At 34.9% G+C, this 72,089-nt stretch overlaps 2 protein-coding genes across 3 annotated transcripts; both read right to left on the bottom strand.

The window, feature by feature from the left end:
- Positions 1-36,749: 36,749 nt before the first annotated feature.
- LOC120278442 lies at positions 36,750-37,147 on the bottom strand. The gene is made up of 2 exons (XM_039285237.1): positions 36,902-37,147; positions 36,750-36,809 (listed from the first exon to the last, which is right to left on the bottom strand). Exons 1-2 carry the CDS (start codon positions 37,145-37,147, stop codon positions 36,750-36,752), a joined length of 306 nt encoding a protein of 101 aa, XP_039141171.1.
- Positions 37,148-49,359: 12,212 nt separating this feature from the next.
- Positions 49,360-55,163, bottom strand: LOC120279253. 2 transcript variants are annotated; one of them, XR_005541850.1, is made up of 3 exons: positions 53,532-55,163; positions 52,836-53,416; positions 49,360-49,725 (listed from the first exon to the last, which is right to left on the bottom strand). XR_005541850.1 is itself a non-coding variant. In XM_039286129.1 (2 exons), the coding sequence occupies exons 1-2, from the start codon at positions 53,901-53,903 to the stop codon at positions 53,336-53,338; spliced, it is 453 nt and encodes a 150-aa protein (XP_039142063.1). In that variant the 5' UTR covers positions 53,904-55,163; the 3' UTR covers positions 49,360-53,335. The 2 variants fall into 2 exon arrangements, 1 of the variants encoding a protein (XP_039142063.1); XM_039286129.1 differs by having other exon boundaries at positions 49,360-53,416.
- Between the last annotated feature and the right edge of the window lie 16,926 nt (positions 55,164-72,089).

Genomic DNA, 72,089 nt, shown 5'->3' with positions numbered 1-72,089 from the left:
TATTTTAGAAGCCCCTGCCATCATGCTTCTTTCATAAGCACTTAAAGGGTGGAACACTATAAATATAAAAACACTTTTTTTTTTTATCACAATAACCTTGGTAAATCCTTGTTTAATGTCACACTATATAAATGCCCAAGTCTCTTGAATTGGACTTTTTGGTCAAAATTTATTTTTTTTGCATAGTAGCATCTGCAACATATATATATTTCCTACTCAAGACATTTGGGAAAATTGAATAAACCTAATCATATATCTAATTGGTTTCTTCAACATATCAATTCAAAGTAATTTTAAATAATTTATTTAAAATTTTTTTAAAAAAATCACTATTGAAGATGCATCCATATTTCCCATATGAATTTCTCAATAAATAGTTTTTTTTTTAATCTTCATTCATAAAAGCAAATGCAACATCTTATTTTATTTTGTTTTTTATTCTGCATTTTAAAGTTTTTAATGAATGAAAGCAGAAAACTTCAAAAGGAAAATAACCAAGCTAATGATTTAATGATGTGAAGCGATCTTAGGTTGATAATGCAAAATTGCAAATGTCAAGCTAAAACTAATAAATATGAAACAGTTAAGGCCTAAATAACTTAAATTAATGATAAATATAACTATAAAGTTCATTGACATCAATAACTCAAAATGAAGATCAATACTTTTGACTCATGAACATGGATGCCATAACTTGAGATCGAATACACTCGAACACATAAATATTAAGATGCAAATATAAAGGCTCAAAAGTCTATATATATATATACGCACACATTTATGTCAATGAAAATAAATCATGCTGAAGCGCATGAAGATGAAGAAACATAGGAAAATAGAGATTTTAGTCTTAGTCCTTATATTTGCTTAAAAAAATATAATATGTGTGATATTCGGCTCCTCTTTCACTTTCTTTTCTTTTCTATATGTAGTAGAATGGAAAAGGGCTATTTGTAATATTTAGCAACTTTGGGGGCTTTCTGAATAATATTTTTCTAAGCCTAATCTTTCAATCCGAAATTGAGTTTTGGCATTTTGATTTCTGGATAGAGCTAAGGATTGGGAGAGGAAGAAGGAGTTGAATTGAGTACTTCATATCTATTTTTTTGTGAGAGAGATTGGGGATTTGGAGCCTCTCCATTGTTGTTGGCTTCCACCTTATATTACTTCATCTCTATATTGGATTGATTGCCTCATCACCGTCCGTGGTTTTTCCCACAAGGGTTTTTCACGTAAATCTTAGTGTTGTTTAATATATTGGTTATTTCTTAAGATATTGATTGTTCTAGTAAGCTATATCTAATAGGTACTTTGTAATTTGGAAGCTTGTACACTTAGGTGCATGACAAGGTGTTGCTACAAGGCATGCATGGAAGTGTTCGATGAAATACCTATGAGGACTTAGCTTGCCATTTGATTGTTTACGCTGTCTCATTACACTCACAAGTGGTACCAGAGCTCAATTTCATATCAAAGGCACGGGTTTGTTTGCTATTTTGTCAAAGATGTCAACTTTGGAAGTACACAAGTTTGATGGCAATGATGACTTTTGGCTATGGCAAGTCGAGATACACTATATTCTAGTTGATAAGGGCTTGGATAGTGTGCTTGAAGGCGGTGATCTGGACTTGTCAAATGATGAGATGAGAAGCTAGATAAAAGGGCATAAGGTTGGCTCTTGCGGATAATGTGTTATGGCAAGTATGTTCGGAGAAGACCTCTTTAGCTCTTTGGAAGAAATTGGAGTCTCCCTATTTGGACAAGTCACTCTTTAGTCAGTTCTACATCATGATGCGCTTGTTTAGGATGCACATGCAAGAAGGGACTTCTATCAAGCAATATATTGATGAGTTCATTAAAGTGGTGCTTGATTATCAAAATTCTGGAAGCTCTATGGACATGGAACATTTGGCTTTCATGTACTTGTGCTCACTCCCTGATTCATATGATGACATTAGAGACCAAATTCTTTACGGTAAGGAATCTATCTCCATGGATGATGCTGATTCTATTCTATTGTCAAAGGATTTGCTTAAGAAGACTAGCATGGAAAGTTATGGTAAAGGTGAAGGTCTTGTTGTCACATGTGGGAGTTCAATAGAGCATGGTCATAGTGGTGATGATGCTACTTATAGAAAGGGTAAGAAATCAAAGAGCCATTCAAAGTCTCATTCGGGCAAGAAAGACATTCGTTGTAACTATTACAAGGAATTGGGTCATATTAAATGGCATTGTCCGAAATTGAAGAAAAAGAAGGACAAGCAAGGAGACAGCAGCAAGAATGAGACATCTTCATCAAGTGTAGCAATTTCAGATGGTAATTCTGGTGAGTTACTTACTAATAGTGCATACTTTACTTCAGTTGGCCATTGTGCTTCTAGTGCATCAGCTGGGTGTGACATGAGTTTTTGCACTAGTTGGATTCTTGATTCTGCATGCTCTTACGATATGTGTCTGCATCGAGAGTGGTTTGCCACCTATGAGCCATTTAATGGAGGCTCAGTTACTATGGGCAATGACTCAAAGTGCAAAGTTATTGGTATTGGCACCATCAGATTCAGGATGTATGATGGCATGGTTTATACACTCACATATGTTCGTCATGTGGTTGGACTAAAGAAGAATTTGATCTCATTCAAGGCACTTGATCAAAAAGGCTACAAGTTTGTAACTCAAAACTATCAGATCAAGGTGTTTAAAGGCTCCTTGTGTGTGATGAAGGCTCTTGCTACTCCAGCTACAGATGATATGTATTTCTTACATAGCAAATTAATTACTGGGCCAGTTTCAGTGGTTTCCAGTTCTCAGATGGATAATGATATTATGACTACTTTGTAGCACATGAGATTGGGGCACATGTCAGAGCGCGGCTTGCTAGAGCTGAGTCGCAGTGGTTTGCTGGGTAGTTAGAGGATAGATAGTTTGCAGTTTTGTGAGCATTACATCTTTAGAAAGCAAACGCATTCGATATTTAGCAGGTCTGTTCACACAACAAGGGTCATTCTTGACTATGTGCACACTGATTTATGGGGTCCAGCGCCAGTTGCGTCTAATGGAGGTAGGAATTATTTTCTAACCTTCATTGATGATTTTAGTAGGAAGGTTTGGGTTTACATCCTAAAGTCTAAGAATGAAACTTTTAGTCATTTTCGTCAATGGAAGGTTATGGTCGAGACACAGACAGAAAGAAAGATCAAGTATTTGAGATCTGACAATGGAATAGAGTTTAGCTTGAGAGAGTTTGAGAAATATTGTCAAGATGCCGGCATCATTCGACATTATACCACAGTTGGTTTTCCATAATAGAATGGAGTTGCAGAACACATAAATAGAACATTATTAGAAAGAACTCAGTGTATGCTCTCTCTTGGTGTACCCCAAAGTCTTTGGGCAAAACATAGTTACCACAGCTTGTTACTTAGTCAACCGCTCACATCGACAGCTATTAAATGCAAGACACCAGAGGAGGTGTGGTCTGGCAAACCACCTCAATATGATCACGTGAGGGTATGTGGTTGTTCGGCGTATGTTCATGTCTGCCAAAACAAGTTAGAATCTCATGCATTGAAGTGTGTTTTCCTTGGCTATGATGATGGAGTTAAGGGGTATCATTTATGGTGTAAGGATTCTAAACCCCCTAAGGTGATCTTTAGCAGAGATGTGACCTCTAATGAAATGGTGATCATTACTCCAACATGTCGACAATTGGAAGAGGCTCCTACTTCAGGTGGAGTTTCTACAGGTGGTGGTTATAAGGCAAAACAGGTAGCATAGAGGGTAAGATTTGAGGTAGAGACTCCAGTGACCGAGTCTATTGCAGTTGATAGTCAATAGCAGCAACAGCCATTGCCACCAGAATCTGAGGTGGTGTTCATGGAAGCACAGATGAGGCAGAGTTCGAGTTAGATGTTGTTGATGATTAGTTAGAGGATACAGATTCAGGTGGACCTTTAGAGGCTCCACATTCTCCTATAGCACATCGTCTACATGGACAGAGGAGGCCATCATAGTGATATGGAAAATGGGTCACACTTGTAGCAAGAGTAAGCTGCTTTCTTTTAACAGTTGCTAGGGATATTGTGCATAATGAGCCTAGCACTTTTCATGAGGTAGTCAGTAGTTCTCAAGAAGCCAGTTGGGTCCAAGCTATGACCGAGAAAATGGAGTCACTACAGAAAAACCACACTTGGGACTTAGTGTTGCTACCAAAGGGCGCAAGATTGTTGGTTACAAATGGGTTTTCAAGCTCAAGGAGACTTCTCTAGGAGTTCATACTCCAAGGTATAAGGCTAGATTGGTGGCAAAGGGCTTCAGTCAAAAGGAAGGGATAGATTACCATGAGGTATTCTCTCCAGTTGTGAAGCATACTTCAATTCGGGCCTTACTTGCTTTGGTTGCTCTATATGATTTGGAGTTAGAGCAAATTGGATGTAAAGATAGCCTTTCTTCACGGTGACCTAGAGGAGAAAATCTATATGGCCCAACCAAATGGTTTTGTAGTTCAAGGTAAAGAAGACTATGTTTGCTTGCTTAGGAGATCATTACATGGCTTGAAGCAGTCTCCAAGATAGTGGTATCATCGGTTTGATACTTATATCAGCAGACATGGATTTGAGAGGAGTTCATTTGATGCTTGTGTTTATAAGCAGACATTTACATATGGCTCTAGGGTGCATATGTTGCTTTATGTTGATGACATCCTTATTACTGGAAAAATCCATTTTGTAATTGAGAAGATAAAGGTCATGCTTGGAAGTAAGTTTGAGATGAAGGATTTGGGTGGAGCTAAGAGGTTATTGGGGATGGATATTCATCGTGATAGGTCCTAGGACATGCTTTGGCTCTCACAGAGCCAATATACTGAGAAGGTTCTAGTTAGGTTCAATATGTCACAAGCAAAGCCAGTTTCTACTCCCTTAGGAACACATTTCAGGTTGTCTACTTCATCAGGGTCTTTGGATGCAGAAGAAGAAATGTACATGTCTAGAGTTCGTTATGATTGTGTAGTTGGTAGTTTGATGTATGCGATGGTTTTCAGGTGTCCTCATATTGCATATGCTGTTAGTGTTGTAAGCGATTTCATGTCAAGGTCGGGCAAAGAGCATTGGAAGGCAATACAGTGGATCTTTCGATACCTCCGTGGCACAAGCAATTATAGCTTAATATTTGATCATAGGACAACAAATCTGGGGCAAGTTGTTGGTTATTCATATTTAGATTTTGCTGGGGATCTTAATGAGAGGTGCTCACTTACCGACTATATGTTTCAGCTCTGTGGCTCCTGTGTTAGTTGGAAGGCAACTTTAAAGCCAGTTGTTGCATTATCTACCATAGAAGCTGAGTTCATACCTTTGACAAAGGCAGTGAAGGAGGCTATTTGGTTGCATGGTTTTCTGGGTGATTTGGGTGCTGAGCAAGTTGATCGTGTTGTGTTTTGTGATAATCAAAGTGCGATCTGTCTTGCTAAAATAATGAGAAGTTTTCACGAGAGAACTAAGCATATTGATGTACACAACCTCTTCATTCAGCTTCATGTAAAGAAGAAGACTTTGTTTATGGAGAAGATTGACACAAAACATAACCCAGCTGATATGTTAACCTTGGTTGTCCCCAAAGGCAAAGTTTGAGCATTGCTTGGATTTGGTCGACATTCGTGCTTGTTCGAGTTAGCTCCGTATGGAGCATTGGAGGTACTTAGTTGTTCTATTTTTTAGATTTGTTTATTTAGAGATGAAGCTTTTGGAGATTGGAAGTTTGGCATCAAGTTACTTGATGTGTTTGCATTGAGGTTCAATTATTGCTGAGGTGGAGAATTGTGATATTCGGCTCTTCTTTCACTTGCTTTTCTTTTCTATGTGTGTGGTAGGATGGAAAAGGGATTATTTGTAATATTTAACAACTTTATCCGGGGGGTGGGGGGGTGGGGGGGAGGGAAATTTTTTTAACCCCTATGTTTTAATCCAAAATTGAGAGTTTTGGCATTTTCATTTCTGGATAGAGCTAGAGACTGGGAGAGGAATAAGGAGTTGATTTGAGTGCTTCATATCTATCCTTTTGTGAGAGAGATTGGGGATTTGGAGGCTCCCCATTATTGTTGGCTTCCATCTTGTATTGCTTCATTTCTATAGTGGATTAATTGCCACACCGCCGCCTGTGGTTTTTCCCACAAGGGTTTTCCATGTAAATCTTAGTGTTCTTTGATATATTAGTTGTTTCTTGGGATATTGATTGTTCTAGTAAGCTATATCTAATAGGTATTTTGTAATTTGGAAGCTTGTACACTTAGGTGCATGACAAGGTGTTGCTACAAGGCATGCATGCAAGGTGCGTGATGACATACCTATGAGAACTTAGCTTGCCATTTGATTATTTCCGCTGTCTCATTACACTCAGAATATGTTGAAGACCATAATCTTTTGTTGAGTCCAATAGAGTTGTAAAGAACACTCCTTGTGAGAGTTTTACAATTACCTCTTGAGACTCTCTTGAGCGAATGAGAAAAGTATTCGAGGACCACCAATTCATGTTGAGGTCTAATGTAGTGGTAGAGAACCCTCCTCGTGAGAGTGTCTACATTACCTCTTGAGACTCTCTTGAGTTGAGTAGAGAATATGTTGAAGACCACCAACTTATGTTAAGTCCAATGTAATGGTAAAGAACACTCCTTTTGAGAGTTTCCCAATTATCTCTTGAGACTCTTTTGAGTGAATAGAAAATGTTTTGAAGACCACCAACTCATGTTGAGGTCCAATGTAATAGTAGAAAACCCTTATTGTGAGAGTTTTCCCATTACCTCTTGAAACTCTTTTTTGTGAGTGGAAAACCTTTTGAGATTCTCTTGATTAAAAAAATCTTTTGAAGATAGGTAAGTTTTGTGGAGTCTAAAGCAGTGATGAACAGCTCCCCTCTTGAGCTAGTGCTATTTCTTGAGCGAAAAAAATTATTGAATGATGCTCACACCTCACATGTATGGAGAGAAAAACAAGAAAAAGAGTTCTCTCAAATTGACTAAAAAGGCTTAACTAGTGACAAAAGAAAGTTCTCTAAGCGACGACTAAAAAAAAAGTTCTCTGAGTGAAGGGAAAATAAACTTTGTGCAAATATATATATATATATATATATATTTCAAGCGAATTGATACATATATATTTCTTTGATAATGATGAAGAAAGAGGCTTCATAAGTGTGAGACATCGAAGTCTTCAAATTCCAAAACTAATAGAAATCAAATCTATGATTCGCAAACAAATGGGGATCACTGCCCAAAATCCACAAGACATGATTACATGACACAACACAACAAGGTTTAAAGCGTGTATGGGGTTTATATAAATAGGTTTGTGTCGTAAATGGGTTGGCACGATTAAGACACGCTTAAATTAAATGGTTTCTTGTCGTAATCGTGTCAACCCATGTAAGACACGATTAACACGAATGTAAGGGTAAAAAGTAATTATAGCCCATATATATTGGATTTGGATTTTAGATATTTAAGTACTTATATATATTGGGCTTAAGTATCTAAGTGTCGATATATGTTTTTTCGATTTTAAACTAATATATTTTGGATTTAATTCAAGCTTGTTGTCATTGTTGATTCATGAATTTTGTGTAAAAGCATATTAAATGGGTTGCGTCGTGTTACACGACCTAATTATAGAAGAGTGTTAAGTGGGTCATGTTATGTTACACGACCCAATTATAGATTAAGCGGGTTAAGTAGATTGTATCGTGTTACACACTTCATATATGGGTCATGTATGTGTTTAGGAAGTCGGACACGATTAATAATCATGTCGTGTTTGTGTCTAGCATTTTGGTATTATATTTCTATTTTGACTTGACACGATTAGACACGTTTATACAAATTGTTACCCCTACCAAAAACAAACAAGTCAAAGCAATCGAGTTAGTGTCCCGACCATATCAACGGTCATGACTTGGAGATGCACAAGCTAAGGCTCAAAAGCATAGGAGAGACAAGGTTTGAAAAGTTCAAATGATTGGACAAATGAGCTCAGGAATCTCGAGATATCAAAAGTCAAAGAGCTTCACAAGTCCAAGACTTAAAGCTTCACATGCATGAAACGTTAGAGTTTTCGGAAGTCTAAATTAAATGAAATCAAGTTTGTGATTCATAAACATAGAGAAATCACAACTTGAGATACAACTGATATTCAAGATACAAATAAAAAAAAAGACCAAAGTCAACAAAGTCAAATGAGATGTCCTTAGTGTGGTTCTTGGCGAAAAAGTTGGGATAAAAACAAGTTAAAGTAGACCCAAATTGCCTGAAGACAGAGGAAGATTAAAAATAATAGGATTAGGAGAACTAGAATTTCTAATCCTTGTATTTCTTGATCAAATTTATACATATTTGTAATTTTTTTAAATTAATAAAATTAATTTCTCGTATCCAATATTTCTTATTCACACTTGTCCTTAATCGGAGGTTCCCATAAATTAGTCTAAGGTAATTAACATTAGGGGTTTGCCCTAATGGAAGTCATGAACCTATAATCTTTTGTAATTTAAAAAAAAATTAAAATTTGATTTGTGATTCATCATTTTTAACTGATCAACCCTAATTAAAGACAGGGTAAGAATTAATGACTCTATAATATCAATAATTAGCTTTCTCTAAAATATCAATTTCTATATAAATTATTTTTGAAATAAAATATAGTGGAAATTGCCAAAAAAAACCCTACAACTTTGCCAAATTGCCAAACAAACCCCCATAGTTTCGGAATACCCAAAAACCCCTTCCTTTTCAACTCCATGATTTTGAAACCCCAAAGCACGTGAACGGCATTAAACGGAGGTATTTAAAAATTTTATGGACGAAAATGCCCTTGCACCTGAAGTCGTGGGTCGCACCCATTTCTAGCGGTGTGAGAGGAAGTGGGTGGGTTTTTCTTAGGCATTACAACTGCTTGTCTTCTCCTCAACTCACGACTCCAGCCTCAACTCGCGTCTCCAGCTTCTCTCTCTTCCCAATCGGCACTCTTCCCTTTCCACCGCCCTCAAGAAGAAGTCCCTGTAAGTATTCAGCATTTCGCCACTTTGCGTCTAAGGTATTCATTATGGTTTTTGTTAACTATTCTATACGAAGAGACATTTTTCAGTTTTGGTTTGTGATTTTGTTTTTGTTGGAAGACATTGAAGCTTTCAGGGGGATTAATCGGCTCGGGTTTTGTTAGTCTGCAGGGAGATGTCTCGGCTAGGGTTTTTGTTTTGTTTTACATTTTCGTCTGTGATACTGATCGAAAATGGTTTTCCGATTGTTGTGCTTTGTGTAATGTTTATAATCTACGTTTACCCTTTCAGTTGATATGGTTGTAGTTGTAAAAATGAGGTCTCCGCTAAACAATGAGCTTTTACCGCTTTAAGTTAGTTCGTCTCCGCTTAATTATTTTGTATCTCTGCTTTAATAGTATACGCCAATCGCTTAAAAATGATATCGGTGTTTAAGAACCGAGTGTTTACCGTTTAACAAATTACATTTCCGCTAACAATGTGTCGTTATTGTCGCGAGGCTTGTGATTATGGCGGTCAATCTAGTTAATGGGCGATGCTACTTGACACCCAGTAGTGGAGACCGTGGGTCGAATTGAAAGTTCACATGATCCCTCGACACTGGGAGATCATCCGAGCGACACCGCTCATAGCATTTCATCGAGTTGGAAGTCTGTATACCAAGAGCGGGTCCCTTCTTGACTCTCTTGCAGGAGATACGATAACCGCACTAATAAATTCGGGGATCGGGAAAGCATGTCGACTTTCGAGCCCTCGAAGATGTGGCAATCATTCTTGGCTCCGGGCTGCGATGGGGAGGCGGGCCGTGTTTCGAAGAAGAAAACACGGTCACTTTCAAGAGAGGTATTTATCGAAGACGTCACGAGAGACACGAGACTCCATCGGAGCACTCTTCAAAGAACTCGTTGGACAAAGGGGAAAAGAGGAGAATTTTGCCAAACTACTGATGGTGTACCTCCTGGGTACAATCCTCTTCCCAAATACCTCCCCGCTTTCGGTTCCTAAACTCGGATCGTTGATTATGTCGATGATCTACCCGGAATGGGCGCGCCATCGCATGCGGCGCACAAGTGGCTTATGGAGGACATACCACAAGCCGCTACTCGAGTGCAATCTAGATGCGCGGGAAGAAGCACCAACACCGGGTATGTTAAGGGTTGCACGTGGCGCTTAACATCCGGGTTTTACGAGCTGACCGAACCGGAAAGAAAGTCCGCTTTCTCGCAAGATCCCAAGGATGCTCGTGCTACGGTGAAAATACTTACGGAAGCAAGCTGACGATAGAGACGAGTTTGTCATCTCTCGAAGGAAAAGAGGTAATAATTCAAAAAAATATTTTATTTAACTGAGACGTTAACGTTTAACCATATCATTTACCGTTTAACTTTATTCATCTATCGCTTTAACATTATAACTTACTCGTTTAACTTTGTTCAACTACCGCTTTAAAACTTTTAGTTTAATGTTTAATTTGTTTGTTCTAGCTTTAACACAATAGGTTATAACGTTTAAATATACGAGTTACATGTGTAAATATAGTTTTAATTGTTTAAACTAAATAATTTCGCTAAGATTGTTTGCTTTACACATGCTAGTTTCCTGAGCTGGTTCCGGCGAATGCTGATGAAGAAGTATTTGTTCGGGCCAACCGTCGGTCGGATGCTATTGCTCCGGAACCGCTTGCTCAAAGGCAAGATGAGAGGGCAACCTCTTCCTTGCTCGCTGGACGCCGTTCTCCTGCTTCCAGGCCAAAACGCATTCGTCGAGGCTGGAGAAGCCCTCCCCCACCCCGCCCGACCGTGGCTTCCCCCCCGACCGTGTCAGCCCCCGAATGTGGCAGCTCCCCCGCCGGCACTAGGCGAGGATGTCATCGCAACTCTCATGCAGGCTTCGCCGATTTTGATGACTAAGTTCCCTCGACTTTGTCGCTCGGGTGGAGGCAGTTGGAAGGCCGGTCGCGTCACAATCGATCGCGCCTTCCCTTCAAACAAATGAAGCACTGGGACGGATACGCCGTCGGAGTTCGACGACGAGGACATCATCGGGGTGGCCCTTCAAAGACGGCCCTCATTCGAAGAAGCTTGCAAAAAGAGGAAAAACAATAATGCCTCCGTCTCCATCCCGCGCTCAGCCGACGATGAAATAATAGCAAAGCACCATCGGCAGCAGCACCATCGGGCGTCCCCGATGTTGTTAACGCTGATGACATGCCCATCACGGTGGAGGAGATTGAAGATGGCGCTGAGTTTGCCGCGGTGGAAAAGATCGTCGACTCTGTTGTTGATGACATCATGCATACGGTGGAACCGGCGCCTGACAGTGCGGCATCAAAGATGGACACAATCCATGAAGAAGAACAACCGATAACGCTGTGTCTCCCATTGATCGCCGCTGGGCCGTGGAACTCACGGTTGAGAAGGTCGTTGAGTCTATCCTCAACGAAGTGGAATTCAAGGTGGAACCAACGGCTGACCGTGCCGCATCGAAAGCAGACACAATCCCACAAGAACAAGAAGCATGTAAGGAAGTGTCTCCCGCTGATCGTCGCTGTCGTGTCCCCATTAAAGGAAGCCAATAAAAAGTAGAAGAACTTCGGAAAGTCTTCATTCGAAGATACGTTGCCGATCGCGCCTCAATAAGTACTGAGCGAGGAGTTGATAAGGATCTTCCTCAACTGCCCTATGGACAAGTAAGTTCAAGTTTTTTATGATATTGTTTAAAACTGCTTTTAGTTACCATTTTAAGTAGGAGCGTTAACGTTTAAAATTTCACGTATAACATTTAACTTATAAGTGATACCCTTTAAATATTACCGCTACTGCTTAAACATTCAATATAGAATTTAAAGTTTATACTTTAACGCTTTAATTTTATACTTACAACATTGTTTACATGTCTTTGTTCCGTTCAACCACAACACTGTCGTGTGGAAGAATGACTCTGTCAGCACCACACGGGCCAATCTATTCGACCTGCTCGAGGGGAAGCGAGATGGTCACGCATTTCGATGTGATGGGACGCATTCGTGATGTATCTTGCAAAAAGACGATGAGCGTAGTGCCATATCGTTATAAGAGGCGCCGCCTCCATCACACGCACCATCGGGCCTTGTTCATGTCAAAGCGAGGCGACGACGCACTATGAATCCACGATGGCTATGATTGGAGATGCCGCTAGCGCAACTTGCATGAAGTGGACAGTCGTCATCCTCCCGAGTAATTATGAGTGGCCACTTCCATGTCGTCGTCCCTCGACAATGAAAAACAAGAATACGGGCATTATTCTTCATGCCAAAGCGAAGAATCACGATAAAAACGCGCTAGAAATGGTAAGTGCTTTTAATAATTTGTGTTTGTGTAATAGTGTTCGGTAAATAATCGGCATTCTAATATGAACTTGTATATCTCGGCAGTCGGAACCTATAGGCTCTGACCAGACGACATGGAGTTAGGGCGAGTCGGCGCATCAGAAAGTACCCGCTTGTTCACGACAACGAAGCCCCACGAGTAAAAGGGAAGTGTCGATCGCAGTCTATGTCATGCGGTTTATCGAGCAGTTACTCGCCGGTGAGAAGCTACGGGTACCGCAGACTGACGTCCCTTATCTCGCGATTAAGGTATGTTTCCCAGCGATACTTAGGGAGGGAGGGCAGCCGCATCAGCACCCGGAGGAGTCTCGCAAGCCGGGTTCTTAGTCATTCTTTTTCTATATTCTGTATACACGATTCTTTCTTTAATAATCCAGATTCATTGTTTAACATACACTTTCGGTGTTTAAGTATATAGTTCATTGTGTAAATATCAATGTAATTGTTTTAAACTCCGCTTTTCATCTGTAAAACGAACCCGAGGGAGTGTACTGCAATCGGGGTCATAGTCATTGTATAGGTGTAATAGTTTCAAATGTAAACCAGCTTTAAATTAATTCATTTTTCCGAAGAACATGACAAATTTTGTCAATGTAAATGTACATGTATCTAAATTCAATTAAATTCATTACTGCTTTCGCTTTTTGAGGTTCTGTTCTAGCACCATCCCGTCAGTACATTTTTAAGCGGATACAAATTTATTTTTAAACGATAAAAAAATAATGAGCTTAAACAGAGAATAAATATTTAAAAAGCGTAAGAGATATATTTAAATATAAAGTTCAATATTTAAACAATAATAAGAAGTATATACACAATGCCTAGTCGGCAACAGATTCATTCCACGATCTGCGATTGTGACCTGAAACGTGGCAATGGCTACAACGCAACTTGCGGACCTCGGACGCTTACGACTCGATCCTCTTTCGTCTAGGACACCCGTGTTGCCTTCTCGTCACAGAGTGATCGCAAACGCGAGTTCGCGATTTTCATCCATCGGCTTGTCATTGTCTCGGTATGGGGAATATAGCTTCCTTATACGCCCATTTTTGAAGTCGAAGCTTCCTTCCACGGTCACTCGGTGTTTCTCGTTCTTCGAGAATTTGAAGTCAAAAATTCCTTTTTGATTGCAAAATTCCTAAGTGCGTCTCGAAATGTTCAACGCCTTCAAAACATTGTCCAATATCCAACGACAACACTTCAACTTGATCGGATGAGGAAGGAAGGCATGCCACACCCTCGAGCTCGCCATGATGTGGGAACGAAGCGGCCCGATCTCAATTCCTGCCAACACTTTTAGTTTAAACAAACACGATCAATATTTAAACGAGACACAAAAATATTTAAACGATAAACATAAATCTTAAACGTTAAAACAAAAAGTTAAATAATAAGTTAATAAGTTAATCGGAGACAATAGTGTTTAAATGGAAACTTGATAAATGTAAACAGTGACAGGGATAATAAACAATAATTAACTTCTACAACTATATAAACATAAACGAGAAGAAACTTACAACGAGAAGAACTCGTTTTCAGTAGGATACGATGCCACATCATCTGTCTCAACAACAAGATCAACAACAGAACATTTGAAGATGGAGTGCACGTGACACATGCGCTGGAAGTCAACCTCGTTTTATATGAGACATACCGTTTTATGTCCATCGGGTGTGATAAACTTCACCCTGACACGGGAAATATCGAGACCCCATCGCTCACATATTTCAGCTAACACTGATTCCCAAGAAGTCAGCGCCGTGAACATTAGCACTCGTCCCTCCCCGTTGTATCTAGCAATAGCACAAAAACTTCCATAATTTAATCGGAAGAGCTAAAAATTGAATACACCAAATGAGAAGAAGAAAAGAAGAAGAACAAGAACAAGAACAAGAAGAACGAAAGATATGAGCCTTCTAAACTTTGTTTGAGAAAAAAAGCAAGCGGAGGCAAAAATTGAAAAACTATGACATAAAGAAAGTTATGATTGGACGCCATTTTTCCCACCTTTTGCAAGGGCAAAAAGTAATTTTCATATCGTGGACCCACTTCAACTTACCGGTGGGTTAAAAAGGAATGTAAAAATATAACGGAGGGTTTGTCCGGGGTGTGCAAAAGTTGGAGGGGGTTTTTGGGAAGTTTTGAAAATTACGAGGGGTGAACAGTAATTTTCCCTAAAATATAAAATATTTCTGTATCTTTAAACATTAGAGTTTGCAAATAAACAACTTCAAACACACGCGACAAAATATATATATATATATATATATATATATATATATATATATATATATATATATATATATATATATATTAAAACAATTAAAATCAGGTTGAAAATATAACTATTTTAATTAATGATTTAATTTTTTCATAATTAATATTCTTCAATATTAATCAATAATATAATAAATTAATATTAATTTATTGTAATTTTATGGAAAAAAAATGTTTTTATTACAAGTTATTTTGTTTGATTAGTAACTTGATATAAATTGTTGGTTTTTTTTTATTTCTTTAGCGTCTCCGTTAATTTTAAAATTAGGGGGAAAAATGGATTTGTAATTACATATATCTCCATATTTTTCTCATAAAAAGGTTTACATGTATGAAAATATAATGCTTATACACTCAAATAAAATTTTCAGTGTTTGTGAGAGTAATTTCACAAATGTGAAAAGAAAAGTGCAAAAAAAATGGTCCTATTCATCTTGGATTTTATCATATGATTGGCTTAGTAAATAATGAAAAAAAAAAGTAAATTTAAACCAAAATTTATTTACGTGTATTTTATTATAGGGCCAAGAATGTGCCCAATTTAAAGCATGTTTAATTTCTATATTAATTATGAAAGCTTAAATGTGTTTAAAGAAGAATTTTATATAATATTAGGGGGCGTTTGGTCACAAGGATGGAATGGAGAGGATTGGAAGAATAATGAAAATGAGAGAATGAAAAAGGCATGAAAATGAAAACTATGTTTGATTGAAAGGATTAGAGAAGTAGTTCATTGGGAAAGGAGAAAAGTGAAAAGAGGAAATATATCAAATTACTATTATGTCTTTTATACAAATGAATATTATATATAGTGAGTTGTTTTAAGTATAATTATTTTTAAAATATTAAGTATTTAAATTAATTAATTATTAGAAATATATATTTACTTTAATATCTCATATTGTTAATCTCCAAATCTTTGTTAATATCATTAATTAGCTATTAATTAGCAATAATAAATAACTAATTTCATTTTTAAAGATACATCTGAATACGTAAATTGCTAACCACAATAATTATATTTTTAAAACATTTATATTTTAAAAATTAAGAATCAAATCAAAAGTTCAATAACACATGTTCATTAGTGGAGAGCTTTTAAATGAGGAGCAGTATTGTCATTTTGCCATCTAAGAATCAACAATCCCGCTAATTTTTAGGTGATTGTCAATCATCCTACAGCAGGGACGGAACCAGGACTCGATGGTAGAGAGTTTGAAGCCTAAAGGCAAAAAGTAAAAATATTCTAAACAAAATAATTATTTTAAATGAAGAATAATGTGCTAATATAACCAAAATTTGAATATACATATTAAAAAAATATAAAGTATAATTTAAAATTTTGTTATTACCGATAGAAAATATATGAGATTTTCAATAATTCAACTAATAAAAATACATCTCAAGTTTATATATATTTTTTAAAATATGGTAAAATTGACCCTCCTCACTACAAACAACCAAACTATTGTTTATAAAAAAAACTTTTGTTGTTTCACTCTAACATATATATATGGCCTCATGATCAATTCAAACTTTTTTAAATTACTAAAATTTGTATATAAGATTTATTTTATTAAAATTTTGAAATAATAGTAATTTTTAAATTTAAAAATAAAATATGGAAAAAATGCAAAATTTGTATATAAGATTTATTTTATTAAAATTTTGAAATAATAGTAATTTTTAAATTAAAAAATAAAATGTGAAAAAAATGCACCAAGTGGGATTTGAACTTGGGTGGATCAAAAGATCCCAAACCTTATGGGTAAACCCACTAACCACTCAAGCACACCCACACTCCATACTTACATATGTCCAAATATTGTATTTTACATGAAATTAAGTATAGAAAAATCGAAAACCACAAAATCTTATATTGTTTAAAAAGTATTTTGTCCAGCGCCGAGGGGGGGCTTCAGCCCCTGCTAGCCCCCCCTTGGTTCCGCCCCTGAATTCCTACACAAACCCCTCACTTCTTTCTCATACCTCGCTCTCCTACTCCCATTGATACACACCAACGCAAAGGATTATATCATGTAAAAAATCATTCCCATTTCACTCTTTCCAACCAAACGCTCCCTTAGATATATTAGGGCATTAGCTTTTATATTTGGTCAGTCTCACCGCTTCTTCTTAAAATTAGTTATAACCTAGGTGACCATTTTTTTGTGTAATGAATACATTATCAAGAGTCCTGTCTTCTTATAACATTAACTAAATTCATATTCACTATTTGATACATTAAATAATATTATTTTGCAATTTGTAATTGATGTTTAGATGGGAATAGTAAGTAATTATATTTGAAGGAATAACATAATCTACATTATTCTTTCCAAGTCTAACAATCTCACTTAAAATACGGGAATCATTATATACAAAATCTTGAAATGATATAGTTTATATGGAGTCTTTTTCAAAACTGGGGATATGAAATCAAGAACATTAGTAACAAACAAAGTCATTAATTAATAATTAAAAAGCTTTGGACTCACATATGGTTAAGGCTTTTTACTTTTAGTATTGTATTTTTTTAAATTGAACCATTAAAATAAAAAAGTATAATGAAAACCTAGGTAGTCATAACCGGGTTGGAAAAGTATAATGAAAACCTAGGTAGTCATAACCGGGTTGGACCGGCCGGTCCAACCAGGTTGAACCGGACCCGGGCACTAGACTGGTCCGGTTCAGTCCACAAAACCGGTTAAACAAAAAACCGGGCATGAATCGGATGAACCGGTCGGTTCAACCATAAACCGGATGAACCGGCCGGTTCACTCGGTTTCAACAGTCAATTAGTTTTGAACCCAAACCACCCCCATATAGAATCTTATTTATTTTGATTTGCAAATTGAGAAATATATATTATATGGGGACACATAAGTAATTTATTAGGATGGGTGGGGCGGGGTGGGGTAAGGTAAACCCAAACCACCCCCACCCCTAGCATTCCTCATAAAAAATCCCCTCCTTGTCCCATTCCCCGCTCTCCAACAAAAAAAAGTGTAGAGATCGAGTCCGAAACCACGAATCGTCTCAAGTTTTGCAATCCTTATACAAAGATGATGCCGTAATAGTGATAAGCCATTACTGTTTGCAGAAACAATGGAATATAAATCAAATTAATCAGTTCCGATCCAACTCGATATTCAAGAAGATACGAGTCATATAGCGATGGATGTAGTTGGATTATTCATGCATCTTAAAGCAAGAGGAAGCATATTTGGGAGATTACGAATACAACGTTCTTCATATTTGCACATCAGTAGTGATTTACCAAGATTATTCGAAGTTAGATTCAAACAGGATTTGTTTCCACATATATAGAGGTGCTAGTCAAAGAGAAGCTGACCATCAATATATTTGTTTTGATAACTAAGATCAGGAATTGACGCGAGTACACACCAACATATAAACAAAAGATGGATTGCTAAGTAGAAAGTAATTGAAGCTACATTCGGTAACGGGGAGGAGCCATACAACGAGTTACCAAAACAACTATCAATGTTACAACAGTTTGTCCTCATGACAATAATTAGTCTTGAGACTCAACCAATATATGACGGAAGTCACTTGGTACATGGTATTCATGCCTTCTATAGATGTCTCTAGAGCTTTCCCATTTGTTTGGAGGCTTTCAAATGTTACAGACTAGTAGTGCAGATAAACAATATACATCTTTATAGAAAATATAAAACAACTTTACTGATAACAATTACATAAGATAATAATAAAATATCCTTCTGATTACATTTGCCATTATAGAAGGAGAGACATTAAATGCATGACTTTTCATTTTACAGCATTTATACTTGAACATGACCCACGGAATTTGATCTTTCAGTGATGCAAATTTTCATCCATGATGCCCCTTTTTTCTTGCATGATCATGAGACTATCAAACAATTGTTTAGAGAAATTGGTTGTCTAATGAATCTTCCATATACTTACCATGTGCATTACATCAAATTTATCTCTATAAATTTCATGCGTTGTTTCAAAAACAAGGAAATGAAATTTATAGTTATTAACATTGGTTTGTTCAAATTTTGGTAATTTTAATCGCGTACTGGTTATTAGTTTTTTAAGTTATCTTTCATTTTATGGTGATTAATGTAGGTTATATGAAAACTACTCATGATGTTAACTATTAGTATAGCTTATTGTGAGACTACTATATAGAGGCCACAAGATGATTAGATAATATACTGTGGGAGAAGTAGGATTAAGCATTCAATAACAAAGGTCAAAGTTATGATCATATGACTACTAACCTTGCCGCATTAATTCAGTGTTAAAGGAGATAAGGAATCTTGCCATAACAGCTTTACTTAAGTTAACTTACTTTCGACTGAATGAGTTGTTTATGAATAAAGCTTGTATAGGTGCAAGCTCATATTACATAAGGTTGAAGCAATAATGAATACAACTTCGGAAAACCATCAAGCATGCAACATTTATGTCCGTTAATTTGATCGTAAAATAAATTATTTCATGGTAGGTGAAATGTACGTCCTTATTACTGTGGTATAGCTGCTAGTTACTATATAGATCTAAGAGTACAATGGTGTGATAGCACTTCATTTCCTTGTCATCACTCGTCATGTTCTTAACTATGTGCTTACATTTATCTACATTGGCAAGGACATATGGATAATATGTATAGGATTAAGGCAATTTTAATTATGTATCATAAAGAGTTATAGGTCATGTCAAATGAAGGCTATTGGACCTATAATATTCACATCTATATCTTGATCTTACAATGCAAAGACTTTCGATAAGAGTGCCCAAAATCTACAAGGATTCGTATTGAAACAGCCATAAAGGAAGGTGATCAGCTAGAGCTTTAAGATCTATGTCAAAATGAAGGTCATGGTTATGGAAATTGTCCCATTGTAGTTGATCAAAGTAGTAGGTCTTAATATAGTTTAAATATTGTAATTGTCATAATCATTTTATGATATACATTATTGTTTATAGACACATATTTATACGATATTGATGTAAAACAAAAAAATAAATAATACACAATATGAACTTGTTATTGACCTCCCCATTGAAGGGATGACGGCTCATTGTTATGTGATCATTAGCGGGTAAATGAAAATGATAACTTCATTATTGAATTAAGTGGAAGGAAAAATTAACAATAGGAAGTGCAAATGTCTCATTTTAGAGCTCCATTATTGCTCCCCACAAATGCCGTCAAGTCTTCAAAAATCAATGCAAATTCAGCGTATAGCTCCATTATTGCTCCCCACATGGGAAGAGCACATGTTTCATCCTATACTTTTTTTTCATTCTTAAGAAATTACTTTTGTATTTTTTTCCATTTTAAATAAATTACCTTTCAAACTTAGCATAATTATAATTTTTAATACCTCATTCTCTTATTTTGCATTTTCTCATTCCCATTCTCTCGTTTTTATTCCGTGAACCAAACACACCCATAGTATTTGGACCAGGTACACATAATTTTTTATGTATAAAAAAAGTGTGTTTTTCTATATATATAAGAATTATAACATTTAAAAAAAATGCATGTGTCTAGCCAACCAAAATATTTTCTTATATAATATAATATGTAAAATTCATAACAATATAGCACAACAACTCCATAAAAATTTAAGTATCTAATAATGGTAAAATAACTGGATGAAGATGGTTTAAATCTTTTATTTATAACGACAATTATTAGTTATTGTTAAAAAAAAAGTTGAGGGGTTAAGGAGCCATAGTTTTAAAAGAAGATTAGTTCTTTTAAAATCCATGTATTTTAGACTTTGTAAGAAAATATTTATCATAAGTAGGATTTTTATCTAAATGGAATATTATTTCAAAAAAAATAATGGTCTTAGTTAGTTCCGGAGAGGTAGGTGTGTTTAGAGAGACACTCAATCTCACAAGAAATTAAACACACACACAATCATGCAAGAGAAAGAAGACATACAAGATGGTTACCCAGTGGAAGGAAAAATTAACAATAGGAAGTGCAAATGTCTCATTTTAGAGCTCCATTATTGCTCCCCACAAATGCCGTCAAGTCTTCAAAAATCAATGCAAATTCAGCGTATAGCTCCATTATTGCTCCCCACATGGGAAGAGCACATGTTTCATCCTATACTTTTTTTTCATTCTTAAGAAATTACTTTTGTATTTTTTTCCATTTTAAATAAATTACCTTTCAAACTTAGCATAATTATAATTTTTAATACCTCATTCTCTTATTTTGCATTTTCTCATTCCCATTCTCTCGTTTTTATTCCGTGAACCAAACACACCCATAGTATTTGGACCAGGTACACATAATTTTTTATGTATAAAAAAAGTGTGTTTTTCTATATATATAAGAATTATAACATTTAAAAAAAATGCATGTGTCTAGCCAACCAAAATATTTTCTTATATAATATAATATGTAAAATTCATAACAATATAGCACAACAACTCCATAAAAATTTAAGTATCTAATAATGGTAAAATAACTGGATGAAGATGGTTTAAATCTTTTTATTTATAACGACAATTATTAGTTATTGTTAAAAAAAAAGTTGAGGGGTTAAGGAGCCATAGTTTTAAAAGAAGATTAGTTCTTTTAAAATCCATGTATTTTAGACTTTGTAAGAAAATATTTATCATAAGTAGGATTTTTATCTAAATGGAATATTATTTCAAAAAAAATAATGGTCTTAGTTAGTTCCGGAGAGGTAGGTGTGTTTAGAGAGACACTCAATCTCACAAGAAATTAAACACACACACAATCATGCAAGAGAAAGAAGACATACAAGATGGTTACCCAGTTCGGCACAACCTTGCCTACATCTGGGGATCAAGCCCGGAGAAACAATCCACTGAAAGAGGTGATAGAATAAAGAGTACAATACTCCCTTACTCACTCAAGACAAAGAATATCCTCTTAAGATTGCCCGATGCCCACTCTCCTCAATCCTCACCAAAGAGTCTCTTACTCGTGGCTCATCCTAAATCATCAAACAGAATATCTTATATAGACGCACCTACGTCCATTAGATCCTTTCTCTATTAAAATTCTCCGCGGCTTCCTAACTTGGACACCTTCCAAAGTTAGATGTTGCAATACCCAGTTGCAACACTACCCATCTTACTGAACATGACTGAGTTCTAGCCAGTTGCAACTGAACTTGCGACACCTTCAACCCTACCGATTCCTTCAGTCCGCTTCATAGCAATTGACTCGTCCCGAGCTCCTCCTGCCTGCAACTGCTTCCTTCCTCACGTCACTTATGCAGGTCTCCTCTCCCGAGGAAAGCGCCTACCAAGGCACACGCAACCATCTCACCAAAGATGGTCACCGAAGATCTCCCGATCTTCTTTCCAAACTTGGTCCAAGTTTTGTCTTCCCATGTGATCTTCGTTTGAATCATGAAAATGTTGTTACTAAACTTGATCTCATCTCATCCAAGTTTAGCCTTCAATATCTTCAAGTTCAAGCATGATCTTCAATCATCCATGCTTAGATCTTCAAATCTTCAATCATATCTAAAGTAATCTTCAAGTAATCTTTAATATGCGATTTGTCTCCTTGAAAAGTTCCGCCCATAATTAGCTCTTAGATCTCCCTTCAAATTGTGTTGCTAAATATGGTCTTGATAATCACATTGGTTTGTCCTTGCCTATCTTAGTTTGTGTCTTCAAATTACTTCACACCAAACTAAATTCCATGCAATCTTCATTATGATCTTTTATTCTTGCCAACAATAGATTATTTCTCTCTTTTAAAAATAGATCTCTCATAAAAGGAGTTTATCAAATATATAATTCATCATCTTGGATCTTACCAAAGATAGATAAAATCATACCTAAGATAAACTTGCTCTTAGAGAGATCCTTTTTCCTTGTTGCTTTTTCCAAAAATTGTTATTCTTCATATGAACCATTGAGAGGAATTTCTCTAAACATAGTCTCCCATCATGATCTTTTAGCCCTCATATCTTCATATGCCATGTCACCATGCGTTAGCCACATCCTCATGCTTGTCACCACTTCTTTTACCAAGTCATCACTGTCACATCATCTCCCTTTGCCATGTCATCTCTTGGCTTATCACATAATGCCAATCCAAGTCTTCTGACCTAACAATCTTAACTCCAAAATTAATAAATAAATAAAATAAAAATCCGATGTGAGATGCTCGAGTTGATCATGTGTTGTTGGCATGGAACTGTAATTAAGTTCGATTGATTATCAATAAAATTGTTAATTAAACACTATTGATGCAGACATTACTTGGATTCTGAATGGTGGCGGAACAATATTCATCCATAGTTCTGTTTATGATATCATCAACAGTGTTATGCACAACATTTGGTGTGATGCATAGTACAAAGCTGGTGAGATGTACTTTTAATCACAGTCGTCCAACCTTATTTCCACCGCTATCTATAGTATTATCAATAGTATTATGTACAATGCTAATTGTGATGGCTAGTGTAAAGTAGGGTCTACAGTTCTCACATTATAGCCGTTGGATCACTATATCAATAGTAATCCTTCAATCACGTTTAACCAGATTTCCACCCTTAGCTATAGTATCATCAACAATGTTATGTCAAAGCACCCCCATTGGCCCTATCTTATGAGTTATATATATATATATATATATATATATATATATATATATATATATATACATAATATACTATATATATATATATAATATGATGTTGCATATCAAGTAGACTTATTTTTTTTATTCTAATGTAACAAGCTACTTCATCCTATTGGAAGTTTATTCTAATGTCATAAAATCTTCAAATTTTGACAAACAATTTTAGCAGTTGTCTTAATTTTATTGAATGTATGATTTTGCAAGTTTTACTATGAAACTAGTTAAAATTAAAACTAGATTGTATTTGACTGAATAATTCAACTATTATCTCATAGTGGTTGTTGTTAGCAGTATGTATATTTTATATTTTTAAAAATATTAATAATTTTTTTATATTTAAATTGAAACTAGATTGGATTTGAACAAATATACTTCAACTCTCATCTCTTAGTGATAATCGTTTTTGGTCCTAGTTCCACCACAGTGCATAGTAGGATGCATAGTTCTTGCATCACATCAACTATTATGTCAATAGTCACTCTTCAATCAAAGCCGTCTAACTTGATTTCCATCCCCCATACAACCCTTGATTACTGTTCTATGTTGTTGTTGCCCACACTCTCTCTTAACCCTTGGCTCTATCTCTATATATATCATTCTCTCTCTCTCTCTCTCCTATTTTTCATTCTTTGCAGATGTTCACATAGCACCCTCAGAGAACATATTGTCTATATATATACACAGTGCTTGTCATGCTATGAAGATAGTAAAGGTGAGAACTAGCCATTGTCATAGGCTTTTTAACAAAATGTGGGATAAGCCACATGTCAAAAAAAATGCATATCTGTACTCTCATTTTGCATAAACTAAAGTTTCAATGTGTGTCCTTAGTAGAACACAAACATCCTATACAAGAGATCCGGTGCCAATATATTATGAGGTCATTGGCTGGTTGTAACAGTTAAGATCAATTAGAATTAAGTTTTTCAATTTAAATTTATATGGATAAAGATATGTATATGTAGCATTCTTTCATTTATATATATATGTATATGTATATGTATAAATATACACATAAATCCATGCTTCTTTTTAATATTAACCAAATTTATATTTTCGATTTTAATATGTTAAAAAAAATCTCTATTCTTGATTGAGTGATGCTATAATATGAAGGGTGAAGCATTTAAAATTAAGATTTTATTTCATTTCCATTCGATCAATCAATATGGTATATTATAAACATATGTTAAAATTTTTAAATTATAACCAAATGACATGTCACTTCATCCTTCATCAAACAAAGAATTTTTATTACAAATTTTTAATTAAATAAATTTTATCAATGGTTGATTCTTAAAAACAGCTATACTGATCATTCTATTAGTATATTTTCAATTTTAAAAATATTAATAGTATGCTACAAAATATACATAAAAAGTTCTATACAATATCATTGATAAGATCAATTAATCGATTTTTATAATATTATGACAATTTTTCAATTATTAATCAATTAAAATAATTTTAAAATAAAATATTAATATAATATTATTTGGCATATATAACAATATTTACTTATGAGGACATTATGATCATTGATAATTTATTTAAAAATTGATTTTCTAAATTAACCAAACACTAGTTATTTTAAAATAGTAAATATAACTTTTCACTAAATTTTAATATTAAACTGCTATTATTTTTGTTGTCTCAAAAGTTTAAACACATTAAAGTTTTAAGGGTGTGTTTGGATTGTAGTAATGGTTCCTCATGTAAAATGTCATTAATACCCTTTTTTTTAATTATAAGAACTTAAATAAATAATATTATTATGAATATTTTATAATAAAATATTAAAAAAACCAAAACTATTATATAATTTACATAGTTAATTAATAATTATTAAATAAAGTAAATATTAAAGTGAAATGTTCAATTTAAAATTTAATTATAGCAATTAAAATAACAATCATATTAGATATTTTACAAATAAAAAATTGTTAACTTAATATATATTAATTAAATAATAAATTATTAAATTATTTACTTAATAATGAATTATTAATAAATATATTTTACTTCAAAGGGTATAAGAGTAATTAATTTTACCATATTTCTTTCCTTTCGTTTTTTCTATTTTCAATAACTTATCTCTCAAACCAAACATCATTACTATTCCTGTCAACTTATCTCCGTTTTCATTACTTCCACTATTCTCAATCACATTACCCACATTTCTATTCTGCAAACAACGGTCATTTATGTTTTTCAATAGAGGCTAGGTTTTGTCAATGCCTAGATTGGCACCAACTGTCATTTATATTTTTCAATATTAATTGGTTTCTTCCAATACACCATATGAGTATATTTTTCTTAAAATAAATTTATATTTTTTTATAAAAAAAATTTATATTAATGAAGGTCTTTATAACTACAAGAGAATTGCAATTTACAAATAGCATTTTCTATTTCTAATCCGTCGCTAAATTGATGTTGTTTTTACAAACGAAATAACAGTCCGTTGCAGACATTAGCAACAGATTTGTAACGAAAATAAATTCATTTCAAAATATTAAAAATCGTAACGGAAACTGGTCGGTTTCAAAAGCGTTGCTACATTCTGCAACAAATTATATTTCTTTATCAATCCGTTTCACAATATAATAATGAATTTGCAATGGAATAATTACCGTTCGAAAATGTAGAAACAGATTTGCAATGAGAACATATTTTGTCTTAAATTTGTTATTTTATTAGAAACAAAAAAAATATTTCGTTGCAAATCCGTTGCTAAAATTAAAAAAATATATATAAAAAATTAAATTTTGGAAAAAAATTAATTTGTTTGTAATTCGTTGCTAAAACCTAAATAATTAAAAGAAATATCACATTTATTTTCATAATTGATATAAATAATACCTATTATGACAAATTTTTTCATCCAATAAAGCTAACAAAAAATGATTTCATTAATGCATTTAGAAAAAAGTGTCCAAAACAAACTTTGACAAAACAAAATTAGTAACATAATAAATAAACTACAGCTCATCTACATGGTCAATATCACAGTCATTACTAGCTGGCTGTGAGTCCTGTGTGAACTATGAGCTTGAAGGATCCTAGCCTCGAAGTCCATCATCATATCCTGCATCTGATGCATCATCTGATTAGGATACTTATCTCTCTCCGCCCTCATCTCGTGCAGACTGTGCTGAAGCCCCTTGTTATCATCCTTCACCTCATGCAGACTCTCCTGAAGCTCTTTATTTTTATCTTGTAGCTGATCTACAGTCTCACACATCTGTGTAATCTTAACTTGCAGCTCTTTGGATGATGTACCCGTAGATGAAAAACAAATCAACAATATCGCATGTTTGAATAATATTAGCATGTAGGTCCACAGATGATATACCTGTAGATGAGCTTTGCGATAGCTAGGGATAAAAAATAGATGCTTGGGAGCCCACTCCATAAACCCGGCATTTCTTTTCCCCTCCCGCAGCTTGAAGGAATATATTTGCTTTATCTACAATAGAAAGCTCATTACTCTCTTCTTGTGTTTGCGATGCTTGATCCAGAAGGTTCAAATAACGATCCTACAACAATAAATTTGGAATTCAAATATTGTGATTAGCACAATAAAAAAACTCACAAAATGTAAACAAAGTTAAAAATAAATTACTCATCTATAACTCAAATATACATGAAGAGATTATTGATCTATTTACCTTAATGGGCCGAGCTCTTGCATCAATAAGCTCAGAGGTACCCTTCTTTGTATGTGTCGCTTCAAAAAGCTCATATGGATGCGGGTCACGACCAAGCCTCGATCGCTACAATAATATAACTTGTATTAGGTTAAAATTAATATTAGAAAAAATGTGGAGAATAAAGATAGTTTATATAAATTACAATGTATTACCAATTTCTCTGCATGACATATGTGAGAAATAGAGCCTCTTGAGTGCCGGGATATACTAGATCCAGGTCCTTCGGCCTCAGTAAGATGATTTACAGAAAATTTTAGGCTTCATGCTTTAAACTCGGAGGAATTCCATGCTTCATTCCATCTTTGCCATTCAGTATCAGTCACGTACAATGTTTTTTCTTTACCTTTTCTAAAGACACACATCAATGATCTATAACGTTCTGCAGCTTTAAGCTGCCATGCCATCTTCATAATAGATGAAATTGACTCATCCCAGATGAAGTGTTTCTGTAGTTTAACATGAAAATGAATATATATTATATTAAAACTATATATTTAAATAATTAATAAATTAGAGGAATTCACATACGTAGATTTGGTGGCATAAAGGTATCATAAGAGGTTGGTACCAACATCAACTACTTATGCATCTACCCATGCATTCAATTCAAACAATAGATGAGTATCAAATCATATTACAAAAAAAATTAAATGAAATTGTGACAAATGAAAGTTCATGCTTGTAATCATTTACGTTAGCTTCATCCTGCATCTCCTTTAATCTATTTGTATATGAAGAAATTAATCAGCTAACTATTAAGTTAATTAGATAGTTAATCAATGTTTGAACTCTAGAATAATTGAAATAGATGAGAAAAGTAGTTTAAACCTAAATGAAAGCAAATTATTCAGAAATTTTTTTAGATGAAACTGTCAACAACAAAGGAGAAAATCTTTTATTTGCATTGTGATTATATATATATATATATATCAAGAAGAGCTAGAAGATTAAGTAAACTATGTACCCCAAATGTATATTTAGTGAAGACTCCAATTGGTGGGAAGTGTGTTGCTAAAATCAAAGCCATGGCACTTGAGATTTGATCACCATCACCGGTATTGTTTAGGGCAGCAGCAGTTACAACAAGAGAATATTTGCATCCATACATCTGCACTACAACAAAGTGAGAATATTTCATGGCATACCAACATCTGCAAAATCATACTGCTAAAACAGCATTTCCACAACCTTTTTCAAGCATCACCAATCAACTAGAACTAAACAAGAAGAAGGCATTGAAAGCAGGCTAACAGTTGGTGAAAAAAATACAAATAAGCTCGAAATTATATAAACTTATACATCTATGGGCAAACAACAACAACAACAACAACAACAACAACAATAACAACAATAACAACCCCACAAACTAAACTCTATGGATCAATCATTCTCCCATTCCTAACCGAATTTCAAACGCCTATAAGCCATCCGAAATTACAATCCAAGTATCACTTATTTCCACCTGTTTGCAATAAACAAAAGAATCACCCCATCCCCAACATTCAGATAACTTTAATTCAAAGGAAATTAGTTCCCGCAAAGTCACGATGCAACATAAACACACAAGATCTCAAGCAAAAATCGGAAGAAAGCAAGACGAATGAAAGAATCGGAGAAGGAATACACCGAGATTAGGAGAGTTCGGGAATCGGAGAAGGAAGACACTAAGATTCAGAGAGATCGGAAAGCGGAGAAGGGAAGGGCTTCAGTTAAACTCTGGAGGGCTCGTCGAAGAGCAATGTAAGGCCAGAATGCTCTCCAGGTTGCTAGGGTTCACAGTGAGAGACGGAGAGATGGAAAGCACAAAGGAAAGCATGTTTAGTTTTAACATGTTAACGGATCTGGATCTATTTGATTAACAGATCCGGATCCGTATGAAGACAAACGGATCATGGATCCGTTTGTGATATACAATTAAATATTATTATTATTATTATTATTATTATTATTATTATTATTATTATTATTATTATTTATTCTAATAGTTTAAATTTTAATAATCATTCAATCAAAAAACTAGATAATATGTATTCAATAATTTTATATATTGTAAATTTATTAACAAACAATTAAATCTATCTTAATTTTATAAAAAAATATGCTGACTATTATACATTGCAAATTTTTTTCTCACAAGGCTTACATATACATATTGATTTATATATGTAAGTTGTTTCAAAATTTACAAAATAATTTCAATATAAAAAGATAAATTAACAAAAGCATAATTATAGCAGTCACGACTAAATTTAATTTTAAATCTAATTTAAAGTTCTTTAATGAATTTTCTAAGTACTTTTCTTTTAATTTTAAAAAATAAATTAGAAATGAGTTCAAAATAAAAATCCATTGCTAGTTTTTAGAAACCGATATATGATCCGTTACTGTTCTACAAACGGATTACCAATCCGTTGGTAATTTACAAACTGAATCTTAATCCGTTGCTAGTTTTTAGAAACCGATATGTAATCCGTTACTATTCTACAAACGGATTACAGATCCGTTGGTACATTACAAACGGAATCTTAATCCATTGCTAATTTTTAATAACCGATATGTAATCGGTTACTATTCTACAAATAGATTACAAAACAGTTGGTACTTTACAAACGGAATCTTAATCCTTTGCTAATTTTAGAAACTGATGTGTAATACATTACTATTTTACAAACGGATTCCAAATCCGTTGGTAATTTACAAACGAAGATTCCATCCGTTTCTAAAATAGAAACGGATTAGCCACCGATGGCATTTACGATTCAAATTTCGAAACGGTACTAAATTTCGTTTGTAAAATCGTAACGGACAGGGTAATCCATTGCTAATCGGTTATTAAGTAGTAACAGAACCAGTCCGTTACTAAATTATTGTTTCTAATTCAACAGTTTCTTGTAGTGATATCTTTAAAACTGAATTCTGTTTTGTTTACTTATCCAGTTTAGTGTCATGACAAACAAATGATGTTTTTTTTTAAAGAAGAAATTAAAATAAAGTTAGCCATGAGTAAAGAAAGAAAAATGGGAAATATTAAAAAAAAAAGTGATAACTATAATAATAGTCATGGGCAAAACCATGCATTTTTTTCAAAATTTTTTTATTTTCAATTCCTCATTTTTGTTTGATCAGTAACAAAGCTAAAGAAGGGAAACTGTAGTAAGTCACACAAATGTCCATTATTAGCACACTTGCGAACAAAAATCCGATAAGCTTCATTTATTAAAAAAGAAAAAAACATTAAATAGATATTTATCTATATATATATATATATATATATATTCAAAAAAATTCATATAGATCTCAATTTTAACTGAGTAGTGAGTACTACTTTTTTACTTTTCAGTAGTTTAGTCATATTTAACTTATAAGATGTCAATTCGAATACCTTTCTAACTTTAGTTCAAAAACATAGCCATTTAAAATAATTGAAAGTATGTTTTTTTAGTGCACTTCAATTTATCAATTTTGTTTGAATTTATCCGACTAAAGAAAATTTCTCTTTTATAATTATCATTTACAAGTTTAGAGGTTGTTTGGTTACATGTAAACAACTATAAAGCAATAAGAAGCTGTTAGAAGTAAGTAGTATCAAGTACTTTCGCATTCGGCTTGTTGCAAGTCTAGCATTTAAATGTAAGAAACAAAATTACAATATAATTCAAATTCTTCACATATTCATCTTGTTAGTTGTGTATATATAAAGGAAAACATCAACTAGGGATGTTTTACGAACGTCCGCAGTTGAGTATAGTGACCAAATTAGAAAGAGATAGACTCATTAACAGGTTAATTAGGGTTTATTAGTGTTAGGTTGGTGTTTATAATTTTTGTGCTATTGATCTAGTAGAAATAAGGTTGGATGATTGAGATTTATTGGGTGTGAAAACTATTGAACGGTTTAGATCAAAACACTCTGTATCCCACTTTTCACTCTTCTACTATCAGTAATATTGTTTATTCCATATTATATGATCGATGGATGAAAATCTAATGGTTGATACGAACGTTCGTAGATTTTAAACTTACAAACATTCTTAGATTACTTGCCCTCTATATATACATCTGAGACTATTTATTTAATTAGGATTTTTCAAAAAAAAATATTTTTAATTTATATGATTTTCTTCACATAAATTTTATTATTAAAATATAAGAAAAAATACAAATTTATGAATAATGGGAATAACCTTATTATTGATTTATATAGTGCTTATGGCCCTTTGTTTGCATCAAAACTGAAAAGAAAAGGCTATGCATATACCATTTTCACTTGTATAAAACCTAAAAGATATGATTTATTTTAGTAAATTTATTTACATGCTATTTCATTAACATTCTAATTTGAAATACATAAACCAAACTACGCGTGAATAAAAGAAAAGGAGGAGGATGATTAATTAAAAAATAACAATAATTTTATTGGACAAAATTAGACAAAAAGTAGACTTGAGGGAAAGCTTATTTAGATAAAATTATTTAAATGTCAATTACTTCAAATAGTAAGTTTTAATTATTATGATATACTATATGTGACTAACTATAATTATTAGATAAATGTAAGATTTAATAAAAATTTTAAATTAAAAAAATCACAATGAAAAATATAGTTTTTAACAAGTCATCTAAGAACATCTAAGAACTTTAAGGAAATTACATAATTAAAATAAGATATGTCCATTATTAAATATTGCAATTAACAATTAAATCTTTCAAGGGATTGAAAACGGTAGGGAAGGCACAATAATTTAGGGGTTGTTTGGCAATGTTGGCAATTCCTATTTTTTGTCTTCAATTTCATATGTTTTAAACAAAACTAATAAAACATATTTGGCAATTTGTTTTTGTTTCCAAAAATTTTGGCAACAATCTTCGTGTTTCAAAAAAACAGATGAAATAATATTTTCATGTTTTCAATTTTTTTGGAAACGTATCCAAAACTCTTCCTCCTACCATAAAACCTTTTCTCTTCTACTCTCTCTCTCTCTCTCTCTCTCTCTCTCTCTCTCTCTCCTTTTAATTTTTAATTTTTATTTTCAAAAAAATATCAAATTTTTTACAAATTAATACTAATAATTTTTTAAAAAAAATTTAAAAATTATTTATAAAAAATTATTATTTGGGCTTGATATTTTACAAAATAGTTTATATAGTATAAAAATTATATTTTTAGAAAGTATTTGTGAAAATTATTGTTTGACCTTGATTTTTATAAACTATGATATAACATATTAAATACATATATATATTGAAAAACTATTTGTAAAAATCTATTGTTTGAGCTATTGATTTTTTACGTTATCTCAAAAAAAAAAAAAAATTATGATCTCCTCCCTTTTATTTTTTTAGAAATTGGATGGGTCCAATATGAATATATATATATATATATATATATATATATATATATATATATATATATCTCTCTATATATATATATATATATATATATATATAAATTTGTTTAAATTTTTAAAACAAGCGTCAAAATATAGTTTCAAATTGTGCAATTTTTATGAGATATTTTTTTACCTATACAATGCAGGTCTATATTATTAATTTTATTTAATAATGCAATCAAGTAAGCTAATATAAAAAATAAAGTTATATAAAAAAAATAAAAATATATGAATTTGAGAAAAATGATAAATAAAAAGCGTCAAAATAATTTTGTGTTACCCAAACTTGTTTTTGTTTTCAGCTTTTTAAAACAAATAATAGTTAGTGTATCCAAACGTGTTTTTATTTTAAAAATTGAAAATAATTAAAACAAAAACAAAGCAAAAACAAAACAAAAACTAAGCAAAAGCGAAATAAAAACAACCTTAATTGGTTTACTCTAATATATCAATTTAGAAGTTATTGTCAAAGTGTTAGTATTTATTTTTAGTTACAAATAAATAGAAGTTATAAATTTTAATTTATTTTAATGAAATATCTATTAAATTAGTTTCCTCTAATATATCGAACTAAAGTCAATTTATTTTCAAATAACTTTATTTTATTAAATAAAAAGCCAATTATTTTTAAATAAATTGAATAAAATAATGAATTCTTCTATTTAATTTGTGAAAGTGGATTATGATTGGCCAAACTTATTATAGTTATCATGCTTCGAGAGCCCAAAGGGACATACTAGAATGAAGATGGTGGGTGAAAAGCTTATAAAACACGTGGATAATATTTTTCGGATAATTAGTTATGTATAGTTAATGTTTAAGTTATAAAACTTTTGTTTTTATGGATTAAAAATTATTATATTAATGAAATACTAATCAAAATAATTATGTGTTAATTAAAAATATGATTATTTAATTTAATAATTTATATATCCATAATTAATATTCTTAAATATTCTTAAATAAAATTATGATTGTTTTAATTTATTTTACTTGAAAAATATTTTTATTTTTTATGTTGATTACTAATTTGAAATTAAATCAAATAAAGAAAGGTAGGTTTTTACAATTATATATAAAATACTTATTTTTTTAAAAATAATTTCACAAATTAGTTCTCCATTGGTGGTTGATTTACAAATTACCATGTACATAATAAACTAAAGGGGGAGTAAAAAAAGGATCGTTTTTTAATGTAACTATTTTTCTAAAAATTAATGTTGTCAAATAAAATAAATTATCATAAATGAATTTTATTAAAACATTTAAAATGTAAAAAAATCTAATAGATGAAATTTCTCGTATGCTTTAGAAAAACATATTTATTAAATATTCTTTTTTATTTCATTTTTTTGTTTTTATTTATTTATTATAATTATTATTTTATCAATACTAGAATTCCTATAAAAGGCGAAATTTCTCCCAACATGAGTTTGTTTATATTCATAAGGATTTGAACTCAAAAGCATTTCCTTAAGCAACTAAAGACTACCATTTGGAGTAACTCCAATTGTAGTAGTAAATAATTACTATACATTTGCAAATATACATGATTTTTAAAACCATTGAGAATATAGTAGCATGATTTTATTTATTGCAAATATTCCCATGAAATGGAAATTAAATCCCATTAAATAAGGCATGATGAAATTTATAGTTCTAATAACCAACAAGCAAATTTAAAAGGCATGCATATACAATTTAGTGTTGCAAACAAATAGGTTGACATAGAAAGTTTTGATACTCAGGCTCTATCAACCAAGAAGATTGGGAATTTATTGAAGATATCACACATAGAATTAAAGTGGGATTGGTAAAATGGAGAGGGGCATTTTGAAGTCTAATGTGATTGTAAAATATTTTTTAGATTGAAAGACAAGTTTTATAGAATGGTTATTAGACAAGGTATGATGTATAGTCAGAATTGAGATGGATACAAGGCCTAATTACTAGAAAATGGTAGATTAAATAATAAATTTATTTGAAATAAATTAAGAAAAGTGACTATGTAATATCTAGCCTTTTGGATTAGGCCTAATCATAAAGATTTATTTATTTATTGATAAAATGTTAGGATGATTAAAGAGCAAAATAGTGCATGTGGTAAATTTTGCAAAAATTACCAAAATGTGCTATGTGATGCCCGCATTTCTCATTAAGAGTATTCTAGGTGTTAAATGGGTATGGATACCCGTTATATCATCTTAAAAATTATTCCAAAATTTTCTCTCATTGCTCTAGTGTACTAACTACAACTCTATGGGCATTTTGGTCATTTTGAATCTTGTTAATTTAGAAATACTACACCTTTTATCTCACTGGTCCTTTTAAATAAATTAATTATTAAATGGATAAGTATATTAGTGGTGAATCATCATATTTGATTAGCTAGTTGAATTTTAGTCTTAGTTAAATTCAACCTCTTATCTTATTAGGATATTTATCATTTTAAGTTTATAAATATGCATGTTTGTGGTAACATTTGGATATGACTATAAAGAATACTTTTGGTATATCAAAACTCTCCTTTCAAATCAAGGCAAGGTACTTATCTTGACTCCTTGTTTTTGTTTGTGTTCTTTGTTTCTTGGGTTTTCATTATCTAATCAATAGGGTTTATACTTTTATGACTTTTATGAGATTAAACCTTTGAATCTTAAGGTTGCAATGTCTTCATTCTCACAATCGATAAGTTATATGATGTGAAATAGGGTTTGAGGAGTTGATTGTTTATGATTTTTGAATCTTGAATTCTTCAAAATTGAATTAGATGATTTTTTGCAATTGATTCTTAATATAGCACTATTTATAGATTTGGTTTTCCTTTTAGCGAGAACATAGAAAATCGAATGAATTTCAATAATTCTATATTCATAGCTTATTGTTCCTTTGTTCTTCTCCAAAATAGTTTTGAAGGATCGCGTGTTTGTCCATCACCAAGGGTGTGGTTGCTCTTACCATAGCTGTGGCCAACCCCAGGTGACATATCTCAATGTTAATTGTTTTGTAACATGGCATGATTACAAACCAAGGCCATGGTTTGAAGCCGTGTTTTCTTGAAAAATCACCACGGCTATAGTACCACACATGATATTGAAGCATCAAAGCACAGTATAATAGGTTAATGTAGCACAATGGAGATTCCACATATTTCTTTGAGTTTTTAATTTTGGGATAGTTTAACTCCAATTGAAGTCATAATTAATGTATGTGACTTTTCATATTTTTGAAAGCAATCAATAATTTCATTATCTACACAATTAAATATATTTTCCTCAATGTATGTTACTCAACAATCACTTAAAATTGATCATGAATTCTATTACATACATGAGCCTTCACAATTTTTTGTTAGACATAATAAGGCCGAGAGAGGTGATATTGATAGAAATTAATTTTCAAATTAAAACCCCATAAAATTAAATTACTTCTTTATGTTATGATCTTAAAAAAATTAAATGTTTAGTTTCATATTAAACCCCGTAAAATATGCCTAAGAAATGATCATAAATTAGATGAATAATAATTGCTTCTAGCTACACTATGGCGTCATTATGGATCCACTACAAAGGCAACACAGTATACAATCTGAACATCAACCCATTAGAGCATGTAATCATTTTTAAAAATAATATCAAAATAAATACGTAAAAACCGACAAAAACTTCAATAGAAAAAAGTATGTACCTCGGATGCCGGAGTCCTCCAACATGACATTTGCAACTCTATGTTAAAAACAAGAGAAGTTAGTAACGATGCAAATGCTAACAAAATACTAGGGCACTTGAAGTTAAGAAAGGTAAAGGAATATAATCTTACCATGACAACATTCTTATATCCCAAAATCTCTCATGTAGGCAATAAAATTATCAAGCCACGACTTGCGCAAGGATGGCTTCCTCAAGTAAAAGGCCTCAGCAAGATCTTTGTTGACATGCAATTTTTCAAAGACCATATCCATGTCCGCATCACTGTAGCCTTCCATCTCCATAAAGCATCTGATAATTTCTTTTTCCATGTCTTCTTCTTGTTATCTTTTAATTGATGCCGCCAACTCACCATGCTTATCAGCAAGGTTGTCAGATGCATTATTTTCATTACTAGACCTTGCTATGTGGCTAGTCCTAGAAGTACTCCTATATGCAAATGATCTTGCCTATTCTTGTCTGTGGAAATTTGTCTCTAAAGGTTGCATATTCCATCGGTACATCAGGAGTAAGTGGATTTTCATCTTCTTCATTTGTACCACCAAATTATTGGTAGATGGAACGAGCTTGATCACCTGTGGCATGATCACCCCCAACAACCAATCAAAGCTCCTCAAAGAAAGATATAGGTTTATTTAGATATTCTTTAGCTTTTGGTTGTCCCTGCATTTGATTGCAACATGAAATACTTATTAAATGTAAAAAAAACTTACATATTTCATTAAATAAATAGTAAATAAATGTAAGTATTATACCTCTACATAAGTTCGGTATGTTTCATCTTCAAGAACTAGCATTTTCTCTGTGTCATTCCAACCCACACCACTAAGGTTCATAAGTTTCATGATTTCTGGGTATTTTTGCTTCAAGGTGCGCTTGTGGTTCTCGACATTATCTGCATCCATAGAAGTAGTAGGCAATCTTCCATTAACAAGGTTAGCTGCCTCAACAAATGCCTGCCTTTTGAAGGACTTGTCAACTTTCATGCCGCTTCTTGCCATATTTGCAATAAATGGTATTAAAACATTATCCATCTTTTTTTGTCCATCTTTTGTTTGGTGTCCCTTTTTGCTTCTCACTTGGTGCTCCATCAACATTGATATGTGATGAAGCCATATTACCTACCACATTAACAATCTAAAAAATAACAAAAAGAATTGCCCTTTAATAAACAATGCAATTGCCTTATTGATTAAATGGTAACAAGGAAAATTTTCATTAGTAAAGAAATGAAACACAAAATGGTAAATTGCATCTATACTAATTCAAAATTACAAAATTTGAAATTGAAAAGCAAAACATTTGCATTTTTGTTGCAAGTCTTCTAAATTGGCCTTCGAAAAACATAATCATGCCACATATCATGCCTGATTTTTTCATTAAGTTCTCTCCAACTCATGACATTGACCTAGAGTGATAGGTCTCTCATTTGTAGGCTCTTCTTCATTGGAAACAACCTCCTGTGATATTATATCATCTAGGTCTATTTTGCGTAGGAAATTCTGCAATACACAACATGCAAGAACGAGATACACTTGTGTTGTAAAATGATAAAATGGTCTTGAGTAAAATACTGAACTAATTTTTAAAATTCCAAGAATAACAATAAGAAATAAGAAGACAAGAAGAACAAGAAGAGTGAAGAAGAGAAACTTTTCAAGCAAGGGAGAGATGATATGACAACCATCATGCATTCTTCGTACAATCTTACCTCTGAAAAGACCCGGACTCATGCTTCCCACCTTAAAGGACAAAGGGCAATTGGTGGCATTGCACAAAATTCTCACGGTGCAAGCTAACGGGAGGGATCAAAAAGACCACTTTTCAAAAAGGAAGGACTGAATGGTCTACGTGCATGTCAGAAAGACTTATTGGGTATTTTAAAAAATTCCAGGGACTAAAAAGGAATTTACCCTTTATTTTATATAGTATAAAAAATTATATTTTTATAATGTATTTATGAAAATTATTGTTTAACTTTGATTTTTATAAACTAGGATAAAACATATAATATATATAGATATCTTTTTATTTATTAAAAATTATCAATTATTTTACAAATTAATACTAATAATTTTTAAAAAAATATATATGTTTTTAAGAAAAATATTTATAAAAATTTATTAGTTGGGCTTTTACAAATTAGTTTATATAGTATAAAAATTATATTTTTATAATGTATTTATGAAAATTATTGTTTTGCTCTTGATTTTTATAAACTATAGGATAAAACATATAATATATATATATATATATATATATTAAATTTTGTGAAGCAAACCCCAAAATATTTTTTGAGTTTCAAATGGTATAATTTTTATAAGATATTTTTTACCTATATAATACAAGTATATGTTATTAATTTTATTTAATAATACAATCAAAGTAAACTACTATAAAAAAATAAATTTTTATAAAAATTTGAAAAAAAAAATGATAAAAAGAATATCATAATAATATAATAACTTTGTGCTAATGAAACATATTTTTGTTTTCAGATTTTTAAAATATGTAATAGTTAGTGTATCCAAACATATTTTTATTTTAAAAAAAAAAAAAAATAATACAGAAACAAAACAAAAAACGACAAACCCAATGTTTTTAACTTTTTACACAGCTTATTCAAAGGATTATATAAAGCTAATGAACGGTCAGGATTACAATCAGGATGTAGGACCCTGACTTATTAGTTATCCAACAGCTCACATTCATTTTTTTTTTTTACATTCTCATACCATTCACCCAATCAGAAACGGCCATCTGTACACCACTTACCTACTCACAACCAGTAAGAATTTGCCGCATGGATAACTGCCATTCAAACAGTAACTATTTCCTTCCTTGAGCTGCTGAAGAACTGAACTAAAGCTTCTCTTAATTCCATTTCATATCCCTTTCATATATACTACAATTTTACGGAGTTTTAGAAAATGCAAACTTTTTCACTTGAAATGTTCATTTACTCTGATACGAAAGAAGTGGTACTTTTATGACTCCATCCTATAAATACATATTTGTATTTGTTTTCAACACTAATTATTTTTTTAGAATATTTTAATATATCAAATTTGAAAGGCTTGTACATTCCATCCATTTTCTATTTATGTAAGAATTGCAAATTTTAGTTTATTTTAATAAAATATTTTTAAATTGATTTCCTCTAATATATCCTTGTTTTTATATCTAAGTAATCTAAGTTTGTAAAATAAAAAATCATTATCTATAAAATCAACTAAATAAAATAATGAAGGCCACTATCTAATTCGTAAAAAATGAATTATGGATGGCAAAATTTATAATGGTGAACATGAGAATGCACACTACACAGGCACGTTGGGAATGAAGATGTGTGAAAAACTTCAACGGATACATGAATGGTATTCTTATTGTAATTAGTTGGGATTTTTGACCATTTAAGTTTTAAAATTTTTATTTTCATGGATAAAAAAATATATTATTTGATTAATTAAATACTAATTAAATTAACTGCGTCAGTTAAAAATATGACTATTTTAATTAATAGTTTATATTTATTCATAACAAATATTTTTAATTATAATGATAATTATATTACTTTATTTTATTTGAAAATTTATTTTATTTCAAGCTAGTGTTTGATTAGTAACTTGAAATTAATTTAAATAAGGCAGGGTAGTTTTATTCACCTATACATATTGTTTTGCTATTTTAAAAATAGGTGCTTTTTGGATATCTTCTTGTAATGTTTCATATTCGCAGAAACTCTATAATTTTCTTGTAAATTTATAAATACTAATATTTTATAAAATGATTTGATGTTATTATAAAAGACTCTTAGCATTAGCATATGCAATGTAATTATATAATTATTTAATTATTTAGTAATATGAATTTGAAATTAATATTAGAGAATCCTTGTACTCAATTACCCCCTGATTATAGGATCTCAATCAATCACTATAGGATCTCAAACAATCACCAATAATCTTGTGATTAGCTGTATTATTGTGTAATTAGTTGTAATCTCTTAATTATAGGATAGTTTCTATCTTTGTAACTTTACAATTGTGTATATAAATATATCATATGAATCAATAGAAATGTAAGCCATTCTTTCCAATATCCTCTTCTATTCAATGGCTTGTAACTTATATAGCATATGAATTGAACCATATTATTTTCATCAACTTCGTTATTTATTTTGTTTGATATAAGATATATATTTATATATATGGTAATAATTCTGAAAGGGTACTAAACTATGGCCATATTTCAAATTGAATACTGAACTTCAATTTGTTTCTTTTTGGATACCACACTTTAATTCCCCATTATTTTCTGACAAAAACTTGTCGACGTGGACACCGGAAAGATGACATGGTGAGGCTTTGACTGGATAGATGCTCACATGGAGTTGCCAGCTATTATTTTTTTAATCCGCCTCACAACATTTAGTCCACATCACCTGCACATCATCATCCTTCCCTTCTTCTTCTTTGCCCTCTCTTCTCCTGGTTCTTCTTCTTCTTTGCCCTCTCTTCTTCTTCTTCTTCTTCTTCTTCTTATTATTATTATTATTATTATTATTATTATTATTATTATTATTATTATTATTATTATTATTATCTTCTTCTAGTGGAAAGTCGTAAATTTTTGAAACAAAATCTATGAGCTAACTAGGATGAAGAACAATAAATTGTGTTTTTTTTTTCTTGTGGAAAGTTGTCAATTTAATAAACATGTGCCTCCTTACTATAAATGTGTAACTCTTGCAAATTTCGGAACATGTTTTCCTTATCATGAATAGAACATTGTAATTTATGGAACATGTAATTATGGCTCCTACATCAATATATTCATATTAATACATGTTTTGCCTTCCAGGTTCCAATATTATTTTTGCATAATTTAATAGGCTTCACAAATCCTCTCTTAAAACATTATATCATCAATTTAAGAAATTGGATTCAGAATTCTTGGGTAATGATGTAGAGAGATAGAGAGAAAGAGAGAGAGGGTGAGGTTTAGGACTTAGCAATCCTCTAAACAGGTTGATGGTTCAGCATCTTCACACAATTGTAAATGTTATAATGGCTCAACTGAGGTTGTTTGTAATAGTCAATCAAGTTTTGGAGCCGTTCCGTGGACTAGATATATTAGGAACACTCTTATTTGTTATACTAGCTTTTTCTTTCTTTTGATTCTTTTATTTTTCAGCAATTTCTTCTTCTTTGCATTACGATTTTAAGTTGTGGATTGTCATTAATCATATCTCTTTTGCTATACTTTTCGAGAGTTTGTGCATGACCCAATTGAACACATCAAGACTTGTCGAGCAAGATTCAGAAATCAAGAGGACATTGCATAGGAGAGTGAGACAATTGGCTAAAGACTTTGAGAGTATTGAATCAGTGAACATAACTAAACAAGAAAGACAACCGAGGACTTTGGCCGACTATGCTAGACCCACACTCGACGGAACATAATCAAGCATAATGTGACCTCCTGTTTTGGCCACCACATTTGAACTCAAACCGGCCTTCATCCAAATGGTCCAACAATCATGCTCATTTCATGGTCTACCGGATGAAGACCCCAATGCACACTTGAGCACTTTCTTAGATGTTTGTGACATGTTGAAGCTAAATGGGGTTTCCAATAATGCTATCCGTTTGAGAGTCTTCCCGTTCTCGTTGAAGTCAAGGGCTAAGGACTAGTTGCAAACACTTTCTAGGGCTTCGGTTACTACTTGGGACCAATTGGCCAAGCTATTTTTGACTCGTTATTTTCCACTGGGGAGGACAACAAAGCTTCGGCATGACATAGCATCTTTTACTCAACAAAATAGTGAGACACTCTACTTGGGAGAGATACAAGGATCTTTTGAACACGGTCTACCGAGTTGGATGGAGGTCCAAACATTTTACCAAGTATTAACCCCAAATGTAAGACAAACTATTGATGGAGGAAACTATTCGATTATATTGCAATGAATAGTTACCAATGGAATTCTAGGGCCAAGCAAGTGAAGGTAGTGTTTGAAGTTGATGCGGTGACAACTTTAGCAACTCAAGTGGAGTCATCGAGCAAAAAGATTGATGGGATGATGACTCCAAAGGTGGCTACCATTATGTCTTGTGAAACTTGTAATGAAGGATACCCTACCATGACTACCCTATTGTTAGTGCATCCTCGGGTCGAGTTGAACAAGTGGACTATGTTAGTGGAATGAATCGGCCATAATTGAACCCTTATAATGCCACCTACAACCCAAGATGAAGGAACCATCCTAATTTTGCATAGAGTGGTCAAGGACAACAAAAGCCGAGTCAACCTCCCGGATTCCAAGAGAAGAGACCAAGTTTGGATGAGCTAGTAATGAAGTTTGTGCAATCTACCGAAGTGAAGTTTCAAACATAAGACAATCTCCTTACATCTATTGAAACTAATTTAAGAAACAAACAAGCTTCTATCACAAACTTGGAAAATCAAGTCAGCCAAATTGCAAGGATGTTATCGGAGAGACCTCGAGGGAGTCTTCCAAGTAACACAGAAGTAAACTCTTGAGAGCATGTCATGGCAATTACATTGAGAGTGACCAAGAAGTTGAATTGACGGTGAAAAAGAGCCAAGGTTCTGAAAAATTATAGTCAATTGAAGTTAAGGAAGAAGGGGCCAAGGAGGAAGTGGTGGAGAAGTCCGTTGTTAAGGATTTTCAACCGAGAGTTCCCTACTCCTCCTGGCTCAAACAAAATGAAACCGATGACCAATTCAAGTGGTTTCTAGAATTGTTCAAGAAACTACACATTGAGTATGCTAAATTTTTGAAAGTCTCCTCACCAACAAGAAGAAGCTTAGAGAAGTATCGCGGCAATATTAAGTGAAGAATTTTCGGCCATCCTACAAAATAAATTGCCTAGGAAGTTGAAGGATCCGAGTAGTTTCACAATTCCATGTGTGATTGGGGATTCGATTTAGAAAAGAGCCTTGGCCGACTTGGGTAAGAGCATTAATGTAATGCCCTATAAGAATTTCATGAAGTTAGGGTTAAGCGAGCCGACTCCAACTAAGATGACAATTTAGCTAGCCGATTGATCGATTTGACATACAAGGGGTGTGATGGAAGATATGCTTGTCAAAGTGGATGAATTTATCTTCCCAATTGATTCTTAATTCTTGACATTGGTGAAGAGGTGGAGGTGTCATTGATCTTGGGTCGCCCCTTTCTTGCAACATCCAAGGCTTTAATTGATGTGAATGACAGACAAATGGTGTTGCTAGTTGGTAAAGGAAAAGTTGTCTTCAAACTTCACTAGCCCATAAGGCACTCAGCTAGTGAGGACGATACTTGTTTTGCAATTGATGTTACTAATGATGTTATTTTCTGAATGTGTGTAGGAAATTATGGAAGAGAACCCATTGGATGCGTTACTTGAACAAGCTAAAGATTCGGCTCACAATATGAAGGTTCTTGCTGTATTTGAGAAGGAGCCTTTGCTGCAGCTTCCAATATGGAAAGAGAAAAAGAAGAGCAAACAACGTTTCAGCGTGACTACAACTTGTACCGAGGGTTCAATTTCATCAAGCTTTAATCAGAATTATTATTATTTTTTTGGTGAAAACTTTTCAATTTCTAAACCTATTGCTTTCTTGGGAAATGAATCTGGCCATTAGAGCAAGGAGGTGCTCTATCTTCATGAACCTCCTTGATTTCTGCAAGTACGTCAAGCTAGCAAAGTAAAACAAGTGCTTCTTGGGAGGCAAGACAAGTTTCTTGCTTTAGTTTTCATATTTTAGCTTGTTTTATTTTTATAAGTCTTGAATAAATCATGTTTTGAATCAATTCTTGTTGCGATTTGCATGCAATTAGGTCCTCATTTATAGCACAAAGTTGTCCAAACTGTCTCATCTTAGTTGTGCTTCGACGGTTGAGCGAATTTACATCAAATTAGGGTGTGAAAACAAAACATCTGTCTTCTGCGAGTAGTACACGGACTGTAACCCACCCGTGTGTTTGGCCGTGTAGTTCTCTGATTGTATTTTATAGGCGCTGCTTTGGCAAAACAAAGAATTACACGAGCTCGGGGAGAGATACACGGTCGTGTTTTTAGCCATATAACTCACTGGATTAAGTGTGTAAACATTTGTCTTCTAGGAAGTGAACTACACGGTCAGTGGAAGAACTACACCGGCAAAAGTACACGACCATGTAATGCTTGGAAAGAGTCTCCACTGAGAGACGCTCTTCTTGCACGGATGCACGGCCATGGGGCGAGATACACACCCGTGTTCTCGTGCCCATGTACTTGTTTAGAGATTAGGGCTCAATGTTGTTTCTTTTATTCGTTTCGACTGCTCACTCTATCATTGTTCGCCCTGCCTCTAGTCCCTTATTTTCCCTATAATCCTCACTTTGTATCATTTTGAAAACCTAATATAATCACCTTGGCACTCATTCTTTGTTGTTCTGATCAACCCTATCCTTTTCCAAACCCCTAAGCTCAACCATTTTCGGCTGGTGAGTTTTCCGTCTTTGAATTTATTCACTCTTTCTATTTATCTTTTTTTTTTTTCTATTCTTCTGGCAGATCAATTCCATGTGACATCTAGTTTAGTTCACCAAGAGTTTACGTCAATTATTGTTCAATTTTCATGTGTCACACAGACAGTGGGGGAGATACACGAGCGTGTTTCTGACCGTATACAAAAGCCCCATTAGGCAGGAAGACAACATTACCTGGCAAATACACGAGCACAAATGCGGATATACGGCCGTGTACTTGCCTATGTAGTTTACTGTTCCTTTATTTTATTGTCATTTTGCTGATTCTATTTAACGCAATCGTCCTTCTACAGATTATGGTCAGGTGGAAGAAGATTGCCCACTGGGTAAAGAGTCAGATGGGGGAATCTACTAAGGATGCATCTCCACCTAGACAGTCGCCGTTGCCGTAGCATAACAGCTCCAACTCACAGATCCTACATCAACTCCTCTAACCTCTACAGTCGCATCACCTCCTGCACTTGCTCCGTTGGATGTGGCAGCAACTACTCCTCCATCCCTACCCCTGCAGAATGATGGATTGTGGCACTACTATTACACTAGGCAGAGTGCAAAGGAGTGGAGCTCCTCCATTTACCCACAGCTTTCACCATTGCATCTACATCCGGAGCGAGGGTAGAAGAGGAGTCGAAGGATGACTCCGAGGAGGGTGACTCCAAGGATGACTCCGAGGAGACCGAGAGCGATCACCACAATTCTCCTGCTCCTGCGAGCCCACCTCCATTTGTGCCACCAGATGCCACCACCTAAACTTTACTTTTGATTTATTTCATGATATTTGTATTTTATTTTTATTTATCCAAATGTACAAAATCAAAACAACACATAGTACCCAAGTCTTGTTGTACCAATTTGGTTGTGATAAAATTAAGAAATAAAAAAACTTCTATAGCCTCATGGTCCCCTTTTTCAACTACCTCACCTCATCTCTTAGACCCTTCTCTTCAAATCCTCCGACGATGAAGATAAGCCCGCCGACGGCTAAACAACCAAAGAGCCCGAGAAGCGTTTTGGATCCTAACAAACTCTAACCCTAACTATAACCCTAGTCCTAACCTTAATTACAAAGGGATAGAGATGTTATTTGGCAATGTGCATCCATACCTAGCTTTTGATTATGCGGCTCCGGCGATGGATAGCATCTTAACCCTAAACCCTAAACCCTAAACTCTAACCCTAACTATAACCCTAGTCCTAACCTTAATTACAAAGGGATAGAGATGTTATTTGGCAATGTGCATCCATACCTAGCTTTTGATTATGCTGCTCCGGCGATGGATAGCATCGTTCCAGTGCAGGCCAAGGTCATTAGTGGAGCTTCCGACAGTGTGCCGCTAGTTCTCACAGTGAGGGTTTCAAGGGAGAGCAAAAGAGAGAATGTGCCATAGAAGATAAGGTTTCACGGGGCAGTGAGAAAGTTTTGATTTTTTTGATTTTATTATTTTAAAATCTAGAGGAGTTTGTTTTAAACTGGCTCTAAAAACAGGTGAAACTTTTTAAGCACTATTATCGAGGCGGTTTTTTAAAACCCCTCTACTTATCTTATTCTATAAATTGGAAAATGGTGGAGTGGAGAAGAAAAGTCTAACACAAGAACCTGAAAAATAATATGAGTATATTATCACTTGTAAAGAAAACTAGAAACAATGGGGTTCAGTACACAGATCTCAAACTATTATTTCACAAATTCAGCAAAGATAATCAGGAACCAATGGAAAAATGCAAACATAATAATCATGCTTATAATTTGAAAGATGCATTAGAACCTCATCAAAAGTTCTGCTAGGATAAGAGTAAGATTTTTCATGAGCAAGCCTAAACTCATCATGCGCACTTAGAACCTCTTGATGAAGCTACAACAGGAAATAAATAGAAATGCCAAGGTTTCGTAAGTATACCATCATTGTACAGTAAACTAATACCACAAAATCAAATGGAGATATATGACAATACACCAATCTTTGAAGAAATTTAAGATAAAAAACAAAAACAGAATTTTAGAAAATAGAAAATCATTAATAAAAAATAAAAGTTGTGAATCATACTCAATGATGTCAACAACTAATGCGAGAGTTAGCGAGATACTTTATCTCTAAGTGAGAGGTCATGAGTTCAAAAAGTGTTGGTACTTCAAAAGAAAAGAAAGAAAAAGGTGGCCAGTTTGCAAATTTTATAGCATTGCATCCACACAAATATGTGCACCAAGAAGCTATCTGATCATAATAACAAAACTGTAACTTAACTAGTTGAGACCAAAATCTATGAAAGAGTGCTATGCTTTAAGCTACATGCACTATTTTGTAAAAGCACACGCATACTTGTGTGTATGTGTGCGCCCCCTAGCGCAATCCTACCACTTATGGAAGTAACGAGGGGCTATTGGTTGAAAACATGCTGCTGGAACTGAGGAGTCTTGAGTTTTGAATCAGAGTTGGCATTAGCAAGTTTTAGATCATATGATATTGGCATAATTCAAGCCCTCAAGGCAAAAATGTTTCATATAAAGAATTGGGCGTACAGCACTTGTTCATATTTTTTACTAAACCAATCATTTTGTTTGGTCATCAGCTCAACAACATTATCCAAATCATTCTGTATGCAAGTCTTCTCCAACTCTAATTGTTTAATCTAAAAATAATAATAACAATACACATGTCGTGATGTAAAGGAAAAAATATAAAAGAACAATCAACGCGCTCTACAAAGAAAAGAAATAACATGATTCACTAGCAAAGGACCTGATCTTGGAGTTGTTTAATCACAAGAATAGCTTCTGATTTGGAGTCTCTGCCTTGCCCATCTCTAACACACATTTTGACAGTAGTCAACTGATTTGGAGGTAAATCCTGAATTTGTAAAAGGTTATATTTATAAAATGCTGGATCCAAATTGTGTCAATCAATAACTTGTAAGTTACACTAAGCAAAGAGTTCAATGAAATTCATAGATTAAGGGGAAAAACGTTATCATATAAATTAAGATAGCAAATTGAATACGTGTACCACTTGAACATGCCTAGGTCACATTGCCTATTTGTTAATAAGAATGCAAAATAGTAATTTTTGCAGTAAAGATGCATCTTTTACCTGTACAATGTTCCATACATATTTCTAGGAATTGAAGGCAGAAATATGCTAAACCAAGGGGGAAAATATAGCATCTTCATAAAAAAGATCTTGCACTGATACCTTCAGGAATGATTAAGTAGAACCACAAATGAGAAATTGGATACGTAAACACCCATTCCCTTTATTTAGTGATAAGTAACCATGGAAGTTTCATCATTTAGTGGACGGCGTTAATTGTTTTAATTGCTACTTGTGATTGAAACATTGGAAGGGATGCTCACAAAAACGTAGGAAACCTCAAGATAAACAAAAAGGAGCACAAAGTTCATATACCTTTTGTCAACCATAAAGTTCTCTTGAATACATAAAATTTATTGTTCTCCCACTTAGTCTGTTAGTCATAGTATGTTGATACACAAGAAAGGAGTATATGCTAAGGGGCAAAAGCTTTTTCAATTATCCCTTAATAGACAGGAACTTTTGTACATTCATAGGTTCTTCCGGGTAAGAGTTAACTGCCACATGACCCATCATTTGACTACTTTGGGCTTAATTTCAAATGCTTTAGGCATATGGCATAATACATTTCCATAAGCCTTGTGAGGGTAACCTCAAGCACCGTAACTACCAAAATTCATAAAAATTAATAATCTCAAAAGTAACAAAACTACTATGAGAATATAATTTTTCCAACCTCATTAATTATCAAAACACATAAAAGTTATTATATTATATATATTATTACTTAAATGAGAAAATGAAGCAAGATGAAGCATAAACCTGATTAACTACTTTCCTTGATAATAGACTTGGGCACCATGTGACCCGCCTCTTATTCTGTAAAATATATTAAATTTAGATAGAAGTAAGAAAAGCACATTTTAACAATTATCTATAAGAACTAAATATTCAGAAGTAAGAAAAGAACCATAAAATGCATAATGAACATCTACTGAAGAGGGTTTATAGCCTAATAAATCATCTCTCAGACATTTGCCTGGAAGAAGGAATACTTTGTAGCTCTACATATGAGCCATTGTAGCAATTTATCATCTTAAACTAGTCAGTTTTAGTGAAGTTATTCTGATAATACACATACACAAAAGGTAACCAGTAAGGCCTATTTTCTTGTTATGCAAACTACTTAAGGCTTATAATGAGGGAAATCAAGTTTTTTTTTTAATCTAGAGAAGAAAAGGCAATACAATCATTTTCATTCTAGATGGGATTTAGAAGTTATTAGTGTCAAAGGAATTAATTGTCCATTAAATTTAGCAGATTTTATGCAACATATACAGCTGTCAAAGGAATTAGTTGTCCATTTAAATTTGGCAAATTTTATGCACCATATAAAGCTAGTAGAATATACGTAAATTTTTTACTTTCCTAATTAGGATAGATTGCTGTTTTAAAGGCTAAAAATCTGTAATTTAGTTGTGTTCTAGGACTAAAATTCATCTTTTATAATTGTTTTTGGGGGTGGGGGAGGGTTCTAACAAAGTTACAAAGGTGCAGAGGAAACAAAACTAAAGGAACAGAAAAGAAACAAAGCTGGGAAAAACAGACAGTACAAGCAAAACAGAGAAAAAAAAAAACTAGAAAGTGAGACCCAAATGAGAGACCATCTTCATTATCCACTTAGGTTTCTCCATGCCTTGGTAAAATAGAGATAAATGTCTAGCTTTGATGCCCTGACTGGCAAGCAAAGCTGCAAACCTATTCCAAGAATGCTGAATAAGATCAATTTGGGGATTGAGAAGGCTTGACAGTCTGTGCCTAGTTTCGTTAACTGTATTGGAAGATCGCCATTGGAGTAAATTCTCATTGCGCTGTATAACTTCCCACAACTCCCTTGAACTGTTGTAAACATTTAAACACCTTGAATTCATCTCTCCAATCTTCTGTAAGGCAAAGTTGAGAGCAATTGCCTCCATTTCCACTCTTCTGCTACATTCCATGGGGAAACAACCTGCACAAACAATATTAGAATAAGCATCCAAAAAGAAAAAGCCAACTCCACCTTTACCTGTCCCTTCATTCCAAGCAGCCGAAGAGAAAACTCCCATCTCCACAATTCTGGGTCTGTTATGCAGGTAGAAGCTCAATATTTTGAAATTACTAGTGTGGGACATGTACTCTTTGGTGTGGTTGATGGCATTGTAAGCTATTTGATGGTAATTCAAGTTTTTCTGCCTAAATATGAAATCACATCGGGCCTTCCAAAGGTACCAAATAGTAGCTGCTATCAGAGAGGCAGAATGCTTGGAGTTTCCATGGTGATTGTAGTCCAACCACATTCCATTGGCAATGTGATCAGATAAATAAAGATTTATGCCAAATTGAGCTCGAACAAAGTTCCACACTTGTATACTTTTGCCACACAATTGAAAAAGATGATCAGTAGTTTTAACAGTTAAACCACACAAATACACAAGGATCAGGAGGATCCAACTTCATGTGATAGAGATAGTCATAAGTCTTGACCTTTCCTTGAATTAGTAACCAAATGAAAGTTTTAGCTTTAGGGGCCACATTCAGATGCCAAATATTCCTCCAGCCATCCCAATGGTAATTGTCAGCCTGAGTACTATTTAAAAAAGAATAGACAGAGGCTGATATCTTATTATTGCTGGTCCTAGAAAACCACGCCCAATGAGAAGCTTCCTCTCAGGTGATTTTCACATGATTAATGACCGGAGAAATCCAATTTGAACCCAAGATCAAGTTTAGAGTATGCAGATTCCACCCTGAATTATCAATGAAATCCTCCAAATGCAAATTTTTAAAATCAACATCCATGTTAAAAAAAATACTGGTTTTATAAAGAATGGGAATTTTAAAAAGCCAGGGATGGTGCAAAACAGAGGTTGAAACAGGATTAATGCCATTGATCCAAATATGAGGCTTGAGAAGATCAGCAGATTTACACGGGTCTATGAAGAAAACAGAGCAATTAGGAGCAGTTTTTTTAGTCCAAAAATTGAAATTGCCATATTTCATCTGGAGGATGTTACCCCAGATAGAGTCTTGAGAGTTAAGATAATTAAAAAGATTCTTAGCCATCAAAGAATGTTTGACCTTGAGCAAATTTCTAATACCCACACCCTCCCTCAGGTCTACTCATGGTGATAGAGTTCCAACTAACCAAAGGGATGCCACTTCGATTGCCATTATTAGCCTAGAGGAATTTCCTAGCAATTTGGGACAACCTAATTAAAATTGTATCCGAGATTGGGTACACAAAGAGATAATAAATAGGAGTAACCATTAAAACACTATTGATAAAGACAGCTTTACCAGCTTTGGAAATATTAGCCTTATTCCAATTAGCAACTGCAGCATTAATAGAGTCAATCATAAGTTGAAAGTGAAAAGGGTCAAGAACTTTTGGAGAAATAAGAACCCCAAGTATTTAAAAGGAGTTTTACCAGGATTGAACTGAAGAATGGAGCAAATGCTGTGAGAAACTCTTCTGTTAAACCAATTTGGGAAGTAGATCTCAGATTTGCTAAGATTAGGCACTTGGCCAACCAAATGGGAATAAACATTTAGGCAGAGCTTCACATTTCTAGCTGCTTTTCTAGAGGCATTAGTGATAATCAGTAAGCCATCAGCATACATAAGATGATTAAAATTTTGTCTCAGATTTTTATGGAAGGCAGGGACCAAGTCAAGCTGTCTTGCATAATTAAGATTGGTTGTTAAATTTTGGGCAACCAGAATGAAGAGGTAGGGTAAAGAGGATGCCCTTGACTCACTCCCCTAGTTGGGTGGAACCAAACAATAGGGTTGCTGTTGATAATGAGAGAAAAGGAAGTTGAATTGAGACAAGTTATACTATAGGAACCCAAATGCTAGGAAATTGCATCTTAACTAAAGTAGCAAAAATAGCATCCTATTACATAGTGTCATAAGCTTTTTCAATGCCCACTTTGATTAACATCCTCGGGGGGATGGTTCTGTCCTAATTAATGGTGTGAACAATCTCGTGGGTAGCAATGATATTATCCATCGGGGATCTACTAGGGACAAACCCACATTGTTTCTTACCAAACAGGGAGTCAACAACCTTTTTAAGACGATTGGCTAAGATCTTAGTAATAATCTTGTAGGCAACATTGCACAAAGAAATAGGGCAATAATCTGTGACCGATTTAGGGTGCTCTTTTTTAGGGATTAGAGTAATGTAAGTCTTGTCCCAGGCTTTGGGCATTACTGCATTCTCAAAAAAGTGATTTATGGTTGACAAAAGCTAGTCACCTAAGTCATCCCAGAAAAATTGGAAAATTCTACATTCAAGCCATCAAGACCAGGGGACTTTCCCTCAGGTAATGAAAACAGAGTCCTATGAATTTCCTCCTTAGTCACTGGAGTGGTTAGGGAAACCTTTTGGTCTAAAGAAAGATAATATATATCTTTGGGGAGGGTATTTAAAATATGATCAAAGTTTTGATGCTCAGTGTTTCTCCAAGGGATGAGAAATGATCAATGAAACAGTTTTCAATTTGAGTTATATCCGAAAGGTTATTGCTCTCAGCATCCCTAATGGAGGAAATAAAATTGTGGTGTCTTCTCATTCTAACAATCCTATGAAAAAATAAGAATTCAAGTCTCCTCCATCAATCCAATTCAGTCTATTACATTGAGCCCACTTGCTCTGGCTTTGTCTTAGTAAGGCTCTATCTTTATTGTGGAGGCTTCTAGTATCATTGGATGTCTTATTGAGCAGAGATAAGATCATTTTCCTCTAAAGCCTGGATTTGAGACTCAACCAATTTAATCTCTTTATCAAGAGCACCTAGTCCATGTTGCTTAGTGGAAAGCACACTAGATCTCACCCTAGAAATAATATGATAAAAAGCATGCATGGGTTTAGAATGAGGCCTGAAATGAAGAGCATTTCTAATAGCATAGATGTAGTTCGCATGCTCTAACCAATAGTTTTCAAATCAAAAACTTTTATGCCAATGAAAGGAGGTATGGGAAATATTAGTGAACATAGGATCATGATCAGAAAAAAATTTTTGGAAGATACTTAAGATGCAGATTATTGAAGGTGGAAAGACAAGAGTCATTTACCAGGCACCTATCCAAGCATGCCCATCTTCTTGACTAACCACGTTGACCATTACACGAAGAGAAATCAGCCCCTGAGCATGCCACATCAATTAAAGAGTTTCCAGCAATGAAATTTGAGAAAAGAGCAGCATTTCTGGCATAATAGTTAAAAGAACTTCCCTGGTGTTCATCTGGAGAAGTGATGGCATTGAAATCTCCTAAGACAACCCAAGGAACATTGATGTTGGAAACCTAAGAGAGCTCCTTATACAAATACTTTTGCATTTTGATACTCTGAGCGTTATACAGCATCGTGAAAATACACCGATTACTACAGGAAATGGAGATAATTAGGTGAAGGGCATGTTTGGAGTGAGCAACAGGGGTAATTTTCCCAATTTTCTGATGCCAGAGGATGATGATGCCTCGAGAGTAGCCCTTGGAAGCAGTGGAGTCCCAATTCCATTGTTTAGGAAAATTTAGAACAGAAACAACGAATTCTGGAGTCATCAGCGCGGGTCTCAACTAAAGCAATAAGATCTAGTTTGAGGTCCTTCTTCATGGATCTGATCCGGTTGATCTTGTCCAAGCCTGAAGCCCCCCTACAGTTTCAACAAATAATATTAATGTTTACATTCATAAGGAAAATAATGGAGAAATAATAACAAGCAGAAAATAAACTGAAGAGATTGATGAAAAGGATCGAAAGAAAGGGACCTCTCTGATATCAAGGGATGAGGGGGATAGTTGAACTCCTTTCTGAGCTAGGCTTTCCTTGTGAATGCCTTCTTGAAACTTGCTTAGAGTTTGGGCATCATCAACTTCTTCTGCATCCATCTCTATGTCATCTTCTGAATCTTCAGAGTCCTCTATCGAGTCACCAACCTCCTCCGAGTCATCGTCATCTTCGGAAAGGACTTTTTCTAACTCGTCAAAGAGTATCTGATGTTCTTTGCCTGTGGGTCCACCAGAGTTGGCTGCTTTATCATCTCCAGTAATCATTTTAGGAGGAAGATCATACTTGATTCGAAGGGATTCGTTCCTTCTTGCTGATGTGTGCCTCTGGGAGGATGAGACGGGAAGCCTCATACCAGACAAAGACCCCGATGTTTCAATAACCACCTTTTTCCCCTTGAATTAGGAGGCTCTGTGGTGTCTTGTTACTTCATAACTCCCCTAGAGTAAAGGTTCCGAGATGAAGAGTCAACTTGGCAAACCTCGGGATCCGTTAGTGGCTTTGGATTTCTGACGTGCTCTGGAGAAAAGGACTGAGTGGCAAACCGAAGGCGAAGGGACGTGCTCAAACCACCTCGCCCATGCCAAGGATTGCGATTAGGGTTTCTGGGATCAGCAGCAACGGTTGGATCTGTTCCATCATGAGGTAAACCAATGGTCAGATTATTTGCATCTTCCCTTGTTTCATCATTGGCCCACCAACATCCAGAAGTCTAAATCACCAGGATTGTGGGGGTTTTATGTGAGGTCAGACCATCTGGAACTAGCGTCATCACCGGCCTAGATCCGAGAGCATTTGGAGAAGGCTTAGCACAACTGGGAGGTTGCCCGTCATCAGAGGAATCTCCCATCATCTGGTCCTCAGTGTTGCTTCCTGGCAGGTAACTACAACCGTTAGTTCCATGTCCAACCAGGCCACAAGAAAAGCAAATGGTTGGCAACCTCTTATACAGGACAATAACAAATATCCCATCATCCCATTTTCTAACCAAAAACCTCATTTCAGAGGATGAGCAAGATTGATCTCCGTACAAATTCTTGTATATCTAGCTCTTAACAGAGATGACGTGAACTCATCCACTTTGATGAGTCTCTCGATGGGCTCAGTCAGTGATTCCAATGATTCCCCATCCCAAAGCTCCACAGGGAGATTGTGAAGCTGGATTCAAACCATTGCTTTAGTGAGCTTGGTGTATGATGGTTGGAAGAAAGGCTGCCATGGAACAAGCTATAATGTAAGGCCATTCACCGACCACAGGCCCCCAAAGAGAAGTTGCTACTTGGTCTCTTCAGTTGCATATCAAACAACAAAGTACCCATTTGGCATGTCGGAGAGTTGGATGTTCCCAAACCCCTTCCATAAACCCAGAAGAGCTGCTTTAACTAGTTCAAAATGGGGGGATTTGCCGAAAAGTTTGTCATAGAGTGCAATTTGAAAGTGCATCTGTGCCCTCAGTTGAGTATTTGCATCAAGTCAGACCATGTCCGTGACTAATGCCTTAAGACGATTAAGCGTGGCTTCATCAATCAGAGCGGAGGTTCCCAGTCATTTCTGGTTGGCGCTGGCTATTTTCTCCCAAGACGGAGCTGGTGGAGGTTCTCCGGTAGAGTCCATCAGAGAAAGACTTAAGAAGTTTGTGTCGGCAGTTTCATTCAGCTTGTTTACTTGTTATATAATGACAATTCTCCACCAAGAGAAAACACACTTTTTTCCACCAAGATCTCTAGGTTTTAAAATCAGCAATGCCTAGTCATCCTGATAGTTACATAAATGACATTAGAATTGGACCTTTTAACTCAATAAATAACAAGTATTGCTTTCTCTACAACATGCACAAGGTAGTGTTCAAGCAAAACAAAGGAAGTCCCAATAACTATGCAAGTAATAAAATCAATAATAAATACAACAAATATGGAAAATTATCAAATTTACTTTTACAAATCAAATGAACTTCTAATTAATTACATGGAAAAAAGAATTTGCTTAATGCACATATTTCATTAATTGAGTCATTTAAGTTATTTTCATGATAGTCCATAATGTCATTAGGCTTTTATTAATGTGGGAACCCTCCTTCAAACGCATACCTTCTGCACCACTCTTGGCAGCATGCTCTAAGCCAGCTAAATCAACAAAATTCTATACATGAGAATGTCCAATATAAAATATGGCATGCCAAAATTTGCTCTAGCGAAAGGTGATTATGGAGAAATAGATATACATATAAAAATATATGGAGTTTAACATACAAGAACAGATACATGAACAGAATCAGAGGAGTTATTTTCATCAGAGTCTCCAGCTTTCTCTCGACTCTCGACTATCTACAACCACGTTAAATCATGATCGCAAGACAAGTGACTCTAGCTTAAAAGACAACAGGCATTCCAACAAGAAGGAAAAACATACGGAAAATAGTATGAGATTTACTACTGTAGAGGTTCATGTTGGTTACCCCAATGTGACGATAAACTGTATGATTGAAAACATATAATGGTAAGCATAAGGGCATGTGATCAAGCAATCTTGGAAAAATTAAAAAAGTGTATGCTTGCTCTGAATGCCTTACATTCTCCAAACTCCATGAAATCTAGGATTTGCTCAGGAGACATAACAATTTCCTCTCCTAGGCCAGCCACATAAATACCTCTCTTCATCAAAGAAAATAGAAGAACCAATAATCAAATTTTTAACTCAAGGTTTAACACTGTTAGCTGTCAATCATAGCTGTCTTTCTATCCTAGTATTTACCTAGATTAGGATTGATTGATTGATGATTGATCGTTGATTGATTCATTGGCTAAGTTATAGCTATTTCCATATTACTAGAGATTCCTATTAGGACTGTTATATGCATATGTATATATATATATATATATATATCTAAAAGGCGTAATTGATACATTAAGTGATATACAACTTACTTTTCTCCACTATTTTGTGAGCCTACATGGTATAAGAATAGGTTTATTCTGATCTTAGATTTTTTTTTTTTGTGAGGGTTAATCAATCCCTTCTTGTGTGACTGATTTCTTGTACCTCTATATTTGAGGTTATACCTCTGTTGAGGTTGTGTAATTTTTTTTTTTGGGTACTTGCATTTGTAATTCAAGATGACAAATAGTATGGGCAACTCTGATTTCCGTGCTTCTATTGGAACTACAGTAAAGTTTAATGGCAGAAATTATGCCCTTTGGTCTCAAGCATTTCGTACCTTTCTTGGTTCTCAAGGCCATGATCATCATCTTGTTCAAACAATGGCAGACACTAAGGATTCCAAATATGTAGCCTGGCGTCTATTTGATTGTGCAGTGAAAATATGGCTGATGAATTCCTTGGAACCTGAGATTGCTACCTCCCTTGGATTGATATGAACCTCCAAGGAGATGTGGGACTCTATCAAAGAGATGTTCTCTAATGATGGTAATAATTCTCGTATCTTCTCCTTGTTTCGACAACTTGTTGATAATAAATAAGGTGAAAAATCCCTTCCTGAATTTTCTGCTACCTATAAAGGAATTATCAATGAATTCCGTAAATTGCACCCCCTTTCTGCAGATTTAGAAACTCAAAAATGTCAATGGGAAAATCTCTTTGTTTGTGGATTTCTTATGAATCTGAATGACTAGTATAATACTCTTAGAAGTCAATTACTTGGCGATAGCACTATTCCTACTCTTCAATCATCTTTCTCTTGCTTGCAATCAGCCTCTTTAACTTTGTCATCTCCAGTTGTTACTCTTGAACATTCTGCTATGGTTGCACAAGGACGTGGGTACAATAATGGCAAGAGTAAAGGACGTGATAGACAATGTGATTTTTGTGGCAAAAAAAATCATACTGAAAAAGCATGTTGGGACAACATGGTAAACCTGATTGGGCTCCCAAATGTACCAAATGGAACAACACTCCTAAGGTAGCTGCTGTTACTTTCACTTCTAATAAATCAGCTTCTTTAGTTGGACTTGAGAATGTTATTCAGATTTCTAAAGTGGAGTATGAATGGTTAATTCACTCACAACCTAATTATGTTGCCTCTCATACTCCACAGACAGGTACTGCTGCACTTGCAACTCTCTCTAGTAATTATTGGTTAATAGATTCAGGTACATTAAATCATATGACTGGTGACCAGCGCCAATTTCATAATTTTACTCCTTGTCAATCATTGTCACTTATTAATATTGCTGATGGGTCTATTTCTACTGTCTCTGGTTTTTGTACTGTTCATACCCCTTCTCTTACACTTAACCAAGTCTTACATGTTCCCAAATTATCATTCAATCTTCTTTCAGTGAATCAAATCACAAAAGCTTTAAATTGTTCTGTAACCTTCTTTCCTATTCATTGTATTTTTCATGATCTACAAACGAATACATTGATTGGACACGACTCTAAATTAGGAGGTGTTTACTATCTTAATTCTTCTGTTGTTGTTGTTGCTGGTGGAGTGTCTGCTTATGATTGGCATTATCGTTTAGTTTATCCTAGTTTTTCTAAACTTAAAAAATTAGTACTTTTCGTTGAGTCTATTTCTCTAAATAATTATGATGCATGCCAATTAGGAAAACATCACAGAGCGTCTTTTCCTTCTAAAAAGAGTCATAGTTTACATCTTTTTGATCTAGTTCACTCCGATGTATGGGGTCCTTGTCATTATCCTACCTTGTTTGGTCGTAAGTATTTCATTACTTTTGTGGATGATTATTCTTGTATGACTTGGTTTTATTTGTTAAATGACAGGTCTTTTGTTTTTGATGTATTTCAAACATTTTATATTAAAATAAAGGCTCAATTTTCTACTAATATTCGTGTTTTATGAATTGGTAATGCTTTGGAATATATGAAAACTAATTTCTCTCATTTTTTGTTTAGCTAATGGCATTATAAACCAAACATCTTGTGCTCATACTCCACATTAAAATGGCGTGGCAAAACGTAAAAACAGACTTCTTCTCGATGTTGCCCATACTATTATGATTCAAATGAATGTACCCAAATATCTTTGGAGTGATGTTGTTCTCGCTGTTGGATTTCTCATTAATCGAATGCCATCTTCTACTCTTGGAGGTGACATTCCTTTCAAATATCTTTTTCCAAATTCTCCATTATTTTCTTTAACTCCTCGAATTTTTAGGTATGTCTGCTTCGTTCAATTATTTGAAACTGGTATGGATAAGTTGTCTCCTAGAGCTATCCATTGTGTTTTCTTAGGGTATTCTCGAACTCAAAAAGGTTATAAGTGTTATGATCCAGTGTAAAAAAAATTTTGTTTCAGCTGATGTCACGTTTTTTGAGTCCGAATCATTTTTTAAAAACTCTAAACTCAAAGAATCAGTTCCTCTTCCTACCACAGTAACACCATCCCCTGTAAACATTCCTCCTTTAAAACCTTTACAGGTTTACACCAGACAAAATAATTTGCAAACTCTCCTATCTCACAGCCATCTTGTTCATTGCATTCGGTCGATGAACCTGATGATTTGCCAATAGTTCTCAGAAAAGGTAAACATTCTTGTACCCAGCATTCTATTGCTCTTATTGTTTCCTTTACTCACCTTGGTCCTTCTTTTCGTCATTTAGCCTTATCCATGTCATCTATATCTATTCCTAAGAATTATCTAGAGGCAATTCAAGCTCCTCATTGGAAAGAGACCATGAATGAGGAAATGTTTACTCTTCTTAGCGGACACACATGGGACTTGGTACCTCTACTTGAAGGAGTTTCACTTGTTTCCTATCGTTGGGTCTTTACTGTCAAATACAACCCTAATGTCTCTATTGACCGATTTAAAGCCCGACTGGTTACCAAAGGATACACGCAAATACCAAGCATTGACTACTTTGAAACTTTCTCTCCTGTTGCTTGATTGAATTCCATTCGTGTGCTCATCTCTATTATAGTCAATCATGATTGGCCACTGTATCAACTAGATGTCAAGAATGTGTTTCTTTATGGAGAATTAAATGAGGAAGTTTATATGGAGCAACCACCTGGATTTGTTGCTCAGGGGGAGACTCACTTAGTGTGTTACTCAACAAAGTATTTATGAATTAAAGCAAAGCCCTAGAGCTTGTTTTGATAAATTCAGTCAAGTTGTTTTTGCAGTAGGATTCAAGTAAAGTCAAGCTGATCATTAGGTATTTGTGAGACACAGTTCATCAGGGATTGTAATACTTATTGTTTATGTTGATGATATAATCTGGTCAGGTAGTGATGTAAATGTCATTGAAGCAGTCAAGAAGCACCTGCAGCAACAATTTGTCACCAAAGATCTTGGTCAGTTAAGATACTTTCTTGGTATTAAAGTTGCCGGTGGTAAAGAAGGTGTAGTACTATCTCAACGGAAGACTGCTCTATTACAAGAAGCAGGTCTACTAGGTGCAAAACCATTAAATACTCCAACGCAACCTAATCTAGACTTATGGAAGGATGATGATGACTTTGCAGACTATGGACAATACAAAAGATTAGTTGGGAAGCTTATCAACTTAACAGTTACTAGACTGGACATTATGTATGTCATGGGCTTGATTAGTCAGTTTATGGATAAACCTAAGAAGGGTCATTTGGAGGTTGCCTGCAACATTCTGAGATATATAAAGAAATCTCCAGGAAAAGGATTATTGTTCAGAAAGAACAAGCATGTGAAATTAGTTGGCTATTCTGATGCTAACTATGTTGGTGATAAGAGTGACAAAAAATCTACATCAAGTTATTGTACCTTTGTAGGTGGGAACAAGCTGCAATTCATATTGCAAGTAATCATGTTTTTCATGAACGGATTAAGCACATCAAAATCAATTGTCATTTTGTGAGAAATGCAATTATTGACAAGAAGATTTACACTCCTTTTACAAGTTCAAGAGATCAAATTGCTAATATATTTACTAAAGCACTTAAGAAGGAAGACTTCCTCAGATTAAGTAACAAGCTATGCATGATAGACATCTATGCTCCAACTTGAGGGGGAGTGTTAGCTGTTAATCATAACTGTCTTTCCATTCAAGTATTTACCTAGATTAGGATTGATTGATTGATGATTGATTGATGATTGATTGCTGACTGATTCATTGGCTAACTTATAGCTATTTCCATATTACTAGATATTCCTATTAGGACTGTCGTATACATGTATATATATATATATATATCTCTAAAAGGTGTAATTGATACATTGAGAGATATACAACTTACTTTTCTCCACTATTTTGCGAGTCTACAAACATATATAACAACTCAAAAATTGACAAAGAATATCATACCACAAGGCTCTCATGGATTTGGATCCTTTGATGTTCGAGAAGTAGCAAATCATTTATCTCTTCATTATATACAATATATAGGCATGCACACTAAAAATTCTCTATCCGCATCCTAGGAAGCAAGAGGCAAAACTTTTGACAGCAGAGCATCATGCATACCACAAAAACATTATGGCAGAAGTATACAAGTAAAGATTGAGCCTCCCTTCACTGGCTTCTCCTGAACGTTCTCTTCGTCCCTCTCCCCCTCTTGCTATGGCAAGTGGGGGGCAAGCTCCCACCGCAATCTCCCAGCGCGCTCCCACACCTTCTTGGGCCCAAATTGCCTCCAAACACACTTCAACCCAAGACCTCTCTCCACTCCATAATCCCTCAGTCCTCAACAAGCTTAAGGAAACTACTTCCGATTTCATTAAACTTGATGCAGATACTCTGAGTCGTGCTCGCCTGCGTTTCCAGCATTCTCTGTTTGGGAAATTCTTCGGTAAGCCTCCCTCTTTCGAGCAAGTGAAGCTGTTTCTCTTGAAGAAGTGGGAAAACTTTGGTGAGTTTCTTATTTCGGACTTGCCTAACGGCTTTCTCCTCATCCGCTGCTCTTCTCAAACCGCTATGCAACATTTGCTTTCTGATGGTCCATGGACCATTAATGGCATCATCTTGCAGTTGTCTCCATGGAAACCGTTCTTTGAACCAAGCTTTACTAAACTCACTACTGCGGCAATATGGATTCAACTCCATAATCTACCGATCGAGTTCTGGAGTGGTGACACTCTGGAAACCATTACTAACCATCTGGGCAGGCTGTTGAAAATCGATGAGCTTACACTATCACTTACTCGTACTAAATATGCTCGTGTTTGCCTTGAACTTGATTTATCCAAACCCCTGTGTAAGGGTTTCTGGCTCGGCGATGACTCTCATCGGATCTTCACGATTGTTCTATATGAGCGTCTACCGACCTTCTGTTACTCTTGTGGGGTGATTGGTCATGGTTCTAATTCCTGTAGTCGTTCTCCAGCCACTGGGAAGGCTACTGTCTCGCAGCTCCCCCGTCCCTCGCGAGGGAAGGAGATCAGACAGGTGCCTTCTCCTTCGGTGGCTGGGCTTGATGCTGGTCCTGTTCCTCCTTCCCCTGTTCATGCAAGTTATGCGCCTGTGGAAAATTCGCCTGATGAGATAGATCAGGACTTCGGACCTTGGCTTCTCGTCTCCCGCCGGCGTGGCCCTTCCCGTTCCCGCGGTGGCAGTGCCCGTGCACCCACTGCGGATGAGGGATCGGCAGCCGTTCCGAGGAACGAAGGTCACGTGGGTCGGGGTTCCTCTATCTTCAGTACACGTGGCGGTTTGCGTGGAGGGGCTAGTGGGCGGCGTCCCGGTTCAATCGCCTCTTCGCACGAACCCCCGTGCTCTGACACTAGTGCCCCTACTGTTGATCCTGTCCTTGTTACTCCACCCGTTACTCTGCCTGAGATTTCTCGGGATTCTGGTTTGCGCTCTTCCAAAGCGCCTCGGGACTTCAATGTTACTTCTGACACCCCACTTTCTGTCAAATCGAATGTCTTGTTGAGTGCTGCTCCGTCTCCCACTCAACCCAGTCTTCCTTATCTCGAGAATAATGGACCGTTGATCTCTCGGAATACCTCTCCTCCTCCTGTTCTCTTGTCCTCTGTTGGAACTAACCCCCCTGATAACCCTTCTTCGGATCATCTCAAACTTGTAGCCCAAGTTTCTGGTGTTCTGGAAGAGGGTTCGATGGATGAAGACAGTGATCCTGAGGGTTCTGTTTCTGAGGAATCGGATGACCAAATGTCCGAGGAGGAAGATGAACCCGATGATCTAATGACGCTGGATCAATATCAAGAAGAGGCTCGGCGCGTTGCGCTTATTCGGAAGGGTCCTATGATAGATGTTGAAACCCAGAAAAAGGGAAGACTTGAAGTTGGAGAGGACAGCCACTCCTGACTTTGTTCATCTATCTTCTTCCTTGCTTCAGGGAGTCTTTCTTTACCTTCTCAATTTGTTTTTAGATGAGTGCTAAAACTATTGGTTGCTGGAATTGCAGGGGCCTTTCCTCCCGGAATACTCTTGCTCGTATTTTCCGTCTTATTCGCCAGAACAACCTCACTATCTTCTGTCTTGTTGAAACGAGAGCTAATACGGATCGGATTGGTAAATTTTGCTCTAAACTTTCCAGACTTTGGGATTGGGCATCCATTCTTGCCGAGGGTTTCTCTGGAGGTATTCTTGTTTTCTGGAAAAAGGACCTTGGTCAAGTTACCCCCATCGCCTCTTCTCGTCGAGTTCTCCATCTTGTGATTTCTTCCTGTTTTTTCCGTGATACCATCATTTCTGTCGTTTATAATTCCAATCGTATTTCTTCTCAATGTGCGGTTTGGCATGAGCTCTCCAAAATTTCGACTATTCATATCCCTTGGCTTGTTATTGGCGATTTTAATTCCATTTTGTTCAGAAATGAACATAAAGGTGGTCGTTTTAACTATTATTCTCGCAAAGCGTATTTTTTTCAGAATTTCATCGATTCTAATAATCTTTTCGATCTCAATTTTTCGGGCTCTCCTTTTACTTGGTGTAACAATCAGCGAGGTCTCTCTCGCCGCTGGGCCCGTCTGGATCGATGTCTTGTTAATTTAAATTGGATTTCCCGTTTTCGTAGTTTCTCTCTCAAACATCTTTCTCGTAGTTTCTCGGATCATTCTCCCCTCATTTTAGCTATCTCTGACTCTCTTAGCATCAATCGTCGTATTTTCAAATTTGATAATTTTTGGCTTGATTTCACTAGTTGTCACGACACTGTCAGGGAAGCTTTGCGTTCCCCTTCTCATGGTAATCCCCTCCATATCCTTACTCATCTTCTTTCTCGCATCAGATTCAAGCTCACCACTTGGAAATCTAATGGTATCTCTTCGTTAGATTCTGCTCTTATTCGTACTGAGGCTGATATTTTTAATCTTGAAAGTTTGGATGAGTCTTTTGAATCGCAGACGGATCTTACTGATAAATATGCCAAGCTTGCTGCCATTCAAAGACAAATTTCCATCAAATGGGCTCAACGAGCCAAGCTTCTTTGGGTTTGCGACGGCGACAAGAATTCCAGTTTCTTTCATGCTTCGGCCCGCATCCGAGCTCATCACAATCACATCTCTCTTATCTCGGATGCTTCGGGTAATATCTGTTCTGATCACTCTAGCATTGAAAATGCTTTTTTAAATTTCTATTCTAATCTTTGGTCTGGTTCTTGCGAATCTGATCCTATTGATTTAAATGATGTTATTCTTGCTTTGCCTGACGATCTTCCCAGACTTTCTTTTGATTCGGGTCAGAATCTCATTCGTGAGGTTACTAGGGAGGAGATCTATTCTGCTCTCCTTGATCTCCCAACTGGTAAATCCCCTGGCCCGGATGGCTTTAATGTTGAATTTTTTCGCTTTTTTTGGAATGACATTGGTGATCGTATTGTTGATGCTATTAATTATTTTTTTCACACGTCTCACCTTCCCACTTCTTGGGGTAAAACTTTTATTACTTTGATCCCTAAAAAGCCTAATCCCCGGTTGGTCTCGGATTTCCGTCCTATTTCTCTTTGCAATGTCTGTTATAAAATCATTTCAAAGATTCTCTCGAATAGACTCAAGCCTGTTCTCCCTACATTAGTAGGTAGAGAGCAAGCGGGGTTTATTTCCGATAGGGGTGCCTTTGATAATGTTATAACTGTGCAGGAGGTGGCTCACTCTCTCGAATATGATCGTATTTGCCCCCCTAGGATGATGATTAAATTAGACATTGAGAAAGCTTATGATACCCTCAGCTGGAGTGCAATTCTTGCCACCTTGACTAAAATGAACTTCCCTGACACTTGGGTTTCCTGGGTCCGGGCCAGTCTTTCATCTTCCTCTTTCTCTATCCTGGTTAATGGAGTTCCTTCCCCCTGGTTCTCCTCCTCTAGAGGTATTCGTCAGGGTGATCCTTTATCCTCGTACTTATTCATTCTTGTTGCTCATAACCTTTCTGCTATTTTGAATCGGGCCATGATGCTGGGCATGATTCCTGGTTTTAATCACAATCTTCAACCAAACTTCAATCATCTAATGTTTGCCGATGATATCATTTTGATTACTCGTGCCACCAGATCTGTGGCACGAAATATCAATCTCTGTTTGACCATTTATTCACGTTTAACTGGTCAGAGATCCAATCAAGCCAAATCTCAAATATTTCTTCCTTCTTGGTTTAATAGTAGAGTTGCCAACAGCATTTGTCATATTTTGGGCTTCAATCCTGCTTCCTTCCCTCTGACTTATTTGGGCATCCTCATTTCTCCTAAACCAATTAGTGTTCTTTCTTTCAAGCCTATGATTGATAAGATTAGATTTCTGTGTGCTAGATGGAAAACATACAAGCTCTCTTTGGCAGCCAAAGCTACTCTTATCAATTCTTCTCTCCTTTCTATTCCAAATTATTACCTTTCAGCCTACCCTGTTCCTGACTCTGTTCTAAATGATATCACCCGTATTGTCAGGGACTTTTTTTGGTTTAAAGGCGGCAATGGAAAGGGCATCCCTGCAGTCAATTGGAGCTGTGTGACTGATAGAAAATCTGAGGGGGGTTTAGGGCTTCGGAACCTCCTTTATGCTAAGTATTCCCTGATGGCAAAAAATGTTTTTAAATATCTTAATTCTGATCACATTTTCTGGGTTGATATTGCTAGACTCAAGTATGGATACATTAATTTCTGGACCAACCCTATACCTTCTAAATGTTCCTGGATCTTTCGTGGTTTGTGCCGTGTTGCGGGTATTTTGAAACCTAATCTTTGGATCAAAACTGTCAATCCTTTAAAAACTTCTTTCTTAATGGACCCTTGGTTATTTGAAATTCCTCTAGCATTCAAACCAACTTACTTCAATGTTTTTGCTGAGTTCCATGAGGTTTGTCTCTCAGATCTTTATGCTGATGGTCTCTGGAATCTTGACCTGCTTTTATTTTTGTTTGGTGATTTATTAAGCTCCATGATTATCAATTCCTGCACTTTTGACATGGATGGCTGCAATTTTTGGGTTTGGCATCCTCAGTCTTCTAATTTAAAGATTTCTTCAGCTATTTATAATCATCTCAATCATTGTTCTGATCCTAACTCTGATTGGGATGGTTGGATTAAGATGTGGAAGATTATGGTTGCCCCCCGAGTTAAGCATTTCATTTGGTGCTGCTTCATGGCGAGTCTCTACTACCTGATTTTCTCGAGTAGCATTAATCTTAGCCCCCGAACATTATGTGTTTTTTTGCAATATCCAATCGAATCTATTGATCATTTATTTAAGGACTGTTGCTATGCCCATATTTGCTGGAGTTCCATTAATCGTATTCTTAATATCAATGTATCCTTTCATCGATTCTATTTCACTGCGGTTATTGGATTCATCGAGTGCAATTACTCTATGCATACAATATCTCGTTATCGCAGACCCATCGTGTGGTTCATTTGGAAGGCTAGATGTGATGCTATCTTTCATAACATTGCTCCAAACTTCTCTAATATTGCTCTTCGTGCTGTTGCCCATGTCAAAGACTTCTCTCAGAGAAAACTCCGGGTCTTACGGGCCGTCTTCTGCTGAATAATTTCTCCACTCGCAGATGGCCTATTCCCTCGCTTTTATGCTCACACCGAACGACATTTCTAAGACAGTAAACCGGGCTTCTTTGTCTCCAACCATTCTAATGTTGTCTATTTTTGCGGTGTGGCTTGTTTCCTCCGAGTCTTGCGAGTGTTGCTTTCGGGATCATGGCTTTGGGGATTGCTCGTCCGTCCCTCCATTGATCGTCCGATGAACATTCGATCGTATTCTCCACTCGCAACCCCGACACTTCTCCGATCTTATCGTGGCCGACAATCCCTGCTCTTGGCGTCTTTCGCTCTGCGATCTTGGATACTTCTCATCTTCTCCAAGCTGCCGGTAATCCCTCTTTGGTGGCCATTCCTAGTCGTTGGAATGGACCCGCTCTCGCTTCTTGGCGTCGGCTCCATCAATTGCAACCTCAATCTCTTCCTGTCCGGCCGGGATTTGCCCCGATGGTTAATGAAGTTATTCTCTGATTTTGGCTTTACATTCTAGTTTTTGTTTTTGTAATCTTTGTTCTTTTCTGGTTTGCTGCTCTAGCTCTCTTCTTCCTCCTTCTTTTGGTTGTTTTAAACTCTTTGTAAACCTCTTTTGTTTCTAATAAAATTAGCTCTTTCTGAGCTCTTTCCCCAAAAAGTATACAAGTAAAATAACATAACCATTTGCAAGCAACATGGTCAAATTACAGTTTCATCTATTTCCAACTTTACATACTCGTGAATCTATAGAGCTCACTGAAATATGGCACAAGGATATTGCTCCTGATAGCAAAATTAAGATTGATAGCATGTAATCATTCTTCCAATTTTTTTTTAAAAAAGAAAAAAAACAACATTAATGTCGTTGTTAAAAGAGCATCCTGTTTTTGAGGTAGACAAAAGCTCAAGAAAAATTTGCACTTAATTAAATAAATCAGGATCAAGGTTACAGACAACTATTGTTTAGTTTGACAAAGTTTTCATTATCGATATCATGACAAGAAGTGCATTTTGAGATTAAGTGGTAATTGGCCACCATTCTACACTTCTTTTTTTTTTTACCAATTCTGAAATTCAAAGCTGGCCAAAACAACATACCTAGCTCATTTTCAACGTAGAAAAGTGGGTCAAGCCAGAGCTAATTGTGCATGCTAAGAATTGTTTCCCACTCTCGAGCTGGCTCAATAAAAATCTCAAGCTTGAGCATGGTTGGCTAGAAATGCTCTAGTTCAAAGAAGTGTCTTCAGAAAGTTAAGACTCGCATATGATAGAAATGGGCCAGTCTCACTCAACAACATATTGGAAGTCATTAAGAGTAGAATTTGAGAGTAAATGACTAATGAACATGCTATAAATGCTTATCCCTAAAACAGTGAAAGGATCCCTGAGGATTAAAATACCATATTTCATCAACTGGGAAACCAATCAACAAGATGCTCCTAAAATTTCCTCTTATAGACCAGTTCTAATTTTCTTAACATAAATTTTTTGAAGCAAGAATACAGACACACTGTTTTGGGTTTCATTAGTTTTTCTTTTATTAGGGGGAAAATGTGCTTCACTAAATGGAAAAACTAAAATACAAAAGGGTGATACCTCTCGTATGCTCTAGGTACAAGTCATGCTCAGAAAGAGGGATGATGCCTGGTTCAACAGCAGACCCTCTCATGCTATGTGTCTTTCCACAATTAGACTGTCCGTATGCAAAAACTGTACAGGTTGGAGAGAAGAAGGCACAAACAAAAAGAAAATGAACCCCAGAATCCACTATCGCATTCCATCAAGAAGAATCCTTTAGATCACACTCATAACCTTGAAGGTCTTGCATTCCTCCAAAAAAATTCTATCTAAACTGGAAAAATTCAAACCATTTGGGAAAAAAAAAATCACACAAAAAAATAAAGATTCAGAGAATGGGAGAGAGATACCAAAGTTAAACTTGTTGAAGATCCGCAGATGAAGAACCAGAAAGTTTAGGTACCAATCTAAAATGGAAACCATAAAAAGCACAACTAGAGAAAAAACACAAACAATAACAAACACACCGCATCCACACACATTCACAAACACTATGTTCTTTAGTTCAAACATTACAAAACAAAGGAGAATAAATAAAGCATACACACTGAAAATACTATAATGCCCTCAACTTAACCCAGACATCCATCAACATGCCTCGAACTTATACTGCATCTCAGGATCCAGCCATCTCAGCCATTCATTGCTTCTTACTCTCTCTTCTTCACAAACCAACTAACAAAACAGTAATTCAACAATAACTTCAGTAACCCATATGATACACTTACATCCTTGTTATAACACTGAACTTCAGAACTTTAGAACTATGGAACTTCAGAGCTTCAATCAATCAACATTCCCCCCCTTGATTGAAGAGTACACATTCCCAGTTGCTCTCTAAATCTATAGTGACCTTGAAAACTCAAGCATTTAGTCAATACATCAACTACTTGCTCATCTGATCTACAAAAATTCAGATTTACATCTTTGTTTGACACTAAGTTTCTTATAAAATGAAACTTAATGTCAATATGCTTGGTTCTGCCATGCATAATGGGATTTTTTGCAACATCAATGCAGGATTTATTATCACACCACAATGTAATGGAATCATTGCAAGTCATACCACATTCAATTAAAATCCTTTTCATCCAGACTCCATGACAACATGCTGAACAAAGAGATATGTATTCAGCTTCTGTAGTTGAAAGAGCTACAACTTCTTGCTTTTTTATGACCAGCAAACAGCTCCTGAACCCAAGTCAAAAACATACCCTGAAGTACTCTTTCTATCAGTTAAATCTCCACTCCAATCACTATCAGAAAATCCCTCTAAAGCACATTTAACTCCACTATAGTATTGAATGCCATAATCTACTGATCCAGCAAGATACCTGAGAATATACTTAGCTGAAGCAAATTGAACTCTAGTGGGCTTTGCCATAAATCTAGATAATAAATTAACTACAAACAAGATGTCTGGTCTCGTATATGTTAGATAGAGCAACTTCCCAATCAATCTTCTATATAGAGTTGCATTTACTTCCTTTGATCTCCCAAAAATCTGTTGCTTTGTTTCAACGGTCATTGGAACATTTGTAGGCTTGCAATTCTGCATGTGAAACAACTTCAATAAATCTTCTATGTATTTCTTTTGAGATACATGTATTCCAACCTGATCTTGGTGAATTTCAAAGCTCAAGAAATATTTCATCACACCCAAATCATTCATTTCAAATTCTCTTTTAATTTCTGCTCTGAATTTTTTAGCTTTCAATATTGATGAACTCATATATATGAGATTATCCACATAAACACATACCAGCACTATATCTCCATCTTCTTCATCCTTTTTGTACAATGTGTGTTCCATCTGACTTCTTTGAAAACCCTGTGATTGCATCCAAGTATCTAGTCTTCCATACCACGCTCTATAAGCTTGCTTTAGACCATATAAAGCCTTGATTAGCTTATATACCATGGTCTCTTTGCCTGGAATTTCAAATCCCCTTGGCTGAGCTATATAAACATCTTCTTCAAGAATGCCATTCAGAAAGGCTGATTTTACAACCAATTGGAAGACTGTCCATTTTTTATAAGCTGCAAGATCTAAGAAAATTCTCATTGTGTCCATTATCACAACTGGAGCAAAGACCCTCATAATCCACTCCATACTCCTGATTGTATCCTTTAGCTACTAACCAAGCTTTGTACTTGTCTACTTCTCCATTTGATTTTGAATTTTGTTTTATAGATCCACTTTACACCTATCATCCTCTTGTCTGTTGGTAATTCACATAGTTGCCATGTTCCATTCATTTCAATGGAATTAATTTCTTCACGCATTGCTTTTCTCCATACTTCTAACTTTTCAGCTTCTTCAAACCTTTCAGGATCCGAAACACATAAAGCAAAGCTGCAACTTTCATACACCTCTCTGAGTGATCTCACTTTTTAAATTGGAGAATCATCTACACTGATATCCCTTTCTTCCCTTGTTTGTCTACTTGGTGTACCACTGCTTTCTGATTCAGAAACTCCTGAAGAATCAACTTGAGAATCAAGAGAAACACCACTGGCAGGAAAACCAATAATGATATAATTGCTTCCTGCATTATCTTGTGACACAGAGACCTTTTCTAAAATTTCTTCCTCATTCCACATCCAATTCTTATCTTCCATAAAATAGACATCTCTACTGAGAATTAATTTTCCAGAATCAGGAATGTAAATTCTGTAAGCTTTGGTGTTCTGACTGTATCCAATGAAAATACCCTTTTAAGCACTTTCATCTAGTTTCTGTGTCTTCTGAGCAATTGCTTTAGGTTTTACACCAAACCATAACTCATGCGGAATACAGGAAGATTTTTAGCTTTCATCATGCTTCTAGCTCTCTCTACCAGTGTTCTATTCTTTCTCTCTGCAACCCTGTTTTGCTGAGGAGAATAGGGTGTTGAGAGTTCATGCTTTATGCCCAACCTGCTGCAAAACAAATTAAATTCCCTTGATTCGAATTCTCCACCTCTATGTGTTCTTAATATTCTCAATTTTGGATTTGTTTGTCTCTCAACAAGTGCGACAAATTCTTGAAAAAAAAAGAAAAAACTTCATGCTTGAACTTCAACATATAAACCCAACACATCCTAGTATAGTCATCAATAAACAAAAGAAAATACATGTTCCCTCATAATGACTCAGTTTGCATTGGCCCACAGACATCAGAATGAACTAAATGTAGTGTCTTTTTAGCTCTCCATGATCTGCCTTCAGTAAATAAATTCCTTGCCAACTATCCATAGATACAAGCTTCACAATATTTGAATTTCTGTAAGCTTGGCAAACCAACAAACATTTCTTGATGTTTAAGAGTTTGTAGACTCTGCAGGTGAAGATGACCAAATCTCTGATGTCATAGCAATGAAACATCATCTTCTTTCATCATCACATTTGCAGTTTCAACTTTAGAGAATTCCACAGGATAGAGATTATTATTATTTTTCTTCACATTCAATAATTTCTCACCAGTTTTTGGATGTAGAACATGACACTGCTTATTCTTGAAGTTGATAATATAACCCATGTCATCCAACTGACCTATACTTAATAAGTTATGTGCTAATCTTGGCATGTAATACACATCATGAATGAATTTCTTTTCTCTATTTTGAAGAGTAATTGCAACAATTCCTTTCCCATTAATCTTCACCTCCTGATCATCACCCAACTTCACTATATGGCACAAAGATTCATCCAACTTAGTAAAGAGAGATTTCTTGCCTGTCATATGATGAGAGCATTCACTGTCTAGAAGCCAAATAGCTGAATTTTCTTGATCAGTCTTCACATTAGCATCATGAACCATAAATAAACTACCAGTATCACTTGACTGTTGACTCAATATTTTGCTCTTGAGCTCTATTTAGTGACCAACAATAAGCTTTGATATGACCATATTTCCCTTAATGGAATCACTGAACACCTAGATAAGAACCTCTTCCACCACTTTGATTAGTTGTTGTTCTATGAAATTGCCTTTGACCACCTCTTCCATATTATTGTTCTGGTTGAACATAACTCTGAGAATCAAAACTATATCCTCATGAAACATCAAAATTACCTCTTGTATTACCCATACCTCCTC

This window comes from Dioscorea cayenensis, chromosome 16 (genome assembly GCF_009730915.1).
Source record: "Dioscorea cayenensis subsp. rotundata cultivar TDr96_F1 chromosome 16, TDr96_F1_v2_PseudoChromosome.rev07_lg8_w22 25.fasta, whole genome shotgun sequence".
Classification (NCBI taxonomy): Eukaryota; Viridiplantae; Streptophyta; class Magnoliopsida; order Dioscoreales; family Dioscoreaceae; genus Dioscorea; species Dioscorea cayenensis.
This window is presented reverse-complemented; position numbering and strand designations above follow the sequence as displayed.

Excerpts from the sequence above, each read along its gene's own strand:
- LOC120278442 (XM_039285237.1), bottom strand. The coding sequence starts at position 37,147 with ATGGCAAGAAGCGGCATGAAAGTTGACAAGTCCTTCAAAAGGCAGGCA. Across the intron at positions 36,810-36,901 it reads CATACCGAACTTATGTAGAG|GGACAACCAAAAGCTAAAGA; the intron begins GTATAATACTTA and ends AATCAAATGCAG.
- LOC120279253 (XM_039286129.1), bottom strand. The coding sequence starts at position 53,903 with ATGAGGCTTCCCGTCTCATCCTCCCAGAGGCACACATCAGCAAGAAGG. Across the intron at positions 53,417-53,531 it reads CATCCCTTGATATCAGAGAG|GGGGGCTTCAGGCTTGGACA; the intron begins GTCCCTTTCTTT and ends TTGAAACTGTAG.